Here is a 72089-nt window from a genome sequence, read left to right as displayed (position 1 = left end):
TATATAAACTTACAATTTGGTTTTAAAGTGAACTCCTATATAGACTCAATTTTCCCGCTGTTTTATTACATCCATTTTTAAATGCCATCTGAGGACAAAATTTGTTTTATTTCCTGTTTCACTTGTTCCTGTCTACATTGCAGTATGGTTTGTAAAAAATGTATAAAGAACATTCATATCCTCTCTTTTTTCATTTTATAGTTCAGTGTATTATTTACTCTTTAAAGTGTTTCTGAGAAAACATGCTTGTTATTGTTACATCATTATCCCAATTGACGTCTGTGTGACCACTGAGCATGTTAATCCAGTGTTCAATCAACCACAGTAGAAAGAAGCTGAAAAAAACTATTCTTTATAATTTACACTCACTGTTGAAAAAATTATAACTAAGCATTTGAAAAAAATCTCTTTGGCAAGGGAAGAAGTGAAGTGATAACACTTTACCATTTCAAATGCATTTTTTGTTCATTTGTGGAATACCATGTTTTCTCATTTTAGGTGCTTACATTTATTTTCTTAAAGACCAGTGAAGGTGTTAAACTGGCGATCATTTAATATCTTGCAGAAATTTAACTATTTATTATAATTATATAGTTTTTCTTTTAACCTATTGAATACTGCACTTTATTAAATATATATCATTATAATTGATACACATCAATATAATAGTTGTATTATGTATCTATATATAGTTATTAAATATAATAAGTTATTGCAGTGGTTACTCATTTAATTAGAACCGTAATGCTATTTTCAACACCTTGCAGGGTAAACTGCAAGAACCGGATTTCATATGGGAAGTCCTGCCAACTACACTGTTCTTTGGGTCCAGCGTGGTGTCTGGTAAGTCCTGGGAATGAGGAAAAGTCTGTCTCTGCTAGTTAGCCTGGTGATCTTGAACTAAACAGTTGTTCTTTCTGGTCTCAGTTTCCCATTTTATGAAATGAAACATGATTGGATTAAATTACGTCACAGCTCTTGGAAGCCTTTGAAATTTCGATGACCGTACAATTCTACCCCCATTTTTAGAGATACCTGATAAAACAGCAATCTTTTGGGAGAATCTTAAAAACATGTATATTAAAACATGCACAAGTCATTACTATTATACGGAAGTATAATATAAGCAAATAATTTTATGAAGTATAATATTTTAAATTAGTGCTTTATATTAATTAATAAATATGGTTTATTATTACTCAGTGGTTTTCCTGTGGCATTCCATGATTCTCTAAACTTTGTGAAGACTTTAAAGTTTATAGTAGAAAACTACGATTAACCAAATAACGTTACCAAATTATTCTCTCTGTCTTCGCTCTGAAAACTCATGTCGGCTCCTCTTGATTAGAAATGGAGATAAAATTAATTGCCTGGTTTTTGATAGAGATTTTCAAAAGCTTAGCAGATTTTATTAGCTAAGCCAAACAATGTCTGGGTGAGACAATTTGCCTCTTCTTTTTCCCCTCCTCCTGCTCCTCCTTGCTCTTTATAATCTGGATCTGGATCAGTGGATTGACAGGTGAACACTGGAGCCAGCAGAGCTGGTGCTTTTTCTTTCTCCCTGTTCTTTTTAGCTTGGCTTACAATCTAACAATAAGGAAAAACTCATTTCCTGTCCCAAGAGCATGAACTTCCTGCCCTGCTCTGACTTAGGCAAGAACGTCTCCAAGCCAAGCGTGCTCTGGTGGGGTGTGAGAATCCTGACAGTTTTTGTCACGTGGCCTGCCCTGGAGCCCTTTCTCCAGTGTCTTTCCATGATTAAGAAATGCACAGGTGTAAAAGAAACCTGCCAGTGCCTTGAAGTGAAATCTCAGAACATCATAACATATCATGCTGAAAGCAGTGTCATCAAAACAGGTATTCAGGTCTGAGGAAATACGAGCAGTCGAACACCACAAAGACTAGGACGAGGATCTTTAGTCCAATGCCTCAGCAGTCAGCTTTGGCATGTGAGAATGTACAAGAGGGCGGTGCACCTTTAGCTTTGAATGTTTCACCAATTCATTCCCCTGGCTGCCTTCCCAGAGTCCATGATCATCCTAGCCCCCTAATGAAGGCTTCACTGCATTCTTTTGAACTGATTCCTGCCAATATCAAAGCAGCACAGCAGAAACAAAACCACTGCTGTGATGTTAGAAATCACAATCGTTACCTTTGAAAAGAAGTCTTAGTATGTAGGTTAGAACAATATGCATGTGGTTTAGGTAGTGGACTGATGGATTCACTGGAAGGCTCTCTAACACGCAAGTGGCGAGGAAAGAATATTACTCTTTGTCTGGGTACCTATTTTGAAAAGTAGAGGTGGATTTAAATATCATGGTGCCATGTTAAATATTGTAAATATTTGCTTCTTGCAGGGGACTTTTCAGAGGAATGAAAATGCAGAGATGTGCAAGAAAAGTTAGTAATTTTTATTTTATCCTTTAAATAGAGTTGAAATATATGAAACACGTAAAGACAGAAACATAAAAGTTCTAACATGATTGTGCTATTTCTTGAAAAATGTAATAATGTAAACCATGCAATCTCATTTTGAGGATCTGTAACATCTGGTAGTCGATACTTTTGTGATATCTCAGAAAAATACTGACATTAAACTTGATGTTTCTGGACTTGAAGTGACCTGAAAAAGCTAAGAATAGTTTCTCAAAACGCATTCTTGTTCTAGATTTCTCTCTCAGAGGCTAATTGTTGGTGTTATTAATAGCTGTCTTTCCCATTTTCTTCAATCAATGTTAGAAAACATAACTAAATTATCATATCATGTCCATTCATTACTAATAAACTTGCTATACTCAAAACTCTTTAAATGCAAAGCTATAAAAAGTTCTCATTTTATAAAAATTACCAAGTTTACAAATTAATTGCAGGTTTCTACTTCTGCCCTTGGTTAAGTGAGATGACTTCTCTGTGCCTCAGTTCCTCCACCTTTATATACTAAAGCAGGTCACCAAAATAACATTACAGTGACCCTGAAGGGAAGCCAACTAGGTCCCAAGTAAAGCATGATAGCTTTGCTTTTAGGGTGAATGTATGAACATAGTTAGTTCTCTGCTCTCTACTCTAAATACAAGAACTGCCTTTCTTTAGAAAACTCTGTTTGATATGATTTTGAAGCATTTGGTATATATCTCTCTAATCCAGTACTCCTTGGTAATTATCTATTAACTGCTTGTCTTCTTCACAATAACCTTGAGCTCCATAATGAAAAGGACCATGCCTTTCTCTCATTCTCTTGTTATTTGTAGCCCCTAATACCATCCCTGACACATTAGGGGCTCTCAATAAATGCATGTCAACCACATGAATGAATGATGTGGTTCATCCAAATTCATACATGGATGCCTGGAAGGACCCAGGCCAAATGTGCAAATGGCAAACTTGTTTCAGTAGGCTGCCTCCCTCTCTTTCCTTTTCACCTGGGTTTATATTAAGTTTCATATCATCATAAAACTTGGGTGCAAATCATAACACTCAACAAGATTACAGAGATGCATCTATTTTGAAAATAAAGAGAAACAAATTGGGATGGAAAAGCTTTCTTAGGTATGTGTAGGGCTATTTGGAAAAGAAAATAACTTTGCTGTTATTGCAAACTTATTAATGTTTGCAGTTGTCCTGATTATTCTAACACAAACCAAATGGCATTTAATTTGGGAGAAATTGCTCTGGACGTGCAATCTAAAGAGGCGAGAAATGGAACAGACTTTCTTTATGCAGTGTTTGGGATGTGGTTAAATTATTTTAGGATGTTCAACAGTGTAGTGCAAATTCAAATCCTGTGGGCAAAGCTAAACAAGCAATGCTAGGCAGCTTAGCCACTTAATCTTTTGGTGTTCAGTCTGTTGGGTCTGAGCTGTGAAATGGCTCCTGTGGCTTTCATGTGGAAAATGAGAATGTTCTGTAACGGCTGATGTGGGAATAAAGAAGTAAATACAAGGAAACTCTTACAAGCTCTTAATATTAACTGCACTAAGTAAGTGTAACTAACTGCATTAAGTTATTGATTTATCAGGGCTTGACCAAATGCTGTTTCCCTTTGTCCTTTTTGGGGACAAGGACAAAAAGTACAAGGAAGTTAAATGAGCCAGTTGTTAACTAGGTTATTGGTGAATATACTGACTATTCTTCGAGCCGTCTTAGGAGAATGTCCAAGGGGCCGTTTATAATGGCAGGAGAACAGACTGGGACTTACTGATTCAGGTCATCTAATTATTAAACAATCAATACATATGTATTTCTAAAGAATTTTATATAGTCGGTCTGCCTAATTAATGAAATACTCTACGACCATTGGGACTGAAACCTCAAATTTCAAGGAGGTGCCTCATTACATTTTATTTTCCCTTTTTAAATATTACTGAGTTACTCTAACCTTAGTTTATAATGATGGGGGAAAACATAGCCTGTTTTACATGGTTAAATGAAATAAACTATTAAGTGGTAAATAAACAGTAGATTGGTGTTTGGGGATGACGTTTAACACGATATATTTAGGACAGGCAAACGACACTTTGATTTCAGTCACATTTGGGTGGATTCCAGACCCTATTAAAACTGACAATGAAAGCAACTTTATTTACTTAGAGCTGTGAGGGGTGTTCTAGGGGTCCTCGCTGTAACTGCCGGGCTCAAAGGAGCTGCAGTATCCTCTCTCGTGTTGGTGATTAGACTTTTGGACCATTTTAAAGTATGCAGAGGGGTTTCCCATTGAGTTTCTAAAGCTTTTAAGTGCAAATCCCAGTTGTGAGCTTCAACACACTTGAATTCTGATTACCTTTTCAGTCCCTAATTACCCAGGAATCAGGTTATAAGCAGGCACTTTGAACAATAACAAAATCAGAAAATGGTGTATGTGGTTTCCTGTCTGAAGAGTAAGCTGTCCTTCAGTACATGCGCACTGCAAACATAAATTATTTGGTGTGCCAAAAACACTCAGTACTGCCCCCATCAAAAAAAAAAAAAAAAACAAGCAAAAAATCAAAACGAAACAAAACAAAAAACCATACAAACAAAATGAATTCTCTCCCCAATCCCTCTTTCATCATAAAACTTAGACATCTTTGGGCAGAAAAAGACATCTTTCTGACCATAAGATACAAAATAAACCTGAAGATTACTCATAATATACATTTGTAAAACAAGTCTTTGAAAGGCATTGCTTAAATTATTCCGTTCCTGTATAATCCCTTAAAGAAAGCAGTTATTTCTACCATATCATTGTTTTTTCTATTAATCATACTAAAAGAATTTCCCCAACCGGATTTTCTTGATGATAGGGACTGTGCCTTATAATTTTGTATATTCTTCACAGAATATAGTGGAAGGTCAATAATAATTTGCTAGCTGATCTAAAATAAACATGTGTTTGAGTACTATTTATCTGCAACACTGATTATCCTCTTAAAGATCACAAAGTAAAATGCTAGGTTTTGAGATCATATTTTAAACGTTATATCCAGAGATAGAATTTTCCCTCCCAAAGGGAGGTTTATGAAAGAGTGCCAGGAAGACTTATTTTTCCTATTTTATTATAATGAAATATTTACATTTTCCTCTCAAAATATGCTTACTCACCTCCCAAGAAGTTTTTTGTTTTGTCAGCCTATGTGCAACTCTTTTTAATTTTTCCTATTTGCTTCCACTGTGCCTGTGTTCATAGATGCAGTGTTCCTCAGGCTTTAACTGATTAAACACAAATTCTTTGAATATAGTTTGCAAAGTTCTAATGGATTATAAGAAATTGATACAATTTTGAAGGAATATTATATAGAAGAACTGAATAAGTATCTAGTTAATAATTTTAAAGAATAATTAATACTTAAAATGTTTATTCTTATTAGACAGTCGTCTCCAGCTGTTTACCTGATAAGGTATTGCTTATTTTCTCAAAAACAACAACAAATAAAGCAAATTGATTTTCTTCTCTCTACTGGATCTTTCTTAGTATCATAGAAATATAATATTATTCTTTGTAACTTTAAAAAAATGAACAAAATGTTCAGCCTACTCACTCTTCAAATGACTACCTATTTTTTAATCTCCCCCCCCCTTTTTTTTTTTGCAGAATTCCTAGGACAGTATCTATTGAGGCTGCTCCAATGCCTCTTCTCCCATTCTCTCAGTTCCATTCAGTTGAGACTTTGCCCTCCACCACTGCAACAAAGCTGCTCATATCAGGGGCAATACTGAACTCCATAATGCTAAATCCAATGGTCATTTCTGAATCAGGTGACTGTCTCCTGACACACTCTTCATTTGGCTTCTGAGTGCCATGCTCTGTAGGTTTCCTTCTAACTGTCTGACTGGCTTTTCTCCACCTTTGTTGCAGATTTCCCCTCACATCCCCAAACTCTTCCTGCTTCTCTTTTCCATCAGCACTCATGTCTTTATTAAACTTACCAAGTGTCATCAGTGTAAATACTATCTCTAGACTCAGGACTCTCAGATATTTAACTGCAGCCTTAATCTCTGCAGTGAACTCCACACTCGTGGTTTTCAGTGACCTACCTGACATTTTCTCAAGTCTACTCGGCACCTCAGAGTTAACATGTGCAAAGTGGAGGTCCCCATCTTGTGCCACACACCTGCTTTTTCAGCAGACGTCACTATTCTAGCTAGTGGCATCTCTAATCTAGCAGCTTGGGCCAAAACTCACGAATTCATCTTTCCCTTTCTTCATGGTCTCACACCCTACACTCAAAACTTGAGCAAACCCTGCTGACACAACCCTCAAAAATATCCAGAGTCCTACCTTTCTCTACCAACCTCCACTGTTGTCCTAGTTCAGACCACCATGATGACCCCACGTGGGACACTGTGATTGCTTGTTTACCTGACTGCCTGTTTGCGCCCTTGCCCTTTCTCTTAGGTTGGGCTCCCTTTCAGTCACAGACTTCCTCAAAAAATATTTGAGTACCAGTAATCTACAGGGGAGATTCTGCCAGGAAACACCCACAGGGATGGGTAGAAATGAGGAAGAGAAAAAAGAAAAAAAATGAATAACTGTTTATTATTAAGCAGGTTACCACAGTAGGCAGCTGTGGTTCAATTTTTCTGGGGAACTCTGGGAGACATACAACCTGTCACACTGACTATTCCGTTGGGCAGGGACCACCTTACATTTCCCTTTGTCCCACCTGGACTGGGTGGGCTGGAGGGTCAAAGAAAGTCCTCAGGCAGACACAGAGGCTAGGTCAGCTGCATAATTTGCAAGGCCGAGTGTAAAATGAAAATGTGGGGCCACTTGTTAAAAAGTGATTGTGAATTTCAAGGATGTGACAGCAGAGCATTAAACCGGAGCCTTTCTGATCAGAGAGCCCTGTACATCTGCCCGGGTTGCACACCCGTGAAGTCACAGTCATAGATGGCAGTGGGATGTGTTGGAAGAGGGTGCTTGGGAATGGGAAGTGCCTGGTGATGTGAGTAGGGTACCTGGTATGGGCCGGGGATTGGTTCCAGCACCCCAGAAGATACCAAAATCTGAGGATGCTCATGTGCCTTCTATAAAATGGCACAGTACAGTCGGCCCTCGGTATCTGCGGACACAGAACCCGCCCAACCCAAAGAACCAACTGTATGTTATTTTATTTAAAAATAGCGATGATTTTTGTCTTTATTTCTAATCCTAAATCTTGTTTCTGTTACCAAACTTATTGCAGTTGCAAGCTTTAATATCTTTGGTCTCACTATTGATTTTAATAGAAACGCTCTAATAGTCTGTAATTTTCCAGAGGTTAGAGAACGATGTAAAGGGAAATCTGTGTCACACTGAGCTAGCGTTAGGAATGGGTGACAGCTTTTATCCAACAGCATTTTACTAGTGAGCTAAAAGTGTTTGTCCAGGTCCCAGCTTTGATTGTAACAATACCATAAACTTGGAGAAGTTGCTTCCACTCTGGTTTTCTGCTGAAGAAACAGGCAAGTGCAAAGAATGCCCCCTGAAAGTGGGAGGAAGCGTGAGTGGGAGGAGCCCTGTGGTGTCTCCCGAGTTCATCAGAATGAAGTGGTCTGGAGGAGCCCAGAACTAGGGCTTCGCAGGATGGGGGCGCCGTGAAGCTGGACAGGGAGAAAGGGGGCATGGAAGCTTTCAAAAGTCCGTCCTGTTACTACGTAAGATTCTCTAGGCACTGCTCTCGTGTGTTTCTACATTCTGTCTCATCACGTGCCAGTGCTCTGACTTGGTTTTTCAGTGCAGTAGGTCTGGCCATGGCCTGCCACAAGAAACCATTAAAATGCCAGTATTCTATTTAACCTATATATACGAAGTATTATAGTAATGTATTGCCTTAAAACTAAATGTAGCTTTTCATTCTTGATATTGTCCTTACTCGGTTAAATAGTTATTTTTTAATTTGTAATCCAAACATTTTATTAAATGCAACTAAAGCATTTTTATTTTAAGGTTACTAAGTCTTTTCTTGTTTTGGTTTAAATTTACTTTGGCAAGAGTCAGCAATAGAGTTTTTCTGGCTTCTGAAATGAATGTGTAGTTTTTCGTCTTCTTTAACGTTCTGGAGTAGATAGGATGATGTGGGAAATGCCTGTTTCTTAGAACACTGAAACCACCTGAGCCAGGAATCCTTTTGTAGGTATTTCTTTGACATAGAAGCTGAACACATTAGCAGAGAAATTAATATTAAGTAGTTTGCTTTCCTTGAGCAAACATTTTTTTTCCTGGAACATTAGTCTGGTTATTGAAATTTTCAAATTTTAACATATATTTTCAAAAGCAAAATATACAATGTAAAAAATAGTTCCACCTATGTTTCTGTATTTTCCTATTTATAATTTACTGTGTTGTGTTTTTTCTAGTTCATTCACTTTCACCTTTATTATTTATTCTTTCTTGTTTTTTCTTGCAATTTTGTTATTTCTTATGTCTTAATTTAATTCTAAATATTGATTTCAATTACATTATATAATAAGCAAAATATTAAATAGTGTTTTGCCTCTGAGCACAGATTTGAGAGCATCCCATAACTTTTATTGCCCAAGTGGCTTATTCTCATTATTTTCTATATAGTTTGTAACTATATTTTTGATTTAATTTTTTAACGTAAATGCTATTAGAAAATTTCTTAACTTCCTTTCTGTTTATTTATATTTGTTCTAATTTCTGCTTTCATTGAATGGCAGTTCTAAAATATAATCTGTACATTTTTATCTTACAGAATTTTCCTTCTTGTCTAGTCTATGACCAATGATTATAAATGGTTCTTATACCTTTGAAATGAAGATATAATTCCTTAAAGGTGAAAAATCGATCAGTTACAGTGTTCATCAAAGCACTTTTCTATCTAAAATTCTATTTTTATATTAATTATTATCCTTGATTAATTGATTTTTGCCTGTTATCATCCGTGTCTTTTCTGATGCCATGTTAGTTATAAATCTACTGATTATCATTTACAAATAGGGGCTGTACATGTATCTGAGGCTGGACTTTTGGAAGACTCTATATCTAAAGAAATGGATATGGGCCCTATGTTTTTATCATTCAAATACTAGATGGCATAGATATAAACAAAAATGATCAGAAATCAAAATTATCTGTAATTATCTTTATTTTGCCTACAGCATCTATGCTCAGAGTGCAGAAATAAAATACCAGGTGTAATTTAATGTGAAAGGCAACATCTTGGAGTTTTAGAAATTCCATAGGAATTCCGCTTTGAAAAAGATTCCTTCACGACACCCTACACAAAAAGTGAAATAGAACTGAGTACATTAATGATACATATCTTCATCCTTTTAGTGGGTCAATTCAGTTTCATAGAAATGCTGGAAAGTTGACAGGTTTTACTTTAAAGTCATCTCATTTATGAAAGAGATCTCATTAAATAAATAGAACAATAACAATAAGAACAAAACAGTAAATGAAAAATAAAGTTCTTTTTTTTTAAGTTGTCTTGGGTGCAATCAGCTATTTTCAGTGGCTGGTTTTGTAGTAACAGCTACTACTTAGACCACTGATGAGACAGGGAAAAGCCAAATTTAGAACACTCACACTGTAGTTCAGTGCTGAGACAGTACCTGTCCGACATAATTTTCATATCTCTGTACCCAGATAGGGGTTTGCTTTTTTTTTTCTTTTTTGATTTTATGCTATAGAACAATGGTGAAACTTTTATTTTAAAACAAACACACAAACAAAACTCTTGCTGCTGCTTCTGTGGTAGCTGTGTTGTAGTTAAAAGAAAATTAAAAAAAGCTTTAGAACTAAAAGGCAGATTTGGGATTTAGTTCTGACACTAACAGTTTGACATTTAGAAAGTCATTTAACCTTGAAGTTTCTGTTATGTTATTTGTAATATGAGAAATTATTTGCAAAGAGAGACCAAACTTTAATGAGACTCTCTTCTTTTCTGGACGCAATCTCAGGAGCTCTTCATACATTTCCCTACGTTATCTGCACAGTAATCCAAGAAATGTGTGATTATTCTCGATTTATAGATTTAGAAATTAATATTTCCATAAGTTAAAAACCAAGCTTAAGGTCACACAGCTACTAAGAATTTAGATCCAAAGTGTAATCTGACTCTGAATCTGTGCTTTTTTTCTCTGTATGTATTATCATTATTTCAGCAACTAAAATCTTTGTATGGGTTCAAAAAGCACTGGTCTTTCTTCAAATGTATTCTCTGATAGCATGGTATGTAATGTAGATAGTTGAAAACCTCCAAGGAAAAGCAGAAAATAAATCTAAAATATTGGCAATATTATTACTTTGTAACACTCATGTACCATGGAAATTATACTATTAGTAGTCAAAGTAAAAGCTTATTGACTATGAATGGTTTAGACCTGTTAAACTTCTGATCTGTAAGATACTTCTTGGACTATGGAGTTCCAGCTGGCTTGTAATATTTTATTTCAACTACCTGTAGGTAGGTTCACAATAAGACTTGGAGACTTGGAATTAAATGCTGTAGTGTTTAGAGGCTACTTCCTCAATTGTCTTATACAAATTTTAGTGGACCTGAGAGTGTCAGATGATTTACAGTTCCTCCAAAATATTGATCTAAAATGTCAAAAATTTAAAACTTTCAAACTAAAATAAAAATATCTGTGAATTTCCTTTTCTAGGAACAATAGTGTAACTGGTACCACATTTGCCGTTCTTCTGTAAATAGCTAGGAAAAATGGATGGATATGTGAAAAGAAGAGTGCTAGAATTTAAAATATGTTAGAAAAGAAAAATTCTTTTCCTCTTTTAAGAGATAATTGACTTTTGAAAGCAAAAATACTAGTATATTAGCACGTTTATAAGAAATGTAGAAAAATGTGTGCAAAAAAGGAACAAGAATAGGAGTGTAAAAACAGAAGTATGTGACTGTGAGGTTCTTACGTATATGTGAAGTGGTTTAATACAGCTTGAAGGAAGGCTGTAAAAAGTAAATGTACACATTGTAAACTGTAGAATAATCACTAAAATTAAAAAAAAATGAGTTAATAATGAGATCTAATGGAATACTAAAATATGCTCAATTAAACCAAAAGAAGTCAAGAATAGAGTAATAAAAGGAAAAGTAATAAGACAAATAGAAAATAAATATTAAAAGGAAGATTTAAACTCAAGTTCATTGATAATTTCATGTAGTATAAATGGTCTAAATATATGAATTGAAAGCCAGCGATTTCCAAATTTGGTAAAAAAATAATACTCCACTGTATGCCTTCACAAGAAATTAAATAGGAAGATAGATAAAAGTAAAGGAAAATGGTATACCATATAAATATTAATCATAAAAATTGGAGTAACTATTCTAAGATTAGACAAAATAGATTTCAGCTTGAAAATATTATAAAGAATAAATATTAGAAAGACTCAAAAAGGTACATTTCATAATAATAAAGTAGTCATTTCACCAAGAAGAAAAAACAATCCTAAATGTGTATGAAATGAATAACAAAATTACAAAATAATAAAGCAAAACCTTACAGAACTAAAAATGAAATAGACACAAAGATAGTAGATTAACATTACTTTCAGTAATTTATAGAACAAGTAGATTGAAAACTAGTAGGAATATAGTTGCCTTGAACAACACCATCAACAGTGTTGACTAAATTGAAAGTTATACAGCAGTATCACCAAATGCATAGAATACTCAAAATTTTAAAGTATACATAGAACATTCACCAAGAAAGCCTGTACCTTGGAACATAAAACAAGCCTCAATAAATATAAAAGTTTTGACATAATACAGATATAATACAGAATGTACTCTCTGATACCAACTGTATTAAATTAAAAATGAATGGCATCCAGATAACAGATTTGGAAATTAACACTTTTTATTTAACCCATAGGCAAAGAAAAAAATCTGAAAAAATTTTAAAATATTCCTAAGTGAATGAAATGGAAAGGCACTATATTCAAGTTTGTGAAATGCAACTAAGACAATGTTTAGAGAGAATTTTAGAACTTCTAATACATACATAAGAAAAAAGAGAAAGTTTAAAATCAATGTTTAAGCTTCCATTTAAGAAGGTGAAAATGAAGACTAAATTAAATCTAAAGTAAGTAGAAGGAAAAAACTAATGAAGATGAAAGCAGAACTTAATGAAATTAAAAATAGGCAAGTAATAGAGAAAACTGTTGAAACAACAAACTGACTCATTAAAAAAAATTAATAAAATGAATAAACTCTAGTTGGCTAAGCTAGAGAGAGAGAAACAGCATGAGAAACACATAAATGAATGAGGAGTCATAACTAGATTTACTACATTTAAAAGGGATATTATGAAAAAACTCAGGCTAACAAATTCTATGACTTAAAAGAAATAAGTGATTTTTTTGGAAAAACACAAATTATTGAGACAAATGTAAGAAATAGGAAGTCAGAATAGTTTTCTATCTGCTAAAAATATTGTGTTTGTAGTAAGAAATTTTCACATAAAAAATTCCAGACCCCAGAAGGTGTCACAATCATTTAAAGAAGAAATATTAACAATCTTGGGCAAACTTTTTCAGAAAATAGAGAAGAAACACTCCACAACCCATGTTATGAGGCTGGCATTACCTTAACACCAAAATCAGAAAGAGGCGTCTCAAAAGAAGGGGGCAGAGGGAGGAGGTGAAAGAGAAAAGAAAAGAGAACAAACCCATATCCTTCCAGAACTGAGATACAAAAATCTTTAGCAAATGTCATCAAACTGAATTCAGCAATATACAAAAAAGATAATAAATCTTGATCAAATGAGATTTATCCTGGAAATGCAAGGCTGGTTCAACATTCAAAAAATCAATGTAATTCAGTGTGAATGTAATTCAGTGTAACAGAATTAGTAAGAAATTCCATATGATCATCTCCGTAGAAGCAAGAAATCATTTGATAAAATTCAATACTCATTTCCAATAAAACTCTCAACAAACTAGAAACAGAAGTAAATAGTTTTAACTTGATGAAAGATATTTACAAATAAACCTGTAGACAACAACGTAATGGGGAAACAAATACATAGGAGATGTAGGCATCCTGTGACCTGCAGCCCTCTGGGGGACTGCCTAATCCGTGACCTGAGCCTGGAACATTTCCTTATATGGAGGCTGGGTACCAAGCTGTCACTGGCCCAGGCTCCTTTTCCTTATTAGAAGAAACTTTTCCCCTGTTCTGAGTATGCAGTGATCGTCTTTGTATTGCTTAAGTCTGTGCATTATGTGACGCCTGGCCATCTGCACGGGTGTATCCATCCCCCACAGGAAAGGAACAGGGCCTTTGCAGTACAAAAGGGCTGCATGCAGTCCATGGCCCTGCATCAGCTCTCCCCAGGAGCCCGCCAGCCCGGGAGGCTGGCATGCACTGCAGCTGCTGATCTTGCTGTGTCTAGTCTCTCCTTTCTGTGAGCAAAGCATTGTTCCTGCCAGCGGTCGTGTGTTGAGTCCTCACTGGCAACTCCAAACCTATAGGAGGTGCAGCAAGCTGAGTATGTGAGCTCCTACTGCTGGTGGTTGGCACTATTATACTCTTTGCCATCCTTTACATGCAGGGAATCCTCACTTGGGATTGGTAACTGGATCTTCCTGCTTCATAAAATGTTTAATGGGGAAACACTGAATAATTTTTCCCTGAGATCAGGAACAAGCCAATTATATCAGTTTTTACCATTTCTATTCAACACTGTACTGGAAGTCTTAGTACAATAAGGCAGGGGAAAAAAATACAAATATCTAAATAGAAAGGAATAGGAAACTATGTATTCTCACAGAGAACATCATCGTGCATACAGAAATCCTAAGGAATAGTCACAAAAAACTATTAGAACTAATACGTTAATTTAAAAAGTTTACAGGATACACAATCAACCTACGCATCAACTGAATTTCTGTATTATTCTCAGAAAACAATTGCAAAATAAAAAGAAAATATTGTCTACAATAACATCAAAGCTATGAGGTACTTTAGTAATAAATTGAACAAAATATGTGTACAACCTGAGCACTAAAAACTATGAAAGGGAAATTAAAGAAGACCTAACTGTCCATGAAATAAAGGACTCAGTATCACTAAAATGTCAGTTTTCCTCAAATCGATTAATACATTCAACTTTATCAAAAAAAAAAAAAACACCAAAAAAGCCTCAGCAGGCTACATTATAGATTTTTGATAAGCTAATTATAGAATTTACATGGAAATGTAAAAGATTTAGAAAAAGCAAAACTGCTTTTAAAAAGGAACAAAGTTTTTGGACTTTTACTATATACAAAGAACAGTCATCATGACAAACCAGCATTAATGTATGATGTATGGATCAATGAAACAGAAGAGAGAGCTCAGAAATGAGCCCATACATATATGAGCAATTTGTTTCCAGCAGAAGTTCTAAGGTAGTTCAGTGGGAGAATTAAAAAAAAAAAAATCTTTGCAAGAATGAGTACTGGAAAACTGGAAATCAATATGGGAAAAAAGTCAACCTCAACCTTTACTTCATATTAAATAAAAAATTAATTCAAAATGAATCATAGGCCTCAGTGTAAATGCCAAAGCTACCAATCCTCTAGAGGAAAACAAATGAGAAAACCTTTTGTAATGCTGAAATTGGCAGATATTTCTTAGAACGTGGAGGGCACTAAACATGAAAAAAAAAGTAAACCAGATTTCATAAAAATTAAAAACTTTGCTCTTCAAAAAAAATGAAAGGTCAAGCCACAGACTGGGAGAAAACAGTCACAATATATATTCTATACAGCCCAGTTCTAAAAAAAAGTCAATCCGATTAAAAATAGGCCAAAGATTTAAACATATACAAAGAAGCAGAAATGTGAATGGCCAATAAGCGTATTAAACATACTAAAACCTTAATAGTCATTAAAGAAATTCAAATTAATTCTACAATGTTAAATTATTATACACCTACTAGAATGGCTAAAATTAAAAGTGACTTAGTAAGTTTGCAAGAAAAATGATAACTTATGATCACAGAGACTTTTCATAGCAACTTTATCATTATGGGCACAAACTAAAAACAATCCAAATATCTATTAATAGGTCAATTTTTGAACATTTTAATTCATACAATGAAATCACATTCACCATTATAAACATGTGAACTGCTTACAACAGGTGAATTGATAAGAAGGGTGGTACATTCATACAGTGAAATATTAGTCAGCAATTTAAAAAGGAACTATCAAGACACAAAAAAAGAAAGGAACTTTAAATGCATGTTGCTAAGTGAAACAAGGCAGTCTATGAAAGCTGCCTACTATATGAATCCAAAAACACGACATTCTAGAAAAGCCAAAACTGTGGAAACAGTAAAAGATCAGTGGTTTTGCAAGGAGGAATGGAAAGATGCACTCATGGAGCACAGGGGATTTTTAGTGCAGTGAAGCTATTCCGCATCATACAGCAGTGGTGGATACATGTCATTATACATCTGTCAAAACCTATGGAATGTATATCATAAAGAGTGACTCCTAATATATACGGGCTTTAGTTCATAATAATGTATCAATATTGGTCCATCCATTGAAACAAATATACCACACTGATACTAGATGTTAATAATGAGGGAAATGGGGTGGGGGCAGGTGTAGAGAGGGGTAAAACATGCTGAACAAAAGAAACTAGATATAAAATAACTCAGTCTATGATTCCATTTATATGAAGCTTAAAACAGGCAAAACAAAATTACAGTGACAGAAATCAGATTACTGGCTGGCTGTTGCTAACCAACCAGGGTGTGTGTGTGTATGTGTTCATGTGTGTGTTTGTTTGTGTGCATGGTTTACCTGTAATACACAGAGAACTTTTTTAGAATGATGGAAATGTTCTATATCTTAGTGGGGCAGTGTTTACAGGAGTGTATCCATTAGTCAAAATTCACCAAACTGTATATCAAAAATTGGTACATTTTTGAGTATAAATTACACCAATAAAATTGATTTACAAAATAATTAACAAACCATTCAATCAACAAAAAAATAAAAATAAAAAAGGCCATTTAGGTCCATGAAAACTAGATGGAACAACTAATTCATGAGTGTCATCTCAGACTCGTTTCATCTAAATGCCTGTAAAATTCAAAATCAATAGACTGTAAGTAAGTATCATCAAAAGTATAGATACTCCAAAGGAAAAAATGGTTCCCATTGGTCACAAGGCATACTTGATGTGAGTAGACACATTATTGCCAATTTAACACAGGTAAAAACAAATTAAAGAGCAAATAATATTGATGTATGTCAGAGGTGTCAATATACTCATTCAATTATTTATTCAATATTTATTAACCATTTATTTTATGCCAAGCACAAACAGTCATGTGCTTTATCCTAAAAAAAAAATCACAACATGGAAGGTGAGAGAAATGAGTAAATGCTGCTGTAATACAGTGTGATGGAGAGAAATGACTTGCTCATGGACGATGAAAACCAAGTATGGAAAACATGCAGGCATTTTTATACATGGTTTTATACTGTACCCAAAATATTACTCTAAAAATTACCTTTCCAAAGATAGAAATATAAAACTTGAGCAAAATTTTGTAAATTAAGAAAACATTGTTCTAAGTGCAGTATGAATTTTTTATCATTCAAAAATCTCAGAAACTTAAACTGTTTGAATATATTGTTCAAATGATTTCTAAATACACATATTAGTTGCAATACTCATGGTTTCATGTTAAGATTTTTCAGCTTTATTGAATAGACGTTGGATAAATAAAACATTTTCTGTGAAGTTTGCCGAACACTTATGAAATCTCTTGTTGCAACTTCTGACAACTGTACCTGTAACTTCACCTCTAACTGTGGCTTAAGTACTTGGGAAATGTTTTACTTTCTCCTCTCTCGTTATTGATTAAAGACTTGAAAAATGTTGACGTTCCCCACCTTCATTACTTTCCCTCTACTCACTAAAAAATTTCTATGCAAGGCAACTCGTCTTTTTACTGAATCATTCTCACTGGCACAAATACCAGTTGAAGGCTTCCTACCACATTTGATGTATTTGAATGATCCCAGAGGGGTGTGTGGGTGGCATCTGCATGTGTGTGCAACATTGTTGCACTAGGTATAACAAAAAGTTACTTTGGGCCATAGTGATCAAACTGGCAAATTTAGGTCCTGGATTAATAAAGAATGGAATCTGCATTTTAAGTACGGATGCTAATTTGCAGTTGACCTCAAATTTCATCAGATTTCTTTCACACATCACTCTCAGAAAGAGTGCATATAATCCAATTATACTGCAGGTTATACAAACATGAGATTGTAAGAATTTAATATGAATCTTTTAAAATATTACTTACTGGTAGGTGAAATAGTTCAGGATTTGTGGTTGAGAAACCAGGTGCGCATTTCAAAAGACTCATGACAGAATTTGTAAGAAAGACCCTTAGGTGTGAAACAGAAACCATTTCTTAGGCATTAACTAAAATCTAAAATTAAAAAATACTGTCACTTTGAGTGACAGGATCATTTATGATAATGTTCCCCCTGAGGTCACTTAGAAGCCACAAATCATTCAAGATGTACAACTTTCTAGTAAACTCCTCGTGTTACAAGTGAAATTCAGGAGATGAAAAATGATAGCGGTTGACAGGTGATAATATGGAAAGTAAATTTCATATCTTGTCTCTCTTAGCTAAGAAGTCATGGGACCTGGGTTCATGTGATTATGAAGGTCTCCTTTAGTCTTAGGACACTAACATTTTGTATCTTTGGTTCTGTCTGCATGCCTTAAGTGTTCATAACAGTTAGACTTGAAACTTTTGTTAGTCCTTTGAGGAAATTACCTGTTAGCCTTTAAGTTAGTCTTTCTAAGAGCATTAGCCATCTTAACTGTTTGAATGTATGTTGCCATCATATTACTGTTTTACCCCTAAATATTTTTCTGTATGTTCTAAAAAAAGAAGGGCATTGTACTATAATGCAATTCAATGATCAAAATCAGGAAATTAACATTAATACAGTATAATATCTCATCTAAAGTTTTTATACACAACTGTGAATAGTACCAATGATATCCTTTATGGAAAAAAATGATTTTTTTAAATTCAGCGTGAAATCCAAGATCATATGTTGCATTTAATTGCTACGTCTCTTTAATCTGGACCACTTCCTCATTGTTGTTGTTTTTTTAATATCATGATCTTGATATTTTTGAAGTGTACAGATCATTTATTTTGTAAAATGATGTTCAGTTTGGCTTTGTCTAGTGTTTCCTCATGATTAGATTCAGGATGTGCATTTTTGGTGGAAATACAATGGAAATGATGTACACCTCTCTGGGCATCATATCAGAAGGTGTGACATCTAGTTATCCCATTATCCATGATGTTAACTTTGATCACTTGGTTAAAATGGTGACTACCAGATTCTCTCCACTATTAAGTTACTCCTTTTTCCTTCGAATTAATTTGTATTCTTGTAGAGTGATACTTTGAGATTATACAAATTTCCCATTACTCATCAAAATTTCACCCACTAATTTTAGCATCCATTTATGATCTTTTTGTTTGAAACATTTATTACTATGATGGTTGCCAATTAGTTTTTTTTTTTTTATTCCATCATTTCTGCTTAGTTTATTACATGGCAGTTTAATCCAAGGAAGAGCAGTCCTTGCCTTCTCCCTTTTAATTATTTGTATCAGTTTGGTTTTATGGATTCCTGGTTTATTCTGAGTTATAGTACATTACAACCATTATTTATTTTGATGCTTAAAACAGCCCACATCTGTCTGGTCATTGGGAACCCCTTCAAGTTGACTCTTGCCATCCTTCTGATACAACTTTTGTCATTCTTTGAACAGTTGGTTACTTTTTGGCACATCAAGGTATTCCAGGTTTACTTTTAGATATCCTAGCCCCATCCTTGAAATTAGGTTTTCTCCAAGGAGTTTAACTTCCTTTTTAGCAGTTATTAGTACTTAAAAACCAAAATCTGGGTTCCAGTTGTCAGCTGAACTTTAAGTGATCTTTTACTAACTCTATGTGTGCTAACACAGCAGACGAGAACTCTGAGGTGTCTCAGCCACAGACCAAGTCTGTGCCCACTTGCCAGCCCTTTTCCATGGGCCTTCCCTAAATGCACGAGGGCATTGTGGTAAACGCTGACAGCAGGAAAGGGAAGTTGAGAGGGATCAGTCTCAGGGCTCTGCCCAAAAGCATGGTATAAAACAGAGACGTCTATAAAAGGCACTGTTGACTTTTACCTTCAGAAGAGAAGATACACAGCTGTGAGGTTGAGGGAAATCCACCTGAGGCCACCAGTGCTTTCACCCACAGAATGATGGGGTGAGCAAGGGAACTGGAAGACACTCCTCTGTGACCCTTTGGTTTTTTCTCTATATAAAGCTGAGGCAGGGCAAGAAATCTACAGGAAATATTACCTATGCATTTTGGGTTTCAAAAGATATGACAACTGCCTCCAAAATGAGAGATAGGGCAGCAGGGCAGAGATACCTCCAAACTGACAGAAAGCTTAGGGGAGGTTTGGAGGGGGAAAAAACAGAAACAAAAAACTTCGCTTATCCAAAAAGTTGGCAATAGGAGTGAAAAGCAGAAGAAGAAAAAAAAAGAGAGAGAGAGAATGGGGTAGAAGAAGTACTTGAAGAGATAATAGTCAAGAACTTACTAAACCTGATCAAAACTTCAACTCACAAACCCAAGATCATTAAACTCTACAAAGGATAAGTACAAAGAAACAGCACTGGCTAGAAAACAATGGAATAACTTTTTTTAAAAGTGCTGATAGAAAACTGAAACAAGAACACAACAAGACAATAAAGTCGAATTCTGTATCCCGAGAAAATGTCCTTCAAATGTTAAGGCAAAATAAAACTAATTTCAAACAGAAAAAAAAAAAAGAGACAAGTTGTTTATACTTGACCTGCACTTTATGAAGTATTAAAGGCAATTCTTCAGGTGGAAGGAAAACATTACCATACAAAATCTTGAATCTACAAGCAGGAATGAAGAATATCAGAAAAAGTGAATATTTAGGTAAATATTAAAGCCATTATTAGTAAGTCTATTTTCATATACATCTGCGACCCCCCAATCTATTTATCCTTGTATTTTGTACACTAATGCCCCCCCCAGTTTACCACATTCCCAGTATTAATGCCCTTCAGCAGTCCCCTCCCACATCCACTCTTGGCATGACCACGTGACTTTCTCTGACCAATTAACAAGTATGATGTAAGCAGAAGCTTGATAGGAAGGGGTGTGTAGGGGTTAGTCCCCTTAGAAAGCGTCTTTGTGGAGTCTGGCTCCATGTTATAATGAAACCTAACTAGACTACTGATTAATTAGAGGTTATGTTGAGACATGCCTGCGGTAGAAGAGGTCCTTTTGGGCACTCATGGCTGAATTCAGCCATTTGAGTGACCAAACCAATATCACAGGGAGTGGAGGAACTGCCCAGCTGGGTACTCCAAATTCCTGACAAACAGGGAATGGAAAGTCAATGTTATTCTTGTTTTAAGTTGCTAACATTTTTCTGAAGCAGACATATATCCACAGAAATGAATTTATTTAAAATTCTCATCTTGCACAAGAAGTATGTCATATTTAAGGTAGACTACACTAAAATAAGAATGGACATTTTAATACTAAATAACTATTAAAACTACAAAGAATTTTAACCAAAAAAACTCCTCAAAACAATAAAGGAGATAAAATAACATCCTGAAGAATTCCCAATTAATTAAAAAGAAAACAGGGAAAGATGAGTAAAGAATATATGAAATGAGGAGGAATAAAACCCAAGGTGGTAGATTTAAACACAAAATGTCAATTATGACAATACAGTAAAAATGAAAGGACTAAACATTCAATTGGAGGGAGAGAATATCAGATGGGGCAAAAGAGAAGGACTCATTTAGATTCTGTTTATAAGAAATTGACAGATTACAATAAAAAGTACATTAGTTAAGTATGCTGGGTAAATCTAATGCAGTAATTTGTTGGAAATTTGTAGGCTAAAATGCTTATAAGAAGAGAATATAGGCAACCAATACTGAACTAAGCATCCAATTTAAAAAATTCTAACAAGGAAAACAAGAAGTCAAGAGAACGTAGAAGGAAAAAATAGTAAAATGGAAAAAATAGTAAAATATAAAAAAGTTCATTAGAGAGATTCCAATATGTGGTTCTTTGAACAACCAAAAAAATGTACAAATCTCTAAAAGACTGATTAAAAAAGAGAGAGAGGGCAAAAGTAAGAAAACCAAGGATGAAAAGAGGAAAACCAAGACAAAGAAAACAATTTCAAAAAGGGAGAAATACCGTGCACAGCTTTTGGCAACTCATTTGACAAATCAGGTGAAATGAAAATGTTCTGCAACGTTACAAATTACTAAACTGAATCAAGAAAGTACAGAAAGCCTTAGTGGACTTGGAACCATTAAGTAAATTAAATCATTTAAAATCAAACTTGAAAAAATAAAACAAACTTATCTGAGACATATACACCTATAATAGCAAATAAGGCAGTGTGATACCAGCACAGAGACAGAGAGGGAAACCTGTGGAACAAAACACGGAGCCCTAAAAGTGACCCCTTAATAGCAATGCTGTAAGGCAGTAGACTAAATGACCGAGGTCCAAGCAGTGGGTTGACCAGCATGCACAGTGGAAAGACCAACAGTTTGAATCAGATAAGATGACTTTTAAGTCCTAAGCAATCTTGTGCAAGCTTCAGGTAAATTTCTCCCCATTTCTTCAGTTGCAGCGTAAGATAATAAAACCCAACGTGCAGTCTTCTTGTATATGTTGAGCGAAAGAGTTCGGGAAAGAATAAGTACTTACGATATTCTTAAATAAGTATTGTTACTTTTCTCCTTCAACTGAGCTAACTATACACTAGAAAGAAGGATGCTGGATTGAAGGGAAGGTAGGTAGGAAAAAAAGGGACAGCTCACATCTCTAACTATGTTTTTTCCTTATCTGTGAGTTCCCTTTTTTCCTTTCTGTTCTTGAAGTTGCCCTGATTTTAAAAAGTCAAAATTGGCAAAGTGAAAACAAGATTTGGTCTGTAAGAATAGAACTACTTTTTCTCCGTCCCATTTCATTCCTCTTTCCCTCTCTTCTTTCCTTCTTTCTTTCCCTTTTTTCTTTCAAGAAGAGTGATTGCTATTATTTTCTTTAAAACCAGGCAGCAAGTCATGTTATGAAAGCATGCCTTGGGCAAGGGACAGAGGGCTCTGAGGAGTCTCACAGGCATAGTACAATTCAGGAGGCTGCTTTATTGCCGACTTCTTTGTGTGTTAAAATATTCCCAGTTGATAGTTAGGATAATGACTTGTGACGACTATTTTAATTAATACATTTTTTGTTTGGATTTTTAAAAATTTTTTCTTTTGTTTTAAAAGCTCTAGGGCATGAGCAGGTTTCTAAAAAATCATTAATTAAATATTCTAAACAACCAACAGTAACATTAGTAAAATGAAGAGGAAGCACAAAGCTTTCAGGAAAACATGATAGTGGGAGAGAAACCATCTTATGCATCAAGATAAAGACCAGAAATTGTCAACTTGCTTAAAATTCAATACCAGACACCTAAACCTGTGTCATGGAAGCCTGCACAGTAACGTTAGGTTTCTGAGCTATTCAGCAATTCTCGAGGCCCTAAGAATGCCACATGTTCACGTGCCACTATTTTGACAGAGTTCTAGAGACCCTGAATTAACCTTATAAAGATATTCCTGTTTCTTCGTGACAGGGATAGAATTGACATCTTGTGACTTACCATTGTCTGCTTTGTGAGTGTTACAGCTTTGTGAACTTTTCCTAACAAGCTGAAGCAGGGGATTTTCAGAATGCATCCAAATTATATGCAGTAATATTTGCTTTTGTGAATAGTAGGTATGACATTTCTACCAGGCAGTTTAATATGCCGTGGTGAGATTAATGAGGTAAGGTCTAATAAATTGATGATGTTGATGATGATGATGATGATGTTCCTCTTTGGGTTAACAAAATGAAATAATGACTCAGTGATTTGTTGTCATTTTTTTTTTAATATTAACTCATCTTCTCATTTTCATTCCTGCTTATATTCTCTTTTCCTCCTGACTCCCACCCAGTATATACAGAATGAAGAAGAAGGAAAGAAAGGTCGGGGGTACCATGTATTTAGTACTTACTGTATTCAGGAACTATGCTCCTTTTACTTTTGTTATCTTAGTCAATTCTTAAAACAGCCCTTATTACTGAGGAAAAGAGTAAGACTCAGGTGATGGCACCCTGCAATGCCATACCACAAATAATCCAGTAAAATGGGAATCTGAGTCTTGGATTATGAGACTGCTAAGCCTAAACAAAATATTTATTACACCATCCTGTATCTCATCACAACTCCTATTTATTGTGTGGTATCGTATACTGTCTCAAACATCTGAATCTTGTGGACACTGCTTTCTGACCTTGAACATCAACAACCTTCAAGCAAAGAATAATAGCTCACACCTCCTATAGGCCAGGCCAGGTTTACTCTCTGACAGTAATCTTTTGTAGTACGAATAGCATCTTCATTTTAAAAAATGAGAATAAAGAAACAGAAAATAAGTAAGAAACTTATCCAAGGTTACACAGGTAGTGAATGCTGGAGCCAGACTTTTAACTATCATGTAGTACACTGTCTCTCATGTTGAAAACTCAACATTGCATATACGTCTAGCTAAAGTCGAAAGGTACATTAAAAATAACTATATAGGCTAACCTGATGCCAGAAACAGAGTTCCATATTTCAGATTTTAAAATTGTTACCAGAATATTATTATTCCGACACACTATCAAACTAATGGAAGTAGTTTCAATCTTTCCTATAATAAGATAAATACCTTTAAAATATTTTAAAATTATTTTCAATAAAATGCATTATAAGTATAAAAAGGATTATGAATTTCCCAATGGTCCCAACAGCTAATGGTAAATATTAAAATTTTGGTGATATTTTTCCCTCTTGTATGTACGGTTTATTTATTTGTGGTGGTGAAATTATACTGAATGTGCTATTTTGTTTAATACTTTTTTCAATTAGCATTCTAATACATGGATTCCCCTCCTTGTTTAGTTATCTATTGCTGCATAGCAAATTATCTGAAAACCTAGTCGCTTTAAACAATACAAATTTGTTTTCTCAAAATCTCAGTGGGTCAGGAATCTTTTATTTGTCTGTGTGGTTCTGGCTCCGGGGGTGTCTCATGAGGTTTCAATTAAGATGTCAGCAAGGACTGCAGTCACTTGACAATTCACTGAGACTGGAGGATCTGCTTCAAAGATGGCCCAGTGACAGCGCTGTTGGCAGGAAGCCTCAGTTCTTCACTGGCTGTTGGTGGGAGGCCTCAGTTCCTCCCTATGAGCATCTTTCTGCAGGGCTGCTTAGGTGTCCTCATGGCATGTCAACTGACTTCCCCCAGAGTAATCAAAAGGTACAGAGGTGGAAGCCACAGTGTCTTTTTTGACCTGGCATTCAAAGCCCCACTCTGTCATTCCTGCTCTCTCCTTTCAGTTGCAGAAGTCAGCCCTCTGGGCACGGAGGGGCCTGCATAAGTGTGAGTGCCAGGATACAGAGATTACGGTAGCCCAACTTGGAGGCTGGCTGTGATGCTGTTATTGACATTTTTTAAAATACTTTAATGTGGTGCTGTAAAGAAATGTTCTTGTTTTCTGGGAAGTGGCTTCTCAAGCCTACAGCTGAAAACACAGGTGGTAAATTCATGCATTTTGGACTCAGGGAGCACCCAGAATTTGACAAGAGACTCCTGCCTCTAACAATCCTCTGAGAATTGTGATCTCTCTGCCCACTGTACTCCTCCTCCGTTATTTCTCAGGATCGCTGTTCCCCCGAGGACTGCCCCCAGGGGGCCGCCAGACTGGGGAAGGCGTGGGAGCCTTGTCCTCAGGGTCTGTTGGGTGTAACTTATCCTTGGCAAGGGCTTAGGGAACAACAAACAGAGAAGGGAAAGAGACTTCACCTTATGTTTCTCTCTTCTCATCCTATCCCTCTCAAAACAAGAAAAATAAATTTACAAAGAGGAAGGGTGTGTGAAAGTTTATCAACATCTGTACGTGGGCGTCCTTTGGAAGTGCTCAGTGAAATCACAAATGATATCCAAGTATTACGTATCAACATGCATCGGCACTTATTCTGGGAAAGAGGAACACATCCGTCATTCTGTTGCTTTAAAATCCTCCATCAGAACATCTCGGACTATGAGGATATGGAAAAAGAAACAGAATTTATAAACATGGCAATAAGGAAATATTTTCCCCTTAAATTCATTCCTCAGTGCTTTCTTTGCAGCAAATCACTTGGCAAAACCTCTGAACATCAAGCAAGAAACAGACGTCATGATATCTGTTGCATATTTATTAGCTTTGATCTGTTTTATAACCTTGCATTGATCAAAGAACCGTAGCAATCTAGTTTTACTCCTGTGGAGAGATCTAAAGGGACACTGGGGTCAAGGTCATTTAGGAAATGCCATATATTGCTTATTTTAACTATTTCCAGTCAAACTGTGGATTGTTAAAGGTGTCTAGTTGGAGGCAAGGCTCTGTAAGGGGCAGTATAGGGATAGAGTCCCGAGGCTTAGGGTCAGAGCCGCGGTAGTTAAACCTTTGCGTTCCTGAAACACAATGTCTGGTAATAACTTGATTGTTTCATGTTTCAAGACGAAGTTCTTCTTTATTATTGGAATGTTAATGCACACATGTCAACAGACACTCAGTAGGGCTCCAGAAACCTCTCACTCCTCAAATGCCAGAGAGGTCAGTTGACACAATGGACACTAAGCAATTGGGAATTTAAAGGCAAATAATCAAATATCAACATGTTTTTCCTTTATTTTAGTAAATTTTCTATCACTAATTTTAATTTCTTGCAGTTTTTCTACATTAATTCTGTAAAGTGGCATTTTCCTGAGACAGACCAAGTAATAGTAGTCATTGAAATCACTAATACAGTGCCAGCTATTTGCCAGGCTCTCTTCTGATTGCTTTACATATATTATCTCATTTAATCCCCCCATCACTCCATGGTTTTTAACCCTATTTTATACAATGAAGAAATTTAGACACAGAATGATTAAGGAAGTTGTCCATGGTCATCCACCTGCAAGGAGTGGAGCTAGGATTCAAAAGATGTCAGAGTCTGCGTCCGAATTCATGTTCTTCAGCACCCCTTTATGCTGCCTCCCAATTATAGAAAAGAATGAGACATATAAAACGTATATAATCCTTGGGACCTAACTCATGTGATGATGGACAAAATGTTCATCGTCGCCAAATATTCCTTACTCTGTGTATTTAGAATACTTAGAAATAATTTGGACAAAAAATTATGTATTTTAGGCAAATAGTGATGTATAAGTGCATAGTGTCTTTCTCTTAGGGACCAACATTTGTAATGTGGGCACTCTCTGCTGCCCTCTTAACTGCCCCTCCTGCCTACATGCATTGCAGCAGCAGAGGGCCTATTACAGAGTGAAAGAATTCTTGAGCCAAAAATAGTTCATTTTTTCTGTTGTATCCTTTTGCATGAAGTCACTAATTTGAGGATGAATGCCTTTTTTGTTTTTGTCAGAGCAGCCTAAGGAAATTTCAGTACTAGACAGTACTTGGATTTGTCTTCCCTCAGACTCTGAACTTGCAAATGAGGGCAAATATACAAATCATTACATTTAAGAGAAGACAGATCTCTTATCAGTGTCAGAAAAAATGGAAACTAAAAGCTCATAAAAATGCTAATGATGATATCTTTCCCAAATGCTCTGGTTTAGTACAAAGTTTCTTTTTGATAACACCGTATAATGCTCTCTTTCCTCTCGCCAGTTAATCTCCATTTCTCAGTATGAACTTGAAGCAAATAACATTATATCTATAAAAAGATACTCTGAATTCTTTTCCAAATATAATACTTAGATAATAATGCAATTGTTGGGCAAAGTAGCATGCTTTGCTCGTTAGCAGTGAACGCAGATGTGGAAACTCCTGTGTACCAGCTCTGTTCCCGCGGTGCCCCTGCACCTGCAGGGCACTTGCTGCAGAGCAGCGGCCAGGCTATCACCTCCATCAGCTTCCATCCTTTGCTTACAGGAGAGTTCCTTGCAGCAATTCCTTAAACACCAGCTAGGGAGAACTGGTTTTTCTAATTGTGTGGCTGTTTTTACCTCTATAGTTACAAGCTTGGGTTTGCTTAAGTGAGTAAGTAGGGCCTTGTGTACGGATGCTACCCTATCTGTTGAGGAGAAATCTATGTGCTTGTCATTTACAGGCAGGCTAGTTCAACCTACTGTCTGAGTAGTGTCCATTGACCAAAGTTGAAAAAATGTAATGCAAAGTAATCAAAGGCACATAATTAACTCTGAAGCAAAAGAAAACCAGGAAAGATAATTTTTATGAATTTTTAGCAATAAGTCTTTTCCCTAGATAACGGGTATTGTCTTGTTCTACGAGAGGGAGAGAAATTTACTAATCCACAATTAACCTATTTTGTAGTATAACCTCCCAAAGGTGACACCAAAAATACAGAATGACCTGATCTGAGTCAGGCGATAAAATGAAGTACCTGCTTATAGAATAATGAAAAGTTCCTATTTGAGTATGTTTTACCTGCTTTTGTCCAGGAATCAGATCTGTCAACTATACTTTAAAAAGCTATGAAAATGTAACGGCAGAGTAGTAATTACAGAGCAGATTATGTGATATTTTATTGCAAAATTGTATACAGAGTTCTATTATATTTGAACTCCGCATTTTTGTTTTTGTTAACTTTCTGTTTAGGAAAAAAAGACTCACTGCAATACAACACAGCAATTGGAAATACTGTGTGTGGCTTTGTTATGGTTCCAAAAGATCACTTTTGACTTTAATCAAAAAAAGCATTTTTACATGAATGTATGATTCTCACTTTGTGGAATCTTTTTTTCCTTCTTGTCCTGTTTCTAAAATCAGAAAAAAACAGCATGGATCAGGGAAGGGTCTTTGACTTGTCCTACTTGGGGCTGCCCTAAATGACATTTAGTTGGAGGTTTGCATTTCCAAGTTTGAGACAAATGCAACAAGCTCCCAAAATGAAACCTAGTCCAAACAAAGTTTCTATAACTTGAATTTGTTGGTTAGAATATCAACTGTTTTGTATAATCAACACTTAGCAGTCTGTACACTGTCAGAGTCCTCCTGCCCTTTGACTAGTTAGTTCTGCCTGTGACTTTCTTGTAGTGTCTGCGCTGCTGGGTCTTCGTTTCCCCACTTCTCTGTTCTTTCCTAATTTCCTGCAGACCTTCTTCACTCCCTGCCTGGAGTGACACAAAGCAGAGCTTGTCTGCTTGCTCTGTGCTAGGCTTAGTGTATGTATTGGGCAGGCATCTGTGGACATCAAAAGTAGAGATGGCAGGTAGACTTTTTTATCTGAGTACTTTTACTGTGACCTGTGGAGGGGTTTATAATAAACTCGATTTGCCTCAGTTGATAAACACACCTGGACAGTGGACTGACCAGCAGAACAAAACAACATAGTGAGCTATAGCTTGTATTTAACAGATATGTTACCTTTTTTGAAGTAAGTTAGAGACTTCTCGGCAAGAAATGCCGCACAGAGTTTCTAATGTGAGGTCAAGCATGAGGCGGCGCCGGCTGGCTGGAGTCCAGTCCACTTGGTGGAAGCCCAGCTTCCCAAGGGCTCCAATGATCTCTCACGCCTGGTGCTCGCACCCTTGTGCGGTTCCCTCCCACGTCACATCAGAGTTAATTCGTGTGCCCGATGCGATATAGCAGAAGTGACGGTTTGTCACGTCTGAGATTAGGTTATAAAGAAACACATTCTGTCCCCCTTAACTCACTTCCTTTTGGGAGGGCAAGTTGGCATGTGGTGAACAGCCTTGTTCAAGGCCCGCGTTGTGAGGAGCTGAGGCCCAGGACCAATAGCCACATGAGTGAGTCTGGGAGCAGACCCTGCAGGCCAGTCAGACGTCCAGACGACTGCATTTCCAGCCTGCGTCTTGACTGCTATTTCGTGAGACCCTGAGTCAGATCCATACTCTATTTACATTCCTGGGCCCCTGACCCAGGGAAACTGTGCTAATAAATGTTTATTATTTTAAGCTGCTGGATTTTGCAGTAACTGGTTACACAGCAATAGGTAGCTAGTACACAGACTACTGCTAGGGCGCGGGAAAAGGTTTAGTTCCTTGGCTCTGGGAATTGGTGGGACACTGTTTTAAGCCACCAGCTATGTGGACTGGGCCCAGGGCAACAATCAGTGCAAAGAAAAAACAGTCATATCCCGCAGTGGAACCAACATATGCCAGTTGCTAAATTAATCTCTGTAAACTTACTAACTCCTTTAGGTTAACTCAAAACAGTTTGAAGAGGGCGGGTTCTTTTCTCATTTTTACACGGGAAGAAAACAAGTCCCAATCATCAGTAACTTTGAGGACACACGGACACCAAGGACAGAGCCATTAATTCCGTCTTGGTTCTGTTTAACTGCAAAGAGCATATCCTTAAACTGGCATGATTTGGAGCCTCTGATACTTGCTAGCATTGACCGAGCCGCAGGGAGCGCTCACTGCCATGCCACCTCTCTCTTCCTCTAGTTAAAAAAAAAAAAAAAGAACCTCTTCTAGCCCTAAGCTCCGTGCCCGACAGGTGTTGCTCCTGTAAATAAATAAATTGGAAGGGCCTTTTTAGAGTGTAAGTATTAACATGGGGAAAGGAATGGTGTTAAGAATTCATCTTGTTTCTCAGACTCTCCCCTAAGAATAGCCCCCAGCTACTTACTCATTTTGTTATTTCTCCAAATTAAAGACTTTCATGCTGCTGTTAACAGGTTTATCAGAAGGATTATTTCCTTTCTTAAATGATTCACCCTGCTCCTCCTTTACCATTAGCGTGGATAATGAAACATTACCTGCACGCCCTCTCTGTAAACATACATTTGAGAGAAGAAGAAAGCAGCACTTTTAAGTGTATCTGAGAACGTTTAGACTGGAAACTCTAAAGAAAGGCTGCCTTAGTATCAGAGCATCAGGAAGATGTTCTTAACACAAGGAAAGTGATTATCAACATTAAAATAGACAATGAAACCAAGAGAGAGGCATACGCAAGGGTAACATCGAAGGCTGCTGCTGACATTTTGTTTTATAACATACTTGCTATTCAGGTGTGATTGTTTAGTGCTGGAATTTAGGGAAGACACAGGCCATTTTATATGGAAGGTTATCTTAAGGGACAGTGATTAAGCGTGCCTTCCATCCCATCAAATTTCTCTGGCTCTATTCCTGCCAAAGTACACAACGAAGAGACTTTCACAAATTGTCGACACCTGGAACACATCTTCTCTTGGCTATGGTGAAAATAGGTATCTTCACTTCGAGCTGGGAAATAGGTCAGACCCCTGTCATGCCTGACTTGAACACATACCTGGTATTAACCTAGTTTCCTTAATTTCAGTGTCTTAGGATTAGATACTTTGAGTATCAAGATCTTTCCCTTCTAAAGTAAAATTAACTTCTACTTTCAAAATCTTCTTCCTTGCTGCAACAGATAGTGGATTCCACACAACCTTAAACTGTAGTAACTTCAGAGGCACATGTGATGGAAGCAAATGTAAATGTTTTGAGAATGCGTAACAGTAATATTCCCATATCCAGATTTCAAGCGATTAATGTTAACTCGAATTTATGTTTCAATTTAATTTCCCAAGTTGTTAAAGCGCTCTTGGTTGCTGTTGATTGAGTCTAACCAAGTCTTTCTCTTGAATTCTGTACTAAACTCACCTAGAGGTGAGTCAATACGTATTTTGTTTGCTTAACCATTAGTGCCACTGAAGTGATCAAAATGTAAAGTTGGTTGAGAACTTAATAAATATCCTGAATATCGCAGGGTAACATACTTTGGGCCATTTTAGGGAAAGAAAACCTGCCCCAACTGAGGAAATGCAGAATTGGTCCAGGAGGTGATAGAACTGTAAAGAAACACAGCAAATTCAGCCTCTTCTGATGATGCTCTCAGGGACAAGCGACAGCTTCGGTCCCAGGCCCACGGAGGTGATGCTCACGCTGTCGTGAATCATTACTAATGACTCAGGTACAAGTTACTCTTTGACTTCTAAGCATTCCTGCAAATTTTTGGTAACACTGCATAAATACTCTTCTACGTACCCCTAATGAGAATTGCTCACATTCCAAAGCAGCCTGCCAATAAACGATGATAAAACCCTGGACCCCAGAAGTGCTAATTCAATAGGTTTCAAAACTTTGCACAGCAGTCTTTTTTTCTGGCTTGTTCCCCATCCTCACAATTGAACAAACATTCTCTCAAATTAACCAAACTGCTGTGATAGGATTTAAAATTAGCATTACCCATTTTAAAACCTATCTTCATTTCAAACCTAAAATTTGTCTAATTCTGTCACCCACTGACACTTCACACTCTTTACTCCTTGTTCATGTCATAATATTAGTTTTGTGCATGTCTGAACCCACTCCAGTAGACTGTAAGCTCCTTTGTATGTTAGTCATCTTTATATCCTCCATTGTAACCAAGAGTATTTTATGCTGGAAATATGATGGAATCTTAAACGTGACAGAAGATGTAATCAGCTTTGTGATTGTAAGGCGGGAATGGTAATTCTGCTTATACTGCAGCAGTGTAGACATCACATGCTTTCCATCAAAATAGAAAGCTAAAATTAAACAAAACATCTAGGAGTCCCAGAGAGCCTTCTAATAGGGGTAGCATATTGTGACCAGATCTCTGCCATTTTATCTACGTTAAACCTACTGTTTAAAAATGATAATGATGATGCTAATGGTAGATCGATAATACTTATGTAGTACTTACTATATGCCAAAGATTGTTATACCTGCTTTACAAATGTTCATCCTCACGACAACTCTATGAGGGAGTTATTATGATTATATCCATTTAACAAATGAAGACACTAAGGCCCAGAGCAGTTGAGCAACTTGCCAAGGTTACATAGGTAGCAAACAGAGGACCCTGGATTTGAGTCCACACAATCTTGAACCACTGTACTACACACTGAAGATGAAACAGACAGGGTATACTGGTGTCATGTCTCCTGCTCACCAGCTCCTTAGATGGTGTCAGGTGGCCATTGTCTCTCATCTGCATGAAGAAAGTTTACAAGGCAGAACAGACACAGAGTAAGAGAAACATCACTTATCATTGGCTTTTTTTCTTCTACGTAAATGTAAATACAGATAGCCAAGATTCCCTTATCCCTGTGCTGTAACTGCGTACAATTCTTGAGTTGGGTTAAGACCAGGGGCAGCTGGAAAAAGAATCTGACTAAAAGGCTTTGTCTCCCTGCGCAAATATTTTTAATGTATGACTATTTCCCCTCTTGTTCTTTAAAATATACCTCTGTCTATTCTTTTAACATTAAAATCTAGTGCCTGAAATAGGCAAATGAGGTGAGTAGCATCCTTTTACCAAATGGAACCTAAGCGGAATGAATGCCCATTTCGGTGAGCCCACCCTTTCCTAGGTTTCTGTATTTCTTCCTGGGAGGGGTGGGAGAGGGGAGGCTAATTAACAAACAAACAAGCAGATACTCAGATATTTAACTGGGTCAAGTCAAGACTAACCCTTGGTAGGTACAGAGAATCTGGCTTTAGATTCACGCTAAACAGGTTTGACTGATTATACTTTTGGTGTCCTCATTTTTTGGAATGTGAGAAAAAGTTAATTAAGCATTTAGACCCATTTGCTCGGCTGTAAGTGTGTTTATTACGCTCCAGCTGGATAGAACATTGTTTACTGAGTACCTCCTTTGCATCCCTAAATCAGTCCGCCTGTTAGATGAAGCCCGATGATTTACCTGCTGTCGTCAATGCACTGAAAGGTCACATAAGCGTTGCGTGAAGTATGCTCCTGGAGAAAGTTGATTCTTTCTGCAGGATGTCATCTAGGAGAGGAGCTTGTAAGAGCATACCTCTGTTTCATACAGCATCTGGCACTCACCCCAAGTGACCACAGGATGCCACACTTACGGGAAGGACGCTCTTGTATTAACAGGTGATTTATGAACTCCACCTAGGATTTAGGCAGGAAATATGCTCTAAAGTAGGAAAAACAAAGGCAAACTTCTAAAATTGATTTTAAAATAATCACATCGGATCAAAACCCTCTATTTAGACTCCTCACTTTAAAAAGTAAAATTAATAACTTCTTACCCATTCAACACTGTTCCAGGCACTGGAAATAGAATAATAAATAATCGTCAATTAAACATAAATTCTTTGTTTTTGTTGTTGTTGTTAATCTATTTTTTCAGCTTTCTTTGCTTAGTTCAGTTTCCACTACGTTTATTGATTTATTTATTTTTAAAGGAGGTGCTGGGGATTGAACCAAGGACCTCATGCATGCTAAGCCCATGCTCTACCACTGAGCTATATCCTCCCTGCTAAACATACATTCTGACCTTAGAATGTTTTAAAATGAACTCAGACCTCAGACTATGAGTATCCGGTTTTGTTTTCTAAATTTTTTCTGAATTATTTTTCTAAATATTTAATATATGAAATATGTTTCAGTAGAGTGGATATTTTGCAGGCATTGTGTTGGGTCTGCTATATACATTATTTTCATGTTTCATTTGTTATGGGTGTCATTATCTTTATTTTACAGATAAGAGAACTAGTTCTCAATAAGGCTGGTGACCTTTCTGTAAAATTGTTGAGACATACATAAATACCATAGGCCTTGAATACCATGTTTATTTCCAACACCTTTACACATGGCAACTATACTTATGCCTAAATGTTCCTTTGTATTGAGGCCAAAGTAAAACTCATTTACTTTTGTTGTAGTTTATCAGAAGTGTTTTTCTAGATAAACTTTCTTCTTGACTTTGCCAATCATAATCATGCCTTAAAAATTTGCACTAGCATTTCTTGGCCTTCTTTAGCATCTAAAACTTAGCTATCACATTTATTTTCAAAGGGAGATTTCCATCCTTATGTAGAACCCCAAAGCACTAGAAAATGGATTCTGGGTTATAGTGAATAGGACTTTTGTTCATCATTATGTTGGCATTTAGAAGTCAGAACTTGTATCTTTCTTTTAATACTGTACATTTAAATTGCACCATTTCCCACTATGAGGAAAGGAGAATTGAATTGATTCCCTTGAATTTAACCCATATATATATTTTTTAGGTTTCTCAGGTCCACGGCTTAGCCTAGTAAGGCAGAAATTAACTTTTAGATCAATCTCCTTTTTAAGGCCCAAAAGGCAGTCATCAAATTCTATTGATTTTTTTTTCCCCATATCATTTTTCCAAGGCTGAATTTTCAATAAAACTTTTTTTGGGGGGGACTCACAAAGGTGCCAGAATTCTCTTTCTCTTCTATTAGACCTTATTTTTTTCCCCCCAAAATGATGTTCAGAAGAATGATAATAATAACTGGCCTCAGTTTCTGAGGATTTGCCAACATTTTTTAAGAAGGAATGTGATAGTCTAGGCCTACAATCATTTCCACATGTCCGAGCTCTGAAACTGAGGGAAGTAAGTGCCAATCCCAGTTGCCTTATCTTAATATTCGGTGAGCCCAGGAGGTTGCAGACAAATTTGCTTTCGATGCAGGCACTGTCATACATCACCGCAATTTCTCAGCCCCTTCATCACACTGGCTCAGGGTTGCACTAATGTAGCCAGAACAGCTGTTTTATGCTATACACTGAGCTGTCTCAAAGAAAGATCTGTCTTTGCCATTAAGACAATCAAAGCCTAATTTGGAGTTTCTTAGGCCTTCAGTTTTATAGTAGATAATATTTTAGCTGCTAAGACCATATCATTAATTCTTACAAAGTTTAATTTGCATGATTCTGTTCTAATCTTTAGGGAAATAAAATGAACAATGTTACCTGTTTACTTAATCTATAGCTTCATCCCCTGTGCAACTCTCTGGCCTGGCCTAGCTTCAATAATGATAGTATTCTTATTTACTTTGCATATCCTGACAGCAGAGAATATAGTCATAATTCTATTTTGCCTTTTGAGGATGCGCATAAGAGAGAGTAAACAACATTGAATAAAATGACATACTTTACAAGGCAAATTTTGTACAGTGCTTAATAAATTTTGTTGAGGTCACATTTTGCACTTTTACTAATAATAATGAGATTTGTGATTCTAACTGAGCACTCATAACTTAGGCTTTTATCTCAGTTCTTTAAAAAATATCAGTATGTAAAAGTTGGCAAACTCTCGCTTTCCTAAAATGTACCATCTTACATGGTGCTATCACATGCCCGGCCAGAGCTTACTGCATTGCAAAATGCTCATCTTTCTATGCATAAGGCTATAAAAAGGGAATTTATTTTGCAGAATATGCCATAAACTCATTTGGTAGTTTGTATCTGATTTAAATTAGTACCTTTACATAATTATTAGAACCTAGGATGCATAATGCCTACTTCGCCATATGGAACAAATACATGCTTTTAATGTTAGAGACTTGATCAAGGTAGAGTTGCTTGAAATAAATACCCTTGAAAGCTGTTCTTAAAAAAATGAACATCACTGAAGACAAAGCAAATATTTCAACTTCATCTCAACCTGAGCTGCATGTCTTTTTGGTTCAAATGAAAAAAGAAACTCATTTGTCCTAAACTGAGACTGTACCTCAAGTGTGGCTCTCTGCTGGAGGAGGAGAGGGAACCTGATGGGTTCTGGGCAGTGGATGTGCTTGGCCTCCTCTGGGAGGAGTGGTGGTCTTGCTCCCAGTATGGGTCGCTGCTGTTGAATACCTACCCACGTCTCTCTTCTGCCCTGGGTCAAGGCTCTTAGAAAACCTCTTGATCTAGAAAGATACATGTGATTATATTATCTGTTTTAAAAAGCTCTGTGTGACAGAAGAGGACAAATTAAAGATAGTGGAGGACAGAAAGACGACCTAGGAGGTCTAGGGTAGAAATTGTTAAGGTTTGAAGTGTGGCAGTGGGAATGGAAAGTGTGTAGTGTGAAGAAAGAGGTAGGATCTCAAGAAGCTGGGAACATAGATAGGCTTAAAAATTTTAGCAGTCAAAGAGATGTGCATGTGCCAGTCTCTGAGGTGATTTCATAGGGTGCCATTTATTTGGTATTAACTCTGATCTAGCCTTATGGCTGGAAGGTTCAAGAACCTCGTATTACCAAGTTCACAGGCAACAACATTAATAAAGTGGGAAGATTTGATACGTTTCCTCCTGAACTCTATCAAAGAAAGCAAATTGTTTAATCATAATGAACTGCCCATTAACTTCATGGTACACCTCTGGCAAAATACAGAACAGCCCAAGTAAGACTTCCCTCCTCCCTTGTTTCCTCTCTCCCTCCCTTTCCATCTCTGTCTCTGTCTCTGTCTCTGTCTCTGTCTCTGTCTCTCTCTGTCTCTCTCTGTCTCTCTCTCTCATTTTCTCTCTTGAAAAGAAATAATCATGATCAGAACCTATTTCTGCATGGGTTTGCTCACAGTAGACAAATCAAACTAAATAACAATCAGAATATTAACTCATAAATAGAGACTTGAAATAAAAAGAACTATGTCAGTCAAATACGCATTGACATCAGCTTCAATACCTTACTCTCACGATCAGATAATACTGCCAAAGGAACTAGATTACTAAATATCTTTTAGGCCGCCCTTCCGTGGGATTGCCCGTCTTTGTCTTGGTGATTTATTTTTTTCTAGGCTTCACTGGATACCATCCAAATGGCACAAAGATGATAGCAGGTTACTAGGAAGCCTTCCAGATCTGGGAGCTGCTCTGTCTCTTTAGGACACCTGTGCCCATCTCTGATTTGATCCAACATGTGTCTCAGAAGCCAATCTTATTTATCCAATTTCTAAGTTGTTGAGGAAGGCCTCTCTGGAATAGCCACATACTTAGTTCAAAGGAAGATGCCTCTTAGCAAAGGAAGAGTAAAGGAACATCAAGATTTAAAGTTGATTCCAGAGTTTCTATTCTGGGAAAATTACCAATGAGGTAGGAAACATTAGAAGAAAAGCTACTCATCCAAGAAAGGTAATATGTTTAAGATTTTAATATGTAGACTTCTAGTGCTTCCAGGATCTCAGTGATACAAATTAAATCAGATAAATGGAAATGGCTCTGAAAGCACAGTGTCTTTAGGATAAAAGAAAATACTACTCATATTTTCTCCAGGTTTGTAGTTCACTGGCTCCTGCATGACGTGAGCAAGGTCTGAGTAGTGCTATGTATCTTCATGTTAGCTGCATATAGGTGGGTGCTGAATCTGGGTTAGGGGAGAGAGAGCCAGGGGAGAACGTTGACTCATAGTGATCTATCTCAAGCCCTGGTGATCCATGGACAAATTTCATTGTGTTTGCATAGTGTTTTAAAACTTTGCATTTGATTTTTTTTAGATAAGGTGTACACCTTGAAGGTTGTCCCAGTTCCCTGTACTTTATGTCTTTCTCTGTGAGATTTATTTCACTCATTTTTATTTGCTGCCTGGCTCCTGAAGTTATTAAAGATTTTGACCATGGGAACAAGAAGACAAGGAACAGAATTCCTTGAATAGCACTTAACAGTTTAGCAGAAAAACAGGATCTGAAGAAAGTGACTGTGAATCCTAAGAGGGACACCAGATGGATATTTTCTATCAGATCCAAAGGAATAGAGAAAGATGATGAAAAGCATATAATTCAGCAGAAAAGTGAAAAAAGTGAAGACTAAATGCAGTTAGATTGAGAAAGTTGTTAGGGAGATATTGTTGAAACTTGGGGAAATTTAAGAAGATATTGAGAGGAAGAAGCAGATTTTGGAGGGATGAAGAGTGAATACAAAATGGATGGATACAAGTACAGAGGACTTCAAGAACGCGTGAGCACACTCACGCAGACTCACTCACACTGACATTCACACCTGTACACCCAACTGTCTCTCCAGCTTGAATGTCTAAGTAACGACTCAAAGAAAATAGATCCTAAATATTCAAAATAAATCAATAAATACTCAGAATATTCCCCATCTCCATTCATTGAAACTCCATCTTTCCAATTACACAGATCAGATGAGTGGGAGGAAGGAGGACATTGACCTTACTTGCAAAGCCCTGAATTAATGCACTGCGGGGTTTAAAAAGAAATGAACAAACAAAGCTCTAAAGTAGCCTGCATGGAAAGCAGTGTCTTCCAGGCATAGCCAGGCATTACTTTAAAAAAGAAATGAACCTCTGAGAAGAATTTGAGAATATGTGGAGAGTTTACTGATGATAGACGGTAACTTACAGAAAGTGGAAGAGTAGATTCAAATTACGATATGCTCAGTGAAGTATGTGGTTATACTTCTGCACAATCACCACGTGTTAGTTTCGTCCTTGGGCAATGTACTTAACCTACCTGTGTCTTAAAATCCTCATTGCAAGATTAGGATAAAGAGAGCTGCTTTGTACTCTTGTTTTTGTTTGGTTTGTTTTCTCTTTGTATTTTTTGGTCTGTTTCTGGCTTACTGAGCATGAAGTTCTGAGAGCAGTGTCAGGGACACAAAGAGTGGTGGGCTTGCAGCAAACGTTAGCTGTCATTTTCTTTGGTACCTAAATAGTTCTCAAAACTTACTGAACTCTATCTCTCAGACACGATCTCATCTTCCTCTCAGTTTCTCCAGTGCCGATCATGTATTTCATACATTTTTTGCATTGTGACATTTGTATCTAGCATATTTCTCCTGATGTGTTACAAGGTCTCAGAAGACAGGGACTTCTCCTTCTTTGTGCCCCTTATCACCTGATCCACACCAATGCTTTCAATCAACTACTTCACTCATAACCTTCTTTCCCTACCCCTGGGGAAAACTTGGGAAAATTATTATTTAAGTCCTCGATTTCCTCCATTTAATGCTATCTTCCAGGAAGGGTTTCTGTAGAACACCTTGAAGTGCCTCGCATATGTTGGGCACAAATTAAGTATCGCATGAGTGTCGGTTCCCATCTCTTCTCTATTACATTCAACACATAGTTGTTGACAGTAGTAATGTCTATTATTTTCTAAGGTCTAATTACATTTGGAAGAACATAGACAATGGGTAAAGAGGTGGATAGGACTGAAGGTGCCTAAGGGGAGAAGCCACTCTAGTGTGGTCCTATTTTATTAACTAAGAAGGAATAAATGTTAAGAAGACAAAATTATTTTGGATGTGATGTGATGTCTTTCATTTTTCACAAAACCACCATATTTTCTTATCCACATGATGTTTTCCATGATAGAATCATAGTTTCAAATATAGGGGTATCTATTTAAAGAAAGCGGCTCTCGTTCGGGATAATCATCTGAAGTTTTGCCTCAGTAATAGTGTCCTGTTCATCTGTCCCCAGTTGTGAAATCTGTGACGGGTCACTTTAATCCACACGCTTTCTGTCTTTTCTTTGAGCCCAGTGGTAAGAGCGATCCTGTTCCTTCAGGTGGGGAAGGTGAGCATCGCCTGCTGGCGACGTGGTTTAGCGGCCCTGGTGCACTAAAGCACAGGAACTCCTCTCCAGACAGCAGCTCGGGCAGCCTAAAGTGGGAAATCCATTATAATAACATGCTTTCTGAGGAAAGGGGATTACAGGTAATTTTCTTTTATTCCCTAGTAACAGGGTTTTAATACAGTGCTGAGACAGTAGTTGAAAATCAAATACCTCATTGGATTAAGGTGAAAAACAGATGAATTGTCTTAGTCCTTTTTCAAGGCTTTGGAAACGTGGAAGTTAGAGATGTGTGTGTATGTGTGTGTGTGTGTGACTAGTTTTTTTGAACATCAGATATGCTTCAATATCTAGAAAGCATTTCTCCCCCAGGCAGGATTCAATACGAACAATTGTAAACTCCATGAAATTCATATTAATAGAGTTTTGAAAACAGAGCACTTGAAATGACCACATACTCTAGGAAACACACATCCCAAGGAGCATATACTCGAACTTGCAGTCACAAATGCATTGTGTCTGTCAGTGAATTTCTTGTTCTGAGGCAAGATTAGAGACATTTAGGAAAATTGTGACAGAAATGTGGTTTTGTTCTTTCTAACCGCTTTTTCTTTGCTAGTTTGCCTGCTGACTGGTGATTGTGGTTACAATCAGCAAAGTTTCTTCTCTCAGGCATCTCTCTGCTTATTAGCCTGTAGTCATTGTATAAAATGTTTGTTTCTAGCATGATAATTTGGCAGCCTGTGTTCCTTGATACCCACAAATGAACAGTCTGTATTTCCTGAAAGTCTCTCTGTATTCACATATGCAAACCCCTGGATAATCATTCAGTGTAGACTGCATGGGTGCTAGAAAGATTGCCGGACCGGAAGCCATACTCAGCTTGACCGCATCCAAGGGAAGCCACGTATTCTTTTGGGGCCATAACATATTAAATAAAAAATGGGAGAACCGAGGTTAAATCATTTATGATCCAGAATAGTGCTAAAATTCTGTTACTCACTTACGTACACACACTCAATTCACTATCAGACTGTAGCTCCTTCAGAGGATACTTTGTAAGTTCTGGCACATGGAAGATGATCAATAAATATTTGTTGAATAATTAAAAGGAACCTGCACATGAGTATTTTGTTAAATAGCCTAGCTTAGTAAGATACCCAAAATTACTCATTTTCTTCCAAGGCTTATTTGCAGGCTTTAAAGCTGTGTGCATAATTTCAGATCTTCTACAAGATGGAATGTTGATATATTAAACCCTGAAAATGGGTTTCTAATGGAAAAACCAATTGACCATTAAGTAGAGTGGTTTTAGCAATACCTCTAATGGTGTATTTATAATGAAGAGCTGATTAGCGCCATGCTATGATTAAAGAGAGGTGAAGAACCTTCTACTTTAGCCCCTTCTGAGGACTTGTAGTCTATGCTAAATTGTTTTGGAGCTCAGCTCTGTATTCCTTCTGATTTTGCTGAGTGAGTAAAAACCTGGAATTACGGTTTTCATAAGAATTTACTCAGCTCATCTTTCACAACAATGCCAGCACACAATGTTTTACTGTTGGGATTCCAAAAGTAAATATAGACTGATAACAGGTTTTTTTTTCTTTTAAATACAATACCATAAACCCAAGTTTGAAAAGGAAGGTCCTCATAGCTAACTAAAATTCAGCAAGACAAACAGTATCATCTACCTGCAGAGGACCATTAACATTTGATGGGGTATAAGCAAAAATCCTGATCACACTGTAGAACCACAAGGTGAAAAAATATTGACATCATAGTTTGGCAAAAGAACATGTGGGATTTTGCAGGAATGGTGACATATATTTTCTGCTGGTAAGCTAAAATTAACTGGGCGAAGTCTTTGGAGCACAACATGTCCCTTTACAAGTTTCAAAGGGACAAACATGAGGAGAAAGAAGGTTATCTCAAATGTGTGGGCAAACTTCCTTCATTTCTGCTTGTGAATTCCAGCATAAATCAAAAAGCCAATAGAAACTGATTGAAGTGGAACTGAAGCCAGATGGTGACACAGAGGAGGGAAGGGTCCTCAGCTGGCACTCACTACTGCCCAACCGTGCCCTGATGACAACACAGGGAGCTGTTGGAGAGAGGAATACTGCTTTTCTCCCTGTCAAATGCAATTTCGATCATGGCTGACTTAAGGCATGTTGCAGTTCAGCGGGATTTCCAGTGTGTTATTTATATGGATTTGTAAATTGCATTCATTTTCTTATAATACATAAAGTTGAGTATGAAAATGTAGTGAACTTGTCTCTCACATGAGATAATACATATTATCACTAATATTTGCACTCATCATTTTTCTTAATCACCAGGGACAGAACAACAGCTGGGGATTGCCTTTAATCTATAAGATATTATACTGGATACAAATGCACAGTCTTCTGAATCATTTCATCAGTTTCCAAAACAAGAATATAAACATGAGTTATCATCTGTCACAATAGCTCCTGCAATTGATCAAAACTAAACCATTAAGAAAAATTATAATAAAGGGAAGTATGTGATAAAGGGACCCCTGTATATCCTGAATATTTTGCAACCATAATGGGATTTCCTGGAGGGTAAGGGAGTGTATTTTATCATGTTCCCAGGGCTCTCTAATATTAGATATCTACATCCCTGGGGCTAGAAATTAGGCCTTAAACCAGTAGAATCATTGATGCTTCAGTGGTAGAAATTCATAAGCAACACAGATATGAAACCTCTTGATTCATTTTTCTTAAAAATAGTTAACATTGCCCCAAGGAGATAGTCTTTACTCACTCATAGTTTCTTTATGCAAGAAAGAAATCTATGAGTGTGTATGTATATGTGTGTGTATGTGTGTGTGTGTATGTATAATATCATATGCATATGAGCTAAGAGAGAGTCAAAGTCCAGGACTGTGCATCGTTTTCCCTCTACCACTTAGGTGTCTTATCCCTGTATTACTATTATTATAAAATGTGTGCCCATTGAGGAGAGTTGAGTAATAGTATATAAGCCCAGCAATTGAGGTACAGAAGTCAGAATTCAATGTCAAGCATTTGACAGTCTCTCCCTGAGTGCCAGGAACAAAGGCCAAAGGCTGAATTCGTCTCCAATCAGTAGCAAGAACACTTGGGGAAGTGACCATGTTATGAATCAGTCATATGACTGAGGCTCACAGGAAATCCACTAGGTTTCCCGGTGACTGAAATCTATTTCTGGAACTAGAACAAGCCCTCAGGATACTGTGCAAGACAACAAAGTTACCTTGTTGGTAACCCCTATGCTACTCTTAGCTGTTATTCGCTGTATTGTTTCCATTATGTGTTTCAGGAAAACTTTTCTATGATCTTTGGTACAACTACATTCTATAGGCATTCAATTATTCATTAATTCACCAAATATTTACTGGTACTCATTCGTATGCCAGATATTGGGAATTTATGAGAGCAAGACACATACCATGCCTGCCCTTGTGAAGCTCAGTCTAGTGGGAAGAAATGTATCAAAATATGATTGCACAATTCAGATAATGCCATGTAAGAAAAGAATGAGAGCAAGTAACAGGTGCTTTTTGCCCTGTGTTTTCTACTTCTATGTGCTCCCTACTATCTCGTGGCTCTTGCTTAGTGGATCCTATTTTAGATTCTACCTGTTAATAATAACCCATTATTCTGTCAGAGAGAAACTGATTGACTGATTGATTGAGTTGGTTACTGTGACCTAGAGCATCTGTTTGGGGAAGAGCAAATATTGCCAGGAAGTCGCAAAAGTCCCTGGACGCCTGTAAGATTGCAGGCTCGGCAGAAGTCTCTCATCCATTTGTGCTCAGGGTGAGGGGGGCGTATAGTAAAAGCGTGGGGACCCCTTCATAGGGAATTCCTTGGAAGGGTTTAGGTATGGCAGGGGTTCCAGCTCTGTCATTTGAGACAGGTAAGTCCCTTGTGTGACCTGGCCATTATGTGAACACAAGCGTCTTATTTTTCTTGTAATGGTTGCCTGCTTCCAGAAAATTCCCTTCCCAGACTGTTTAAGTTGAGGTTATTCAGGAGACAAAAACAACACCTCTAATTTGAACAGGGAAAATTTTAATATTAAGAAGTATTAAACTGATAAAAGAGGATTAACTTCCAAAAGCGGTAAAGAGCACCCCTCAAAATGTGCGACTAGCAGAGTTGGGGATATGACTACCTCCAGAGCTGAGGAAGAGAACACAAGAAAAAAAACAGACTTGGAGGTGGATTCCTCCCACTTTCTAGCACAAAGCTGGACTCAGGTCTCACCTGAGGGATGTGGCTGAGGCCCTCCTGGAGCACAGAGAAGCTCACTGAGCTGCGGTAGGAAACAACTCCGGGGTTTCCGGTAAAACTCACCAGGAATCCATCTACTGAAGTGTCCATGAAAGTCGGTAAGAAGCTGCTTGCTGTGAAGCGAGGGAGCTGAGAGGAAAGCTGCCGCTGTGGTGCGGGTGAGACTCACTGGCAAGCTGTCGCTGGGATAATGGTGAGCCTTGCTGGGAAGCTGCTCTGGGGTGTTCTGCCAGCACCATTTACTATCCCTGTGTCTCTGCCAAAGGAAAGAGGTTGGCAGGGTCCTGCTCCAGCATCATAAAACGTGGAAAGAAAAGTAGATTTGAAGTGGAGAGGCTATTGATAACTAGCATACACCCATAATTTGAGTTGAAGTTTGACTTTCCTTGTTAACGTGGTTTTCAGTGGTCTTGATGACTTTCGTAATCCTCCGATGAAATCCAGTCCTTGTTTTACTTATCCCTGGAAAAATGGTTTGCTCTAAAATTATTTATTAAACATCATAATGTCCAAATATAACTGTGTGATAATATATGCAATGAATTCAACTATTTTATAATATTATGCATGCTCATATACAGATTTATTAGATTTATACATCTTCAATTTGAGAGTTCAATTTAATTCAATAGTTATTCACTGACTATTATGCACAGAGCTCTTTATAAAGATGCAAAGATTTAAAGACAACCCTGTTCTCCCAATTATATAAGTTTAACAAATTGATACAAAAATAAATTTAATACAATACAAATTTTTGTGTGTTATTGTATTCAGTCATTTGACTCAGTGTTTGCCCACCTACCATGAGCCATGTAACTTATTATAGTTACAAAATATGAAAACATTAGGACGTTCCCCTGGAGAATTCAGAGATTCTTTGTAAAAATTTGAATTGTGCTTTGAAGTGTGGGAGTTTTCTTCAGTAGCTATATTTGGGGCATCGAAAATGAGCAGTCAAGAGAGAGAGAGCAGCCTTAGCGAAGAACTGGAGGAGAGTGTAGGGATTGTTCCCTTTGTTATGTTCAAATCCTAGCCAGCCTTCAGTGTCTTTTGTTTAAACAGATACCCTTGTCCTCTCTCTCCCCTCGTTGGTTTTCCCATACATTGCAGTTAGATGAATCTTTGCATGACAAGGTTTAGATTATATTGTTACAGCTCAGTGCCCAGCATCTTCAAACCCCTGCATGCTGACTGAAGAGTAGATGCCTTCACCTGTTTTTCAGGGCTCTCCCTGGTAAAGCCTCAGATTCAGTCCTCAATTTGTTAGCCCATGACTCTCAGAGTTCAGCTCAACTAATTTACCTCAAGAACCATTGCTCATATGCACTCCTTCACCTGGAGCCCCCTTCGCAGCTCTGTCAGAGAATGCTAGCCATTCATCCAAGCTCATCTTGAAAGTTAACTTTTCCATGAAGATAGTTTCTGTTCTCCCAATAGATAAAGTTTCTGTTCTGAACCCTGATTTGAACAGAGGTAGAGGAAGACTTGGCAAGATCAGTGATGAGGCCTGACGTGTTTTGACATCTCAGAGAAATCAGTGAGGGTTATGGAAAAGCTACAGGGCTAGAGAATGTAAGATGTCTGGTTAAAGTATCTGCAACTAGAAAGGATCAAATGGGATGTCAGAAAATGTCATTAACTATTCAGGAGGAAGATGGGTCCCGAACCCCAAAATCAAACAGACCAAACATAAATAACACATTTTCCCTTGAATCAGAGAAATACTCTGTGATTCTAGTAGTATTCTCAGACTTTTCTGGAAGTGAATGGCTATACCCTTCATGTCATCTTCAAAGGTCAGGGATATGCCCCCACAATATCCCAGGTTCCCTTATGAAACTTCGGTAGAAGAGAGAAAGCCAGGAGCAGATTTATTGTCTATCTGGTGTTGTCTGATTATTTATACCTCTTCATTCTTCCAGGGCTTCCATGAATAGTAAATTTGCAGTTGGCATCTCTGCTCGCACTTCAGGTGCTGTATAAATCAGTGGAAAGATCCCACATTTTAGGTTTTTTTTTTGTTTAATGATCAAATGTTGGCAGTCACAGGTCTTCCTAAAGAAGGCTGCTTTTATTATCCAAGTGAAAGCTTATCATGAATATTGAAATATAAGTTAGATTCCAGATGTGTGTTCAGACAGCACTGGAATAGGGAAATAAGAGGCTCTGGAAGACCACAATCCCGTTCTAATTTCGCTATTTATCCCTCCGAGTTGCCTGTCTGTCTTGGCACACTGTTGAGACGTAGCGTCTAAGGAAGCATGATTCCTCGTGCTGGAAACCACCCCTTTGACATAAAGGCTGCTGTGGCCTAGCAGAGTTATGTGGCTCCATGGTCTCTGAAGATTCGTTGAGGATGAGGCATACGATATACCTCTCACTTCCTTTTCTTTCTAGAGAGTTGGGCTTATTGAAGTGTAACTGATTTTTCTTTATAATATGTCAAACTGGCATTTTACTGATGTAGGTAGTGGTGTAATACCATAATACTTTTGATGCAATTTGATACTATAGTGGGATTTGGGGTGGGGGAAGGGTTGCTAGCTTAGCAGAACTTTTTTTTTCTTCTTTTTAAAAAATGTACAACTTAATGTAGATTTGCTTCCTTTGGCACTTAATAGAACAATATATTTAGGTTGCCAATAAAAGAATCTTTTTAAACATTTTGCTAATTAAGCTCTGCACCTTTTAAAATTGACTTGAAGAAACTCTAGCCAGTCATTTAAAGCAAAATATTATAACCACTAAAATCATAACCAAAGAAAAAGAAAGTATTTTTATTTTGGGATTTGTAGGATAATCATTGTCACTCTTAGTTTTAATTTATTGAGACTTATTAAGCACTAGAAATATTATAGTATGTAAATTATACATTAATGCCAATTATAGTGAATAATCTTATCCCTGATTATTGGAAATATCTGGGGTTTTTATTTTTAAGTCTTTTGAAAGATTAGACCCTTCCATGTTAAAAAGCAGTAATGAAATTATTCAAACTCAACTGCAGGCAGCTTTAGGTTTACATTTGCATGGAAAGTTTTTGACATAAACCCACCACTAAGAAAGAATGAAACATTTCAAAGTATTAACAGTTAACTGCTTAACAATCTACTTAAAAGCTCTGGCTTTAAAAGTCCACGCACAGACATTTATTGTCTCCATGACTGGCATTACACAAGTGAGACCCGCTTTTTATTCTCTCGCTTTTCACTCGGCACCTTTGACTATGAAGACCATTCATCACGGTCACCATTGTCTGGCACTTTAGAGATCTCACTACCAACAGGAGCAGCAGGAGACTCTGGTTTAGAAGAAGAAACGGTTCCAAAATCATTTTTAAAGAATGTGAGCCATTTAAAATTCTTTGTATTTTGACTTGTTCTATATTAGTAACAATGTCGGTCGCACTATTGTCGATGTGCTCTGAATACATACTTATTAAGGGGCAGCTAAGACATTAGAAGCTATAACTCTTAAGGTTGGCCTCCTTTTTATTCTTTTGCCAAAGGGCTGTGACTAAAAGGCAAAGGGATGGCTTTAGTTGAGCTAGTCTCTGTAGCATCTAAAATCAATGGGCTAGCTGAGCCCAGGGAACAAGCTGGGAAGAAGTCTGGTACTAGTAAATATACCTGGTCCCCATAACTCTTCAATTATCAAACTTTGAGTTTGAGCAGAAAATTTTAACAGCTGATAACCTATTAAAGGCATTTAATTTAAACACTGTTTCTAAAGACATGTCAATAGAGTCATCAGGACAAAAGTGTCCTTGGGCCAGAATGTCTGCATGTCTTCTGCAGGCCTTTGATTGCTGCTTTCTGGGATTCTGTGCTCCTTCTGAGAGATTAGTATGGGAATAGAAAATGTGGCTATTTTATGATAATGTTTTGTTGTTCAACGTCAATGGAAGAATTTTGTTTTCCTTTAACTCATAAAAAACAGAGCAATAAGCATAATGCAAGGATTTATTCAGAATTGTTGCATCATAAATTTAATCCTGCAATGATCTGTGGCTAGAAGATACAAACTGGATTAGGAGCCAGAAGGCCTGGGTCTTATTTCCTGTGCTGTCAGACCTGCTGCAAAAGCTGAGAGGGTTGGGTTTCTTGCCTATAGGATCAAGATTGGAAATTTATAGCTGTTTTGAAATTTGCATCAGTTATATAATTGCTCAACCTCTTGCTTCACGTAGGTTCTGTGTAAATCTGACCTAACCAGGGATAAATGAGATTGGTAATAGATTACATTTTCCTTTTAGCAAACATATCGCTGAGAGTAACTGCATGTGACGTACAACTCTATGGAGGAAGTTATCTTAAGATAGCTACATCTCTCTGTTATATATTCTTGTTGGAACCTGTACTCTTCGTTCAAAGCACTTCCCACAATTGTACTTTAAATTTTAAAATGTGCAATTATCCATTTAGTGTCTGTTTTCCCCAACGGGCTCTGCATTCTAAGATGCGAGGAATTATTCCAGCCTTACTCTCCTCTGTGCCTAGCATAGTGTCTAACATATAACATGAGGACTTAAAAAGTATCTGTTCTATGAATAAATTAATAAATGGTAGATTTAAACTGAAAAACTTCAGTCTCAGTGCCCTTAGCTTTTCAATCCAGAGAAAGAAGGAAAATATAATTGAGGAAAGGGAAGGAAATGTTAAGCATATCTGAAAAGTATTTCACGTTATATATAAACAGAATCTTTGATTACTACCCATTTTCAAGCCCAAGTCTGATCCTCTTAGCTCTTCCTTATCATAATAAAAGGTACAATCACACATTCAGTTTCTCAGGCAAAAATCTTACATGTTTTCTTTGATTTTTCACTTTCCTCAATTCCTCTTATCCAGTCTATCGGCAAGTTCAGTGAGCTCTATATACCAAAATTCACTCTTTTTACCCCATAGACTGTTAGGATCCTAGCCCAAGCAGTAATTATCTCTTGCCTGGGCTAACACATTAGTCTCCTAATTGGTCTTCCTATTTCAGTCATAACTCCCATAGTATATTTTCCACAAAGTAGTTAAAGAAATGTTTAAAAAAGAAAGAAAATATGGTGATATTCTTCTTCAAGACTCCACATCTGCCATTCATCATCAAACCAGATCTTTCAAAGGCTTCCCATTACACTGTGGATGACATAGGAAGTCTTCAGTGTTGATTGTGCAAGCCATCCATTTAATGGTTCCTAATTTTTTTCACTCACTCAGTCACCCACTCTAATAACATAGATACTGTTGATGCTTCTTAAATGGTTAAAACTAACTTCCATCTCCAGACCTTTATACTGATCCACGTGAAATGCTCTTTACTAGATCCTCACATGATTTCTCCTGCTTATCATCTGAATCGCTGCTCAAATACCATCACCTTGGAGAGGAAGTTCTTGACTGTTCTATTTAAAGCACTTCCTCCAGCCCCAATCATGGACAGTCCCTGTGTTGTCTGCTTTATTTTTATAGTATTCAACATTGTTGGACTTCACACACACACACATCATACATAATTTCTTATTAATTTCTCTAAATAGAATTTAGGATTCATGAAGGAGGAGATTAGTTCTATTCAGTGCTATAACTTCATGGCCTTGAATAGAGTCTGGTACGTTTTGGATACTTGAGAAGTAACTGTAGAATCAGTGACTGGAATCTGTGATAAAAATGAATTACATTGAAATGACTTTGGTATTTTGTCTATCTATTCAGTTGATTAAAACAGAAATGAGGATGCAGAGTAAAAAATGTGATTAAATGACACTATTGCACAGAGAAACTATTTTGTTTTCATTCACTGAAGTTTCTTTTTTTTTTTAAGGAGTATAAAGAATATGATCTTGCCCAATCAGCCTGCTGTGTTGCCTGCTATGGCAACCCTAAAAATATCTGCTTAGAGATGATCTTCAGGGTTTCAAAATTGCTGACTTTTTATGTGCCTAACAAAACTAAAAATATGTTGCATCAGAGAGGCAGTACCAAGAAAAAGAATTATTTGGGTTCAACAACTTCACTTTTTTTAAAATTGACATATAGTTGATTTAAAATGCTATGTTAGTTTCAATTATCCAGTAAAGTGATTCTCAGTTATATATATTTAGATATACCTTTTTCAGGTTGTTTTCCATTATAAGTTATTACAAGATATTGAATACAATTCCCTGCGCTATACAGTAAATCTTTATTGCTTATCTATTTTGAGTATAGTAGTGTGTATATGTTAATCCCATACTCCTAATTTATCCCTCCCTCTGCACTTTCCCCTTTGGTAATCATAAGTTTGTTTTCTACGTCTGTGAGTCTGTTTCTGTTTTGTAAATAAATTCATTTGTATTATTTGTTAGATTTCACATGTAAGTGGTATCATATAATATTTATCATTCTCTGACCTACTTAACTTAATATGATATCCTCTAGGTCCATCCATGTTGCTGCAAATGGCATCATTTCACTTTTTATGACTGAGTAATAATCCATTGTATATTATGTATACCACACCTTCTTTATCCACTCATCTGTTGATGGACACTTAGGTTGCTTTCTCTTCTGGGCAATTGTAAATAGTGCTGCTATGAACATCAGAGTGTTTGTATCTTTTCGAATTAGAGATTTTATCTTTTCCAGATATAAGCCCAACAGTGGGATTGCTGGGCCATATGGGAGCTCTATTTTTTGTTTTTTGAGGAACCTCCATATTGTTTCCCATAGTGGTTGCACCAATTTATATTCCTTTCAACAGTGTAGGAGGGTTCCCCTTTCTCCACACCCTCTCCAGTATTTATTATTTGTACACTTTTTGATGATGACCATTCTGAGTGGTGTGAGGTGATACCTCATTGTAGTTTTGATTTGCATTTCTCTAATAATTAGCAATGTTGCACATCTTTTCAAGTACCTGTTGGCCATATGAATGTCTTTGGAGAAATGTCTTTTTAGGTCTTCTGCCCATTTTTGATTAGGTTGTTTGCTTTTTTTTGGGATATTGAGTTGTGTGAGCTGTTTGTATATAACTTCACTTTTATATTCGACTCAAATGCCTTTGTCTTTGTCACTTCTGATTGGTAAAAGAGCAGTTGTTGGGAGTTGAGTAACTGCCCAATTCCCATGAGCCCCAGTTTTCCAGGGAAGAAGCTTATTGGCCAGTTTATAAATCAATAAATATTAAGCACTTCCTATATGTCAAGTACTCCTCAAGGCATAGAAAAATTGCAATGAGCAGGATGGATTCCAATATGCCCAACATTTATTTGGTTAATCAGTGTTTATTGAGGAAGATACTTATTAACAAGTACTTGTACGTGTGATGGGCCTTACAAAGGAATATTATAAGATAGTAAGCTCTGATGATCCAGTCTAAGATAATTCCTCTTCAATTCTTGATGGGTCTAGGTGCCTTTGGTTTTCCTGTTCCAGCCTGCTTTCCCACTCTTAGAAATTTGAGATCATGTCTGCTCTTCTGATATCTTAAGAGTTCTGGGCTTCCTTGTTCATGAAGAAATCCTTTTCACTTTGGGCCATCTGTTTTCCAAGACCTCCAGCCATTAAGATCTGAAAAGTCAGACAAAATTTATGTTATGATTTCAGCATCCTGAGAGCTTTTCCATTAATCCCATACCAGACTCCACCTTGGTACCAGAAATAATGTATTTGTGTTCATCACTGAATGTTCACCACCAAGTAGTGACTAAAAAATGTCATCATTCTATCTTCCTAACTGGTCGTTGCCAATAATACTCAGGATACAGTAACTTTCCTGAACAAAGTCCCTCCAACTCCAGTCACTAGACCAGATTGAATCACTATTAAATTGTGTTCATCAGCTTCCTATTTTCCACAGATTATGAAATAATGACTTTCTAATGAATTTTGCAAGGCTACAGAAAAAATATGGAAGATAGCAATCTGGAAATCTATTTCATTGTTTTTTTCTTCTTTAAGTAGGGAAAAAGTTGTTTAGGACTAATATTAAAATGGACTTGCTATGTTGTGAACATGTGGCTGTGTTATATAATAGGCTGGCAATTAAGTAAGACACATAGTCTGCTTTTTTCATTTGAATTTTAAAGTAATACTATTTTAATATTTGATAGATATGGGCTTCAGAGCTTAGAATAAAACAGAAAATTATATTTGCTTCCCATGTTTTATTTTTAGATATTTTTCCAAGGCCTTCATGACTTGTTATTTCTCAAGGGTAGCATATTCAAACTATGATTCCCACCACGTATTTGATTTATTGAAGCACATGTAGCCTCATACTGAGTGGAATTGCCGAACCTCTTCTGGTGTACATTTTCAAAGTTAAGTGTAGTGAAGCAAAGCAAAAATCGTGTCTCTTTTGTGAAGGTGAATGCCAGCTCCCTGGTAGAACACTTAGAGTCCAAGGGGAATGTGCAGTTGACACTGGATGGAGCACATTGAAGCTTTCTACTGTCCTACAAGGTAACTGAATTATATTGTGATTTTAACTTAGTTCTGTATCCACTTTAACTCAAAGCATTATAATCCATTGGCTGTAAGCAGATTTCAGGATTTCATTTTCAAAACGAGGTTGAAAAAAATGGCTTTGTTGTTAGTGAAGTAAACCAGTTATGGGCACTATATGATACAAACCTAACTAAAATCGTAGTATATTATTAAATAACTTAGTTCACTCAGACTTAATCTATTTATGACCTACCTTTTTAAATAAGTAATTTAATGAAAAATAGAGAGACATTAAAATATGTGATGTTAACAGAACATATTTGGTCTAAGAAATTTAAAAATGATCAAGCCCTGTTTTCAAATGATGTAGCATTACATTTGTATTTGTTTTGTAGATTTATATCTTATTTTCTCATATAAGAATTCTCAAAATGTACATCTTTGTTATACACTTTATGCATTAACTGTTATTCTGAATTCTCATTATTTTTCAGAGTAACTGAACTGTGTAGAGATCTTCGCCCTTAAGTAATGAGATTTTTGAGATACTGACTTGTTATTAACTATATCTAAAATGATAATATTCCTTGTTATCTGAGATTTTCAAGCACAAGTAATGTGCTTGTTCTATCTATATGAAGTAACAGAGAGCATATGCACTATCAGAAATACTCAGTCTTAGGAAAGAAATTTTACATGTTTATGACACACCTGAAGATTCCAGGTGTTAGACAAGTTCCTCACTGTAGTACATTTGTGCACTCTGATTTTTAATGTATAATTGTTTTCAGTAATAATTTTAACATGTTTGAAAGTTATCTCTTTTCAAAGGTCCTGACATATGACACTAACTTGTGTCTTTTTAAAGAATTTGTATCATTCTAGAATTTGCAGAGAGCCTCAGGATTCTCAAGTCCAGTACTCTCCTGACATAAAATCTAGTGTTTGAATTCCCTAATAAAGCCGAAGGCTCATTGTCTTATTTAGTCTTATGAAGAAGGAGACTCTTCTTTAATGCACCAAGATCAACAAATTGGATCTATTCAACTATGTAGAAAAGTAGATGTATCTAACGGAAATTCTCCTTAGAGAAACATGTTTCTGACATCTTATTATCTGAATTGTTTTTTATCCATTTAACTTTCTTGGCTGACCTGCTCCCCAGTTAATCTCTCTCCATCCGGCCATATCCATTCAGGTTTTCCATAACCTGACCTTGAATACTGCTACTCCAGCTTTTATTACACACGCTCCACTATGCAGGATTTGCTTCCTCTTGATTTTACATAGTTTTTATTATGAGAAGAATAATTATTTTTTCATTTTTTTAATTTAAAATTTTATAACATTAAATGTGATCTGGACATAGCCTCTGTATCTATCTTGTTCCTAATTCCTTTTGTTATCAAGAGAGCAAAATGTGTGTCTCTTCAGGAATTGACTTTTAACTATCTCTGCTTATGATCATTGGTCATTGAAAACAGCCCCCCCCACTATTGTTTTCTCTTTCTCCTTCCTCAAAAGCATTTTTTTCCTTAGACATAAATCTCTGTTAAAAGTTTTGATACATTTTTGTAAGTGATTGCCAGGAACATGTATAACGTATTTATGGCAGTCTCACCACTCACTTACAGGTTTCTCTGAAAACTAGGGTTTTTTTCTGTTTGCTTGATTGGGTGATTTTGGTTTTTTGTTTGTTTGTTTGTTTTTGGTTATTATTTTTTCATCTTATAAAGTGTTCATGAAATTTTAGAAGGCTGATACAATTAAATTAAGTGGTAATATTTGAAACCATCCTCTAGGATTTTCTACATTTATTCATATCTCAGAAGTTGTGCTTTAGGGAATGGCACTGTCACCTTCACATCATAAACAAACAGTAACCCTTCAAAGCTGATTGAGAGAAAGGACCAGGAGGAAACGACTTACACTTTATAAGAAAGGTGAATACTCTTGTCCCCACCTTTGCAACACACATGGACATGCTCAAATTTCGGAGATAAATACTTTATTGAATATTCCCTTAACCTTTGAATAAATGTCATGTACGTTTTTCTCAGCTCAATATTCTCCTAGCGCAACAAGCAGGCTTGAATTAGCTCTGTAATACTCCTGACCACTTTTTGTGTTCTTTTTCTAAATAAAATATCCAAAATTATGGAGATCACTACCAAAAAGATCAAAATCAGAGGCTCATAAATGTTTAGTTAGCCTGTATTTAACCATTCACAACAGGTTAATTGCATTTAGTTATCTTGATGTATATTTTGAGTTTCACTTTCCCCAAAGGAAACTCCCTTCTATGAATTCAATATCAATATTGGTCTATAGCCATCATGGTAGAATATGTTTTACTTTTTTTTTCTTTCCAGGCAAAGTCTATGAGAATCATTTTTCTAAACGGAAACTTTGGAGCTTTGAGGATTGATTATGTTTTCTGCTTGTTGAAGTGAAACCGAAATTTTTTGTGAAGAATTCTTGTAGCTACTCACTCCAGTTCCTCTGCCAACCATGTGTATAGGTGAGGAATTACAGGAGTCCTGGAATAAGCTCACAAGAGGATGGTGATCCTGCCTTCTCCTAGGCTGTTATGACAAGCCTAGTATATATAGAGCTCAGTATTTTTGTCAGATTATGTAACCTTGAATTCACTTCTACTTGTCAAATATTTGGCTATGCAACCAATATTCCTGGAAAAGTTCACAAAAATATAATGTTCATTCACTTGAGGGGTTAAAAAGTATGCTCCAGCTTCAATCATGGAAATTCTGATCTTTAATTTGGGGATAGGGATGGGGTTAAAGTAACCCCCACCCCACCCTTTTTGGGGCAATCTATGGTTGACTGAAAAGTAGTGAGGATTAAGAACAAATTTTCCTAGGTACTTTATGTTTCGTTCCTGATTCTTGTCAGAGAACTTCAAATCCCCAGTTGTCAGAGCAAGCTGCAAATGTGATTTTTAACTTTTCCAGCAGCCAAAACTCTGAGATTGCACTTATTGGAATCTCCCTGGCTACCTTTCTGGAATCTGCTGAATTTTCTTGTATCCTGTTGGCTCAGGGTAAGCCCTTGAGCATCACAGTGGTAGAAAATGTCCTGCACAGTGGGGTCCTTCATTACTTGTGATAGTGTCCAGGTGCGTGTGGCAACAATGAGATTCCCAAGCAATTCCAAGACCCTCTTCCCATTGGACTCAATCCCATTAACATTCCTGTGAAAACTTCCCTGCTTCTAGTCAGCAGACTCTGAATCTCCCAGTGCTTTGTATGAATCTCTGAATAACTTGTATCATTCAGATGGGTTTGAGTTGGTCCTGTGTTCATCGGTCTCTCCCTTGAGTACGTGTGCACACTGTATTTCAGCACCTGTATTCTTGCCAGCAGGCAGCACCGTGCCTTCACACAGGTGCGCTCAGGGGAGAAATGTCTCCAGAGCTCAAACACAAGCTGAGTTGCAAGAGTGGAACTGGTGGTACTGCTTGGTTCACAGGGGAAATAAGTGATCAGGTGTAACAACTACCTTCTTGTACTAGTTTTCTAGTATTACTGTAACCAACTGCCACAAATTTAGTGGCTGAAAACGACACAAACTTATTCTCTCACCCTTTTGTAGACCAGAAGTTCAAGTGAACTTGGCTGGTTCCTCTTCTTGGGGCCTCACAAGGCCAAAATCTTTGGAGATTTTGGAGGAGGTTATTTGGAAGTTCCGGAGGGGAATCCACTTCCAAGCTCATTGAAGGTACCACAGTTCAGTTCTTTGCAGTTGCAGGCCTAACGTCCCCCTTTCCACGCTGGCTGTTGGCCCAGAATCTTTCTCAGCGTCTTAGATCACTTGCATTAGCTGTCATGTAACCCTCTCCATCTTCAAACCAGCAAGCATGAGTCTTTCTTATGCCCCCAGTCCCTCTGATTTCCTTTTTTGATGCATTTCTTCTGCCTCCATCTGGAGAAAGCTTTTTGCTTTTAAGGGTTTGTGTAATTAAACTGGGCCCAGATAATCCAAAATAATCTCCCCATTTTAATTATATCTGCCAAGTCCCTTTTGATATAAACCTATGGTATTCACAGTTCTCAAGGCCATGGGCATTTTTTTTTTTATTGAAATGCAGTCAATTACAATGTGTCTATCTCTGGTGTACAGCACAATATCCCAGTCATGCATATACATCCATATATTCGTTTTCATAGTTTTTTCCATGAAAGGTTATTACAAGATATTGAGCATGGTTGGCCATGGATGTATCTGAAGGGAGCAGGCACATTCTGCCTGCCAGATTTCTGTACCCTCGTCAGCACTCCAGTTTTCCCTTGTCCATTTCATATTTGCCCCACTAGCTCGTAAGGAATCTTGCCAGTACGTATCACTGGCTTTTAGAGCTGATCAGACAACGGCTGAATCAGAAGTTTGACAAGCTGTTGCTACCTTAAAGAGGTTCTGTGTTTGACTGGGACCCCAATACTACAGCCCCTTTTCCATCCCAAAGACACACTGACAGTTTGGAACTAGCTTTCTTCTTTCTTACTCCCATTCCTTACAAGCCATACACCACCATAATCCAGAATGTCTTGGCTTCATGTTTAATTAACTCTGAGCTCATAACCTGTCTTCACCTTAGAAGCTGCAGAGAATATTTTTCTCCATTTATATAAATACTCTTTCCTATTAATGTATAAGAAAGCATGAGCAATTTAAAATGTGTGATTTCCCCGTAGATTGAAGCTATAATTTGTTTCCTTAAAAGCAGAAAAGTAAGTGGGATATTGGGGGTGTGTTTTCATAGAGTTTACTAAAAGAAAACAATGTACATTTAAATCACAACTTCAAAGTTTGTTTCACTTTTAAAATAAGGCAGTGCTGACTTAAAATGTAATAGTATTTTGTGCTAAAGGCTGAAAGACTAAAACGCACCCATTTAAAGTAAAATGATAATAGTCTCAGAGCTGGGTCTGAGCACACTCACTTCTCACTAAAAAACAGTTGTGTGCAGATGGCGGCAGTGATGTAATGCGATGTATGTCTAGAGTATTTGTAAAGATACCATCGGGGGCCGGTGCTTTATAGCAGCTGCAGTCCTTTCTTGGTGCGCCTGGTTTTAAAAATGATTTCTCGTCCATTCAGACAGGTTCTTTTGCTGAAAGTCTCCGAAGACTATTTCATTGTCCTACCTTTTCAATGACTTTCCATAAAGGATTACAAGATGTGAATCTGGCTTTTAATACGTACCATTTAAAGCAGCTATCAAGGATACATTAGTCATTCCATCCAGTGCCCCTGTGGGGTAGGGGAGTGAATAATTACAGGTGACCTTCAGACAAGAGAGGATCTAATGTAGCCTTGAAGGCTTCTAAGTGTGGGGTGTTTTGTCTGATGGGTGAATGAGCACCGAGTCATTAGCATGACATTTGAGAGATCATTAGGAATTTACAACTAAATAAACTCCTTTTTTCTTAGTCATGATAATGGGTTACATTTCTTACCTGTAATGCTGAATTTAAAAATTTTCTTTCCTTATTTCAAGATGTATCACTTAATGGGTGTATTTTCCTTTGGGAAAGGACACAGGGTGGCGCTATCAGAGGGAAATAATGTTTAAAAAAAAAAAATTAAAGCCAGGAAATTTTTAAAAGTTGGGGGAGGTAAGAATTCCTATTTCCTAATCCATGGCTAATTTGAAGAAAATATGTGTAATATCTAAGCAATTCTAAGTGTTTAACCCTGGTTTGTAAAACTGATCAGCTCAATTTCCTTGAATGAATAATTTATCCTCTTAGTAAATCTGTCAAAGTATTAGATCATAAGCAGTGTATGGAAAGATAGTTACCATCCACCTTTGTTTCCCTGGTGCCCTGTATAGAGGAGGTGCTTAACGTAGACTGTTGCATAACGGTGTCATTTTTTATTTTTTTTTGGATTCACTTTTACTCAGTAATCTCTTTCACTCTGTCTTCTTTAAAGTGATGGGAAAGATGAAGTCTCTAGTCCACACAAAGGGAAAACAAAGGAGATTGTCTGCCTTAGATAATCTTTCAGGTTAAGCCACATTCAAGAAAGCAAAACAATTTAGATAGTAAGGGGTTGAGTGCTTATAATGAAGACCTCTACTACATATTTCTGTTTTGTTTATGCAGTGCACTAAAAGAATGGTAAGAAATATAGTCCCACTAATTTATATAATATATTTCATAGTTTTTAAATTTTTCACATTTATTCTAGCTCATTAACTTTATTTCCTCTTTTTTCTTTTCTTTTTTTTTTTTTTTTTTTTTTTTGGATTATCTCCCCATGACTCTCTTCTGTAGCATTTTCTACACCTGTTATTTAACAACCATGATAACAACCTTTCATCTTTACCAGACTAATTGTTCTTTTTTTCTTAGACACACACAACTAGATAGGCATTAAAAATATACATCAATTGAGTTGTGAAGATTCTCACTTTTCATCGTCTCATTTTCCTCATGATTTCTTTTCTATTTATGTTTTCAATGTCCTTTTAAAATTTTGTTTTTCTGTTCTTTGGAGATAATGAGCAGCTTGTCATTTTTTAATGCTCAGTCTCCAAGACCAAAATCTGCCTCATAGTTAATGTGGATGGTCCTGCCAAGCTGAACAGTCCTTGGGCATCACTTTGGTTAGCTGCTGGAAGCAGGTGGTTAAGAACTTACTCAGTATACAGCAGAATCAATATGTTGTTGATCTAAAGTTCTTTTTGTAGCAACACCTGAAAACAAGTTTCCACTTAAGGCAAGACACACACACAATCATATGGTCAATAATTGCAAACAACTAAGAGAAGCTGAATTGCTTTACTCAGAAATTGCATTATTTATTGAGAGGGACAACATTACTGAAATTGTCTTCTTACACTTTCAGAATTGATTTGAACTCCATTAGAAACAACTACAAAAGACTGACAGGAGGATCCTTTATCATTTCACGGGGAATCTACTCATTAGGTCAGTTTCCTCGATCAACAAAATCATTCCTTTATGCACTCACTTAACAAATGTTTACTGACCTGCTGGCATGTTCTAGGGTACTGTGCTAAAGACTAAGACACAGGTTTTTTGCTTTCATGATTTCACATATAGGCAGAGAGAGGGGAGATGTGGGCCATCGTAGAAATATATAATCAAAATACAACGTGTAAAAACTGCTACAGAGTTGTGTACAAGCAACATGTAATACAACAGAGGAGCTGATTGTTACTGATTCAAGAAATAACGGAGGTGAAGACAATGAGCTGACTAGCTGAGGGTGTTGAGTACCCTTGGGGGGCCCCGTATATCTTTGGATTTCAGCTATCTCGTCTGTGAATCTGGTAGCAGGAACAATAGCTAGATTTATGGAGGACTTCCCATATGGCAGACACTGTTAAACAGATTTTACTTACAGCAACTGATCATTGTTTTCAGTCATTCTATGTGATAGGTACCACTAATAAGGCAACTTTATTTGTGTTGACTCTGAGGCCCCGAGAAGTTAAATAATTTTGGCAAAGTCACTCAGTAAATAAGTGGTACAGGCGAGATAATACTACCGACCTCTTTTCTTCTATGAGTCCTAAGTGAACACTCTTGCAATAGAAGTTTCTAAATTCATTTACAAGAAAGTAGCCAGAGAGAAAATTGACCAAGCTTAATATAAAGTAACATGGAGTTTTCTTACAGAAAATTTAGTGTTTATTTTTCAAAGCCTCCTTTAAACATGAGTGTTCTCAATTTCCATGGAATCCATGACCTTGTGGAGAACACCATGTACTTTCTGAAGTCAGATGCCTAATTCTTTCAAACATCTGACAGAGGAGTTAAAACAGGAGACAAGATGACTAAATTGAGAGTGGGTGGCGCAGGCAGAGTGCATAGTGCATGGTGAGAGTTTATGGTCTTAAAACATTTTTAAAGGTTCTCCCTGAATTAGTTGATGTTAACGTTACTAAAGCTTAATGTCCACCATGCCAGGAAGAGTTGCTTTTAAACGTCCCCACCATCCCAACATTTTCTCTCCAGCCCAGTTCACCTCCTGGCAGGACCAACACTTAGAGTTACACAACTAAAGTCAGCACTGATAGGCAATATGTTTCAAAGCTGTTTTCTTTTCTCACTCTCTAGTCGATACAGTAGTGCTTACTTCCTACTTCTGAAAAATGGGTATCTCCCTGTGGTACCTCATTCTATTATCAAAATTAAGATAAAAATAATAGGGTTTTGCAAATCCTATTCAAATGGAGAGGTACAATTTAATGTTCCTGACCCTTCATTCTGAGGGACAAACTGTGAATGCTTTGCTGTTGATCCCAATAGAGCTGCACTTGATAACTTTTAAAATCAAGGAAATTTTGATATTCTTGGTATAACTGAATCTGTTTAAAAATATCTTTAGGAAGTCATAAATGAAAGATTTATAACTATTTTAATGAATGTCAACATTCTGAAGGAAAGCTGCATACATTTACGAAGAAAGATACTCTCTCACTATGTATGCTTTTAATTGGCAATATAACTCATATGAATTAAAAAAATTAAAAAGGACCAAATATTTTAATGCTACCATCACCTTTGGTTCCATCTTTGCTCTGTAAATAGTAAATATTAAAGCCATTTAAAATATCTTTTATTAACCAAAATAATGATTCTAGTAGTCACAAGTCTTAAGTACACGGTACCACATGTACACATGTAACATGGCACATTTCAGTGCGCTTTTTTAAAGCAAATAATACTACGTCAGTGTAAATAAAGACAACATAACAGAGTGGGTTTGGTTGGGGTTGATTGGCAATTCTGATACTTGACATTTCAGAGCCTATAACTAACTTCAATTTAACAATCTCTCAATTTAATAATAATGTACTTTTGCACTTCATAAGTTATATTTTACTTCAATGCTCTTTTTGTTCCTAAGAAATCCACATAAGAGCAGTCAGGCATGAATCTTTACTTTCATTTTAAAGATGAGTCAGGTAATGTTGTAAATGTGAAGCACCGTGCTCGTGCTCAGAGACAGGAAGTGGTACAGCCAGGAACTAGAAACTAGGCTCTCAGACTCCAGAATTCTCCTTTGTTAAATTAGGGCACATTTGCTCCCCTAAAGGTAAGTGAAATAATTGTTTATCAAATGAAGACCCAAAGAGCGTTTTCTTGACTTGCCTTGCTATTGAAGGCTACAATACCTTTTAATTTTATTTTCCTCTGGGAGTCCTTTAGGTCTATTCTTTATTTTATTTTATAGTCTGAACTATCCCCATGAAATATCAAAGAAAAGCAAATGGCCTGAAGGAAGAGTTGTTGATTCTACCAGGATATTTTAAGGGCTTAATTCAGTCAGTTCAGTCTTGTACTACCAAGTATGAGTGTGTAGGAATAAAGCATGTGAGTTCACTGGAATTCTAACGAAGGTAACACATAGAGTATCGGTGAAACTGGCAAGTTTTTTAACTTCTCTGATTTAAAATTAACTATAAAGTGGGGATTATAATGAAAACTCAGGTAATTGTGTGAGAATTAAATCAATACTTCTAAAAACTCTAATTAATGGTACTTAGTAAGTACTACCAGTGTTAGGTTAGCCATTATTAACTATTATTTTTTAAAAATGTTACGACGACAACATGTTTTAACTGTTGCTTTATTTAGTTCAACTTTTGAAGATCATATACCTTTAAATAAACTTCCATCTTTTTCTTCCAAGGGTCTTCACAATATCATTTTAAAGGCTGAGATTCCAAACAGCAGAGATAACTTTAACCAAGATTAAATAACCTGCAGATTGGAGTTTGGAAAAGAGAGTCAGTGCTACAAATTTTGAATGTGTTTTGCACTTACATAGTTGCAGACATTTTGACCCAGGAGCATCCTGGCAGTTTGAGAGTAGGCATACGCTGTTCTCTTGCTTCAGTAATTGGCACTTAGAGGTAATAATTACATCAATCATGCTGTCAAGAAACATGTAGTATTTAGACTTAATGGGAAGATAGCAACTTATTAAGAAAGAAAATTCTGTTAATAATGTTAGTCTTCTATATTAAGCCTCTGAGCATGTATCAACACAAATGGATAATCATATCTGAGAAACGAAAACTTCTCAACCCATGACTGTTCACTGCATGCCCATAACAGAGATGCCAGTCCTCAGGGAACTCACCATTTATTTTTGCTTATCCGTTTTGAAACAATACCTCTCTTCTAAAGAATATTCAGTTTAGGTAGAAAATAGATGGATCCACGGCTAATTTTAAAGGGAGGAAGAGAGGAAATAAAGAAGGGAGGGAGAGGTAGAGAATGAATTTAGAACTCTGTTACTTACAAGTAATAGGTAAGTAAAACAAACCTTGAGCTACTTTAAAAAAAATTGAAGAATTTATTTTGTGAATGCTCAATGTCTCATAGAAGTGAAGGACATAAATGCATTTGGGTCTTGAGGACAATTAGGACAAGTGTAGAAATACCATGAGGTCCTTTACCATGTCCTGTTGGGAAACAAGGCTGCCCACAGTTCCTGCATTTTATATCATAGAATCAATCGTCCCCAAATGATGGACGTGATCCCCTTCTTTATCCAAGGCCACAGTTCTTAGAGAAGGGACTCACGGGGACATGTTCAGTCAGAACAGAACCTCAGTCCCATTCATCCTGACCAGGGTGGGAAAGGTAAGGAGTGAGGCATTATGATCAGCTCGGTTTGTGTGAGTTACCCACTCCTGAACCAGTCAGCTGCGGCCAGGGGTCTGGGTCACCACTAACTTGGCTGTTCCTCTTCCAGTATGTGAAGGTGAAAGGGAACAGTTGCTGGAAGAAGGGCAGCAGGCAGATAGCTCTATGTATTCCACTGAAATCGTTTGTTGATGTAATATTTATATAACTAATATTTACTGAGCTACATCTATGGGCCAGACAGTGTTCTAGATGCAGGGGAAGCAGCAGTGAAAAAAATAAATATATTGAACTTACAGAAAGCTTGCATTATTTTTATTTAAAAAAATGTTCTGAGAACTTTATGGTAACTACTTCCATTATTTTCCCACCACCAGAGAATTTTAAATGCCCATTAAAAAAAAAAAAAAAAAACTTGGAGTTAAAATTACTTGTACCATTCAGTCTGAGCACAGTAAAGGATCTGGTTTTGGATAACATGCTGCTACTCCTGGCTGGTCAAAGGCTGAGGGATCTCAGATATTCCTGTTTCTGCTTTAGCCCTTTTCACCCACTTTCCCCTTTATGTTTTTTTTTTTTTCCCCTTTCTTTTTAGATCTCTCTAGTTGTTCTTCAAGGGAACAATCAATTTTTAACTTAGTGAAGAATATCCTTGAAGCCTGATTTGTTAAGACTGTGAGGATCTATGAAACTAGCCCTGCACCTTGAGAAGCCTTGCCTGCCCAGGACTCAGAGAAGTTCATGGCTGTTTATTAGGGATTTTAGCTAAGTTTCTGGGAAGTGAAGAGTGAACTAGGAAAAAGTCAACAGGCTGGTAGAGTGGAACATCATTCATAGAAGGCAGACAGGTAGTTTTAATTCTTGAGCAAAAAAAAAAAAATCTAAAACCACCATTGTGGAGTAAGCAGAGAAGGGCAGCCCGCCAGACTCTAACAAACACGACCAAATGCCAGGCACTTTGATGTGTCCTGAGGCATAAAGGCATTAGTAGCAGAGTGGGAACACTTTGGAAATAGCATTCAGTCAGTAAAAAGAAATGAGATGAAGTCCCAGTTCAGCCAGGAGGAACCAGAGAGTATAATCATCTGCAAAAAGATTTCATTTGATTTCTTACATAGGACAAATGGGCATCCAGTGCCTAAATCATCACCTGTAAAAAAACTGAAGATCTACTGAAAGGAAGAATAAAGAATATCACTTGTTCACTCCCTGCTATTAATGATTTGTTAACATTAAAGATATTCACCATTAAGAGCAAAAATTTCTTGAACAGAATTTTTAACAATATCCAGAGAAGCCACTGGTAATCTTGCTAAATTAGTGAGTTTCAAAATGCCTGAGATTCATGTAAACTTGGAAGTCATTCCTAAATCAAATACAGGGTGGGGTGAAAATACAAAAAATACGAGAAACAAATACTGCCATTGATCAGTTTGAAAAAGTCTCTCCTTCATTGTGAATGCTAATAAATGTGTTTAAATGGATTATGTCTTATTTTGGTGGTTTAAGATAGAATATATAGTAGATAGGACATTCATCAGCTTTTAAAAAGGAGGCGATAAAAATACTACACTGGAGTAAAGTATTAAAAAATAGTAAATAGCAAAAAAAAAAAAGTGAAATAACAATCGTATTTGAATGGCCATTCTTCCATCTATATATACAGTGTACTTCAGCACTACAGATTATTATGCTTAAGGAGATAGAAACTTGTAAATTACATACTACTTTGCATATGGAAGATACTAAATACATTTATGTAAACGAATTGCGCAGAATTGTATAAAGAGAATTTGTGCACACTAGGGTTTTTTTTTTTTTTTTTTTGAACCAGATACCTCTGAAAGTGAAAGTATTTTTGCACATTGGTCAATACCTCTGCCTTCTGAATATACCCAGAAGATGGATGGTCTACTCAAAATCATCAGATCAAACCCATGAAGTATGTATTTCTCTATACAGTATTTCTGTGTTTTTCTATAAGCAAAACACTGTAAGATAACCACAACACTCGTTGTATTAGAGATGAGGTTGTCACAATCATTCTAGCTCATATCCAGTTGATATTAAAAATAGAGTTTTTCACAAGGTAAGCAACAGGGAAATTACATTTCCTGAATACAGGTCCCCTACACAATTTTCAAGTGATGTAGCATCAGCATCAGGCAAGAAGTTTGATTTTATGACAGTGTGTTTACAAATATATTAAGGGTGGAATTTTCAGCACCCTCAATGAGATTTGAGATGCATTTCTTGCTTATTACACCAGTGAGTGCTTGTCTATAGCTGTGTCTCTTGGCACTATGATAAAAATGAGCCTAGTGTTTATTTTTGTTCCTCTTTGGTTTAAACTACCCATACCTCCCACACAAAAAACTGTTTAGATAATATTTTAAGTGCCAAAAGGACACATTAATTAAATGTTAGAGAATGGGTGCTTCAGAAAGGATGTCATTCATACAAAAAGCCTCAAAGAGTCAATTTTGACTACCGAGAAGCCCCAGATGAAATACAATATAAATTACAGGGGCTCATCAAAACCAACACATACCTCATAAACCATTCAACAATTCTCCATCTCATAGTCTGAAATTAAAGTCCATGTATTTCTCAAAGGGCTAGTCCTAGTTGTCCTATATTTTTGATGGGTAAATATTAGTGGGATGTTACTTTATGTAGCATTACTATTCCTGCATTTTATACATTTCTGTTTTATTGTTAAAGTATTTGCACTTGGCAATGTATAATATGTAGCAATTATTTTAAGGACTACGGTTTTCTAAAAAGGTAAAAATTAAGGTCAAGGGCATAGTAAACTTATATAGGAAAACTTCCTGAAGTATTTTTTTATTAAAAAAAAAAACAGAGGCAGGTTTAAGGATGTGTGCTGAAGAGTATGATGATTCTCGTCTGCCTGCAGCTGTAGTGCAGACATTTTCCCCTTTGCTAATGCATATTTTAGAAAGATTAATAATTCTTTTCTTGTTTTGACTTTACCTTAGATTACCTGACACTTTGTGCCTTTCTTCCTCACTTAGTCCATTTCCTTTACTTTGTGGTGGGTCTGCATCAGTAATCAGGAAGAGAGAATCAAAGTAAAATGTGTTTTTCCACCTTAAAAGTAACAAATAGTTTTTCCTTTCACCTCACTTAATTTTGTTACTTTTGCTGAAAGAAATTTGAAAAACTACTGGAGAAATGTGTCAGCAAAAGGCAGACCTGTCCAATATAGAATTAAAACTTTGTTCTGAAGCTGGCTGTTTATTTTGAGAAATAATCATCTGTTTGGGAGCAACTTGTAGAGCTGTGTGGGAGAGAGCTAAAAATTTTGAAAGAATTGTGAGATGTTTATTCATTGATTTATCACTGTATTATTTAATTATTTATTTTGGTGGGGGTTGGGGGAGAGGTAATTAGATTTGTTTACTTTTAGAAGAGGTACTAGGGATTGAAACCAGGACCTCATGCATGCATCTCATGCACTCTACCAAGATGTTTGAAATGAGTGTAAGTGGGAATTAATCCATAAACAGAGAGAAAATAAAATAACTAAATTAAAGAAAAGTGAGAAGAAGGTCACATGTCTTGAGGGATAGTGATTTGGGGGTTACTCTATTCTGCTTGGTGTTCATAGCTCTGAGTTAGGGCATTTCTTATTGTGTAACAGGAAACAAAATAATTAGTGTTGCTTTTGTTGTTGTTGTTCTGTTATTTTTCTCTTGAACTAGAGAGACTTGGGTTTAGATCTTAGTACTTTGTACTCACTGTACAATTTTGGGCAAGTGAGCAAATCTCCTTAATGGTCACATTTCTCATTAGTAAGTAGAAACTAAGAGTACTCATCTTGCAGAGATATTGGAAGGAAGATGCAGTTAGTTAAGGTGCAATTAATGCTGGGCACGTCTAGAAGTCTAATAAAGGGGAACTATGTGGTTGGTGCAGCTTCTACGGAGGTTTGAGACCAGACGGAAGGTTGAGAATAGCCTGAGGGTGGAATCCTCCAATGCTCAGTCAAATCAGAAAGAGTTGATCACTGGTGAGATCCTGGTCCCAGTTGAGGAAATAGACTGGTAGAGAGCTCTGACCTGGGGTCAAGGGTTATTTCCAATGTTGTCACTTACCTGTGCCTGGAGAGCCAATGATGAGAGATCTTAGAGGCCTGGGAAACATGTGTGATAACCTAGGGCACAGGCAGCCAAGGAGAAAGTCCAGCTTTTGAGCAGACTGAGTACATGTCACTACGGAGCTCAAAGGCAGATGGTGTACACAAGCTGATGAGGGTCAATAAAGGAGTGCACCACAGAATTAGCAGTACGCCTTTCCCTACTAGATAGAACAAGCTTTTATAAAGATATAAAGCATACCTAACGTGGCCCAAAGGGACTTCTGTCATCTGGCTTCAGCCTACCTTAGTAGTCCTCATCTTGAGCCACTACCATCCTTCTCTCTGAGTGTCAATCATATATACTTTCTTTAAGTAACTTTAAGCATCACAAGTCCTCTTCTTAAGACTTCTTGTTTATGTAACACTTATGAATGGCTATATTCAGATCTCAGTTTCAGATCTTCAGATCTCAGTTTAATGCTACTCTTTTAGAGAATTCTTAACTGTTCAAACCTCCAAGCGTTGTCAAAATAGTATCTTCCAACCTGGTACTTCTTCTTCTCAGTAATAGTAACTTAGTTAAATGACTGTCTAATTAGTAATTTAAAGTTTCTTCACTTACTGTTTTTGAGGAAAGAGATTATCTTATTCAGCCAGGGGCTTATATCATGAGTGCTAAGCATGGATGAGAAATTAATGTGTTTGTTAAAAGATTGAGTGAATAATAATCAGACTAAAAACTGTAACAGCAACACTAGGTGAGCATTTGAAATATCCATTACCTGGGGCAGGAGGGAACAGGAAAAAGCCCAAAGTGAGAATTAAATAGAACCTCCACATCAGTCTGCCTAAGGCTTGGGGTTTATCAATCTATTAGTGAAGCACTCTGAAGTTCAAAAATCCTACACTAGAGTTAGGCCTGTAATAAATTAAATAGAGAATCTGTACATAGTCTGTCTTTATGTTGTCCCACTTCTTTTCAACTAATATGTCTTGGTGATTTCTAAAATGGATAAACTTTAACTCTAATAAAAATGGGCATTTGAACTATGTACAGCCACCTTATTAGTCATATCTTTTAAAATAATGATGCTTAATATTAATGTCAGGTATTAAGTGATTTCATTTATTTTCTCCCTTAATCCTATTAACCATCTGAGGTAAGCATTATTTGAATTTTGCAGGTGGGGACATTGAAGTTCAGAGAGATTAAGTAATTTGTCTGAAGGTATACAGCAGTAAAGGAGCAGAGCTGAAATCTGAACCCAGCTGTAAGTTACTGCAAAGCTCTTGTTCTTACCCTCATGCTACACTAGACATAGTATGACCAGTGCGGGACTACATTTATTGCTTTGTCAGTTTCGTCAAGATATTCTAAAATGTTCCCTAATGGGAACTTTTTTATGCATCAGGAAGACTGGATCTTATATATTCACTGTAAGAGTCTACTAAACGCATCAAGATTTTATCTATGCCACTTTCCTTTATTTTATTTATATTTCTTTTTTAAGTAAATAAAATGAGAGGAAGTATACCAACAGTTTGAACTAGCCAACAGAGCTTCTGACAGGGAATAGGCTTTGTAGCAGTAGATTTGGAACCAAATTAAAGAATTTCCAAAAATGTTAACAGAGTGCATTAAAGCTTGGTGCACCAGAGAGAGTAAATCTAGGGAAAAAAATAAAAACTAAATGTGGAAATCTAGGGCAAACCTAAACATGTTAGGTATATTTCAATTCATTTCTTTTTTCCGTGTTCTTGTCTGTCTCTATGGTTTTCTCATGTTAACTGTATTTTATCTGCTTCTATTTTTTCTCTCTAATTTAATACAAATCATTTTCAGATTGATATCTCCCTATGTCTACTTCTAGAATAATGGTTTTTCAGGTCAAGCTTTCGTATTTACAGACTTGGCCTCTCTCCAAGGTGCTGCTTATGCATTGCTATAAATTTACATTCTCTTCCCCTTCCTGCCAAATACTGAATCTAGATAATGTTAATAATAATACTTGCTTGAAATTACATAATTTTCAAGGAGGCTGCATTTATTTCTTGCTCATGATCAACAATCAAATAAATAAAACTCTCAATTCTGCAGTAAAGAGTTAGACAAAGGTAAAGGAGTAGATTTCTGGAATATTTAACTCTCTTGTACCCATCAATTTTTAAAAGTTCTTTTAGTGCAAAAGTTGACATAAAGTAAAATGTGCAACCCCCTTTTTTTTGAAGTATAGTTGATTTTGGTGTACAACAAAGTAATTCAGTTATATATATATGCATATTAGTTTTCATATTCCTTTCCATTATGGTTTATTACAGGTTATTGACTATAGTTCCCTATGCTATACAGTAAAACCTTGTTGTTTGTCTAAAATTTTATATATAGTAGTTTGTATCTGCTAATCCCAAACTCCTTATTTATCCCTCTCCCATCTCCTTTTCCCTTTGGTAACCGTAAGTTTGTTTTCTATGTCTGTGAGTCTGTTTCTGTTTCATAAACAAGTTCATTGGTGTCGTATTTTAGATTCCACATACTAAGTGAAGTAAAATGTGCAAATCTTAAGTGAACTGTAAGAAGAGTTTTGACAAATGTATATGCCCGTGTAACCCGCACTCCTTTATATCCATCATCCCACAAAGATCCCCCATGCTCCTTTTCCATCAATCTTCCTGAAACCTCTGAGGCAAAAACTTTGCTGATTTTTTTCCACAACAGTGCTTCTTTTTTTTCTTTTCTCTTTTTCTAGAAATTAAATAGATACAATCACAAAGTTAGTGTTCTTCTGGGTCTAGCTTGCTTCTTCCAGCAAGTATTGGTAAAATTCATTAATTATGCTGCTTATAGCAGTAGTTCATTAATTTTTATTGCTGAATAAATTCCATTGTATGTTTATCACAATTTGTTTTCCATTCTCCTGGTGTTGGGATTTGGGTTGTTTCCAGTTTAGGGCTATTAAGAATAAAGCTTATAAGAACATTCAGGACTTTCACCAAAAATATGTTTTCACGTCTCTTGGGGAGATGCTTACGCATGAAATTGTTGAGTCATGGGGTAAGAGTCTCTGCACCTTTCAAAGAAACTACTGAAACGTTTTAGGTTCCTAGTAGCACTGTATGATTCAGTGTTTTGGTTATTACACATCCTTGTCAGACCTTGGTGTTGTCAGTCTTCATTTTAACCATTCTAGTAAGTATTTAGTGGTTTCTTCACTGTGGTTTTAACTTGCATTTCCCTGATGACACATGATGTTGAGGCCTTTCTGTGTGCTCATTAAGTTGTACATCTTCCTATCAAAGTGTTTATCTCAGTCTTTTGTCCTTTTCCCCCCTTAACTGTGCTCTTTTTTATTATGGAAGGGATTCTTTATATATTCTAGATACAAGTCCTTTGTCAGATATGAGTATTTTGCTAATATTTTCTCCCAGCCTTGCTTATTCATTTCCTTAGTGCATTTTGATGAGGAGAAATTTTTAATTTTAATAAAGCCTATTTTATTTTTTATTATTATTGCTTTCTGTATACTATTTATAAGATCTTTGTCTACTCTCAGATTGCAAATATACTCTCCTTAAGTTTTATTCTAAAAGCTTTTTAATTGTAGCTTTTCCTTATTTTTTTTTTTCCTGAATAAGACGTCACACTTTGCAGTGAGTTCTGGGGTACCCAATGGATCCTATTTTCATGTCAGTTATTATCCATGAACCACAGTACCCCTAATTCTTTGGCAAGCACTTGACTGCCATTTTTTTCTCTCATCTTCCTACCCTAGATGGAAAAACTTAGATAAATACTGTGTGTGAGTTACTGTCTAGTCAGAAAGGAGAAACGACCTTTCACATTTCAGACAGAATTTAATTCAGAATTGATTATGAGGATGTTGGAATGGCTGGAGAAGCAAAAGAGGGGAAAGTAAGTTTACCTAAAGATTAGTGATGTAGAAACAAGAGTTGGCGGAGCAAAAGGGAAGCACAAATTTCCCAGCACCTGAGACGTCTGTGGAGGTCTTGCCCTTAGAACCCAAGAGCTAAGAGCACCCTCCATTGCCTCTGCTGCCACATCTGCAGTCACTTGTCTTGACTCTTCTTTACTGCTGCTGCTGGTGCCACTGGAAACAGAAAAGATGCAGGAAGTCATCACTCCTTCCTCCTTTCTTCCACTGTTCCATCACTGCCTCTCGTTGGCAGATCCTAAACAAAAACTAGTGTTAAGGGTGTCCAGGATATATTATTTGTGAATTTCTGATTATAAAAATACAGAACAGAGCACATAAAGACAGAAGTTTAGCTACAAGAACAGAAACATTTGACCAGCACATAAGTCATCAAGTCCCATCTCATTAAATAGCTTTTTGGGCTACAGAACTTGAAGTCCACACTTAACATGTTGACGCAGATGACCAAAGGATGCATAAGTTCAAGGCTTTCCCATGACCCCCACCAAGGCTCTATATAGTCTGTTTAGGTCATGAACAAAACTAAAACCTCAGTAAAATACTATTTTTACCCTTACTCTTCCCACAAAATAAAAATCAGGACATAAAGTGAGAGTCATCTGCTGAGGAAGTCCTGAGCAAGCAGGTTCCCAAGGTCCGCCCTCATCCATATTCACAGTTTCAGAGTTTCTCTAGGATTTGAGGTCATTGGGCTGCTGACTGGAGCAGTCTTACAGCCTGATGTGGCCAGAAAACATTTAGGGAAGAG

Source organism: Camelus dromedarius, chromosome 14 (assembly GCF_036321535.1).
Source record: "Camelus dromedarius isolate mCamDro1 chromosome 14, mCamDro1.pat, whole genome shotgun sequence".
Lineage (NCBI taxonomy): Eukaryota > Metazoa > Chordata > Mammalia > Artiodactyla > Camelidae > Camelus > Camelus dromedarius.
Note: the sequence above shows the minus strand (reverse complement) of the source record.